This window comes from Lycium barbarum, chromosome 7 (assembly GCF_019175385.1).
Source record: "Lycium barbarum isolate Lr01 chromosome 7, ASM1917538v2, whole genome shotgun sequence".
Lineage (NCBI taxonomy): Eukaryota > Viridiplantae > Streptophyta > Magnoliopsida > Solanales > Solanaceae > Lycium > Lycium barbarum.
The window spans coordinates 88,287,764-88,359,852 of NC_083343.1; the positions used below are offsets into that span (position 1 = coordinate 88,287,764).

At 39.0% G+C, this 72,089-nt stretch overlaps 2 protein-coding genes across 2 annotated transcripts; both read right to left on the reverse strand.

Annotated features, from left to right (window-relative positions):
* Positions 1-28,572: 28,572 nt before the first annotated feature.
* LOC132603525 (protein MICROTUBULE BINDING PROTEIN 2C-like) lies at positions 28,573-40,302 on the reverse strand. The gene is made up of 5 exons (XM_060316629.1): positions 39,996-40,302; positions 39,245-39,328; positions 30,613-30,960; positions 29,308-29,526; positions 28,573-28,973 (listed from the first exon to the last, which is right to left on the reverse strand). Exons 1-5 carry the CDS (start codon positions 40,188-40,190, stop codon positions 28,818-28,820), a joined length of 1,002 nt encoding a protein of 333 aa, XP_060172612.1. The 5' UTR covers positions 40,191-40,302; the 3' UTR covers positions 28,573-28,817.
* On the reverse strand, positions 37,014-39,167 carry LOC132603526 (uncharacterized). Its single transcript, XM_060316630.1, has one exon. It carries the CDS (start codon positions 37,935-37,937, stop codon positions 37,020-37,022), a length of 918 nt encoding a protein of 305 aa, XP_060172613.1. The 5' UTR covers positions 37,938-39,167; the 3' UTR covers positions 37,014-37,019.
* Positions 40,303-72,089: the final 31,787 nt, after the last annotated feature.

Below are 72,089 nucleotides of genomic sequence, written 5' to 3' on the forward strand. Positions count from 1 at the left end.
CTATGCACGAACAACACCTTATGGGACCCTTAGGGGTTTGAAACAAATAGAACTATGTATATGGTCCATGATATAATAGATTTTAAGTTGTTAAAGTGGTATCAGATGTTTTGCTTTCCTAGGAATGATGTTTCAATGTGTCTCAGTGACTTGTTTATTGCTAAATCATGTTGCCATCAGTCTAAGTTGTTTAATTTATTGATCCATATCAATGTGTTGCCCCTAACATTAGCCAGTCATTGATAAGATGATTAAAACACTTAGACCACGCAAAACTTGGTAAAAGCAGTTCCTTTTTCTTACAAAAATCTCAAGAGAATACATAATTCTATGTTCATGGATTGTGTGGTTGAAATCTGTCAGGTGTTTACTTTACTAAATTGATTTTCATGAATGTTCTGCATTTTTTTTTGTGTGTTCTTAACAGTCATGTTTTATATTGGGTGTATACAAAGTATACCTGACTTGTATACAACATGGTGTATATAAGAAAGTATATTTTGTATACTCCTTTGAGTAAACTCTGAAACTTGTTATTATACTAAGTGATTCGGCCAAAACTGCCCCTTTGAAGTATTTGCGATATGAGCATGTGTGTGCATTGTTATGGCCTGGTCTTCAATCTAAGTTATTTGGGCCTATCTTGCTTATTCTTATTTTGGACTGTGAGATATTGTGTTTGTTTGTCTGAAATATTTTATGGATATATATATATATATATATATATATATATATATGCAACTGTGTATCCATTCTGGTTTAATGATTACTTTTTTTTTTTTTGGAATTTCTTGTTGAGCCTTATAGGAGAGTTTAGATATATATAAAAAAAGAGTTTAGATACTCTGTAACCCTCACTTTCTTTTTCCCCTTTGTATTTGCATGTGAACTACCGTGGGCCATTTGGGCCTCTCCTTACATAAACGTGTTGGGCCTGAGGCCCAACATCATATTCTTTGATCGAGTCCGAAAGCCATGGAAAGGGAAGCTAATATATATATTAAAGGCCCAACCATGGGTGAAAATGGTCATTGGTGGGCTTTGGTAGGCCCACCCATCAAAATTCTCATCCCTTTCTCTTCCTTTACTTATATATATATATATATATATATATATGTGTGTGTGTGTGTGTGTGTTGGTATATATGTTGTATATGTAAATAACACTTGTATATATTGGAACCCCTATGGATGTTAGAACTTAGGATGACACTTAGAAATTTTAGAAAGTTGCCCAATCAAATTTCAAGACTCGCCTAATTCAACTTATGCATGAAACTGGTACTTAATCTTCTTATAGTCTAAAACTGGCTTGAGACTTCAGTTAAGGTTCAATAATTTTCAAGAAATAAAATTGAGTTGTGAATTTGGGGCCTTCTGCCCTTGGTAAAATCTGGAAATGAATCGGGTGGCATATAAAATAGCTTTTGGGCCTTAAGCCCACTTCAAACCATTTTCTTTGAAATTAAATTGATATAACTGCTTCTTTGCTTTTTTGGGCCTTAGTGTTAAATTAGACTAAAGCAAAACCTATGTTCATGGATTTATATTGGGTGTATACAAAGTATACCTGACTTGTATACACCATTGTGTATATAAGAAGGTATATTTTGTATACTCCTTTGAGTAAACTCTGAAACTTGTTATTATACTAAGTGATTCGGGCCAAAACTGCCCCTTTGAAGTATTTGCGATATGGGCCTGTGTGTGGATTGTATGGTCTGGTCTTCAATCTAAGTTATTTGGGCCTATCTGGCTTATTCTTATTTTGGGCTGTGAGATATTGGTATAAAATTGGACAAGTGATTTGAAACGGAGGATTTCAAGATTTTGAAATGAATTGTTGACAATATTTTTTTAGAAAAAGAAATAAGATTTTTTGGGCCAAAAACTCAACTCAAAGGATAAAAACAAGGAGAAATACACCTGGACTGATTCTAAGTAAGAAGGCTTTGGTATAGTATATGATTGACCCATTTTGAGCTTCGAATGAGTAAAAATTGGACTTAATAAACCTCCACTTTCTTATATTTCTATATATCAAATAAGAAATATGCTCTACATTTTCTTATATATGTGTACAAAATCGGTGATATACTCCATACTTTCCTTATACTCTATATATAAAATCCATAAGTATTAAGCTCATTTTATTAGGACTAAAATAGTCGTGACTCTACTCAGGAGAAATTTTGAGTGTGTCTTAGTTTCACGACCCATTTTCACTATGTAGCATGAGCACTTACCTTTCCCACCTCAGTAAGCGAACCCTTATCCCAACAATCATAAAATCATAAATAAAGCGGAAGAAGATAGAATCACGTAAGTCTCACGATAATAATATAAGAAGATGCGGAAGTAAATGAAATCCAACACCAGTATCTGGTGTGGTCATACAAGAGCATCTAACTAAATACTACAAGTCGAAGTAATAGTAATACATCAATAGTCTCAAAAATCATGTCTCAGAATGGAAATAAAGACATAATAAAAGGAAGCATTTTCAGGCAGCTAACGTCCTCCTGCTCACCCTAAAAGACTCGGATTAGCAATCCTCGAATATCAGCCACGAGGAGTAGAAGTCGATCCCACCGGTACTCTACATTCATAAAAGAATGCAGCAATTGCAGGTCAGTACAAACAACAAGTACTGGTAGGTATCATAGGCCGTCTAAAACTAGCTAACGTATATAAAGACAACAAAGCAAGATAAACACATAAACCAACAAGTACAAGTCAACACGAACCCATATCCACAGCATAAGTCATCACCTATGTTATAGCATCTAAACCCAACTATGCCAAGTCTCAATATAATCATTCCGAACCAGTGTATCACAATAGTATAACAATATATCACCAGGAACGAAAAGGTACAATGCAATGCAGTAATGTATGTATGATGAATGCAATGCATATGCACCTTTGTACAATATGTCCTGGACTTAATAACTCCACGTCTCGGCGATCATGACCCATGAGGGACCCGTAAAGTCTAGGTACCACTCTCACGATCCCGGCAAAGATCTCGGCATCAGAAACTCAATCGTTCCAGGCAAGAAACCTCGGGCAACATACACTCAGTCGTTCTCGGCAAGAAACCTCAGGCAACGTACACTCAGTCCGCTCCGTAAATGACCTCGGATCAAGGACTCTCATCTTTCTATTACGCACTCCGACAGAAAACTCGGAGGCTACACTCTCTTACTTATCATCATCATCAGTACCATAACCATGCAATATCAATGAATCATAGAAATAAGTATGAATACGATGCAATATAATATCAACAACCAATTCAATACTAAACAATAATACACATGGCACTGAAGTAATTTCAATAATAAGGCTACGCAATAAGCCACAATGAAATCACAATCTCATCTCAAAATCAATAATAAGGCTACACAATAAGCCATAATGGAATCACAATTCTCATCGCGATATAAATCATAAGGATACACAATGGTGTCACCATTTTCCACTCAATATCAATCAAGTAAAGTACCGCAATATCATAGCCATGATATATTACTAATCGCCAATATCCGATGTCTCAGCGTGGCAACGAACCAATAAGTAAATAGAACAAGATAAGTCAACAACACAACGGGGTTGCTAGCCCCCAAATTACACAACAATGCAAGACCTAAGGCAATATCCAACCCAACATCATACTCGAAGGTTTACATGCATTCTCCAACAATATCATCTAAAAATACGCTTCGCTAATTGAAGTCTCACCATAAGGTAAACCATAACCTACTTGGAGAGCCAAACAGCAAAGTCTCCAATAACCAAACCTTAGTCCTTCCCTTCCTTTGATCCTTGAGATAGTGGAAGTCTAAACATATCCGAATCACGAAATTAGAATCAAGAAGAACATCAATCAAACCTTACTTCTATTCAAGTCCCAAATCCTAACCCATCGAATGGGGTTTATGAACTAAAAAGGAGAAATTAGGGATTCTAAGCTTAAACAAGAAATTCATACTCTATTGATCAATTCCCATCAATTTGAAGCTATATTAACTCATGAAATACTGAAATTGGGATTCTAGGTGAAACCCCCAATTTTAGGTATAAACCCTAACTTTCCAATTCACGAAATTGTCACTAATAATGGAAGATTCATGATTAACAACCTTAGATATATCAAAATCTATAATAACCCAACCAATTTGAATCAACATAAACAACTTAGAGAGTCTAAACCATTTTTATGAACTTTCATGAAAAAACTAAATTGATTCCTTTTGATTCTAGGGATTCTAGCCTTAGATTACGGACTAATAGAAGTAAATGGAGGATTCTAAAACCAAGGAAGTTACCTTTGTGAAGAAATAGCCAAAACCCTCTAAAAACTGCCTCCCATGCCTTAAGATATGAATATGAAATAATGACAATAGGTTGGTGTTTTAATCACTTATAAGTTACAGATTGAGTCAGCACCGCTTTTGCGGCATGGCGGTCCCGCTATGCCTGTTTCTCAAACCGCTATGGCGGTTTCTCAGACCGCTATGGCGGTTTCTCAGACCGCTATGGCGGTCTACCCAGATTCTCACTACGTCGCTTTTGCGGCCATGGCACCTAAACATCGGTGCCACTATAGCGGTAATGGTGTCTCCATAACGGACACCAGACACCAGAATCTTAAGCTCAAGTTCACAATCTCAATCCGAAATCCCGACTATCACCCAAGGCCATATGCTCACATACCAAATATGCAGACATACCTAAAAATACGCTACGAACGCACTCGTGGCCTCGGAATTCCCAATGGAAGTCTTGTTGACTGAGTCAACCCCCGATACCTCAAACCTAACTTCCCAACCCAAGTTCCAAAATGCACCCGAGTGCATTGGGAACCGAACCGAATGACCATCCATACCTCTACGAATCGACGGATTCTCGAAAAAGGTCTGTTTACCTAAAAGCCAACTTTGAGTCAACTGTTTTTTGCTTTAAGCCCAAATTTCTCAAAAAGTCACCCAAATCATATCCAAATACCTCGAGAAGCGAATCAATGGTCGCCTCGGGTCAAACGTAAGCTAAACAAACTCGGAGAAGGGGCAAACATACCAAAAAGACTATAACGACCTAACGGGTTGTTACATCAGATACCAATTAAGCCATCGCTCGTCCTCGAGCGACAAAAGGATAAGAACGGAAAAGATACCTGAGCCCGTAACAACTAGGGATATCTCGAACACATATCAGGCTCCTCCTAATTGGAAGGATTCCCATCACATAGAACTGAATCCCAAATAATGATACAGGAACCATCAGAATGGTACTTCTTCAACCTAGAACTTGGAAAACCGGTCGAACACCCGACAGGCCTAGTGAAAACTAACTCATAAAACACAGGATCAACACAACGGATAATCTCAAACAGGCCACTAGACCTCGAGCTCAATTTACTAGTCATAACTCTCTAAACTTAGCTAAAGCTTCAATTCTCATATCTCTGTATTCGGATTTCCCTGGCAATTGATCCTCGAATAAATGAATTGCTTTGCTCGAATTCTCAAATTTGATAAAATCGTAACTCTGCGCGCGATCAATAGGTCCCACAAAAAAATTCTCAAATCACATAATCCTTCGAAACATGGCCACAAACCATAGCCATTCTGAACCGAGAAGTCTGATTTCGTTAACCTTTCCTTCTCACTTGCTAAATACATTTCTCGCACTGCAATTTCTTAGAACACATGAACACACACCCCCACAAACTTGATACCATGACTTACTCTGGCTAGAAATAATCATTGATTCATCTGAGTTCTATATGCAATTCCATCAAAACTGATCTTACCGACAGCCAACTTGGCTAGTTCCAAGTCTTCTTAAACCTTCAAATCACAATAGAGGAACCATACCGCTTAATATCTCGCCGACCAAAGTCCATCGGAACCCAACTGATCACTATAAAGGCCTCTCGCACAACAGTTCCTCTTTAAGTCTTTACTAAGCTCATCATAAACCATTACTCCTCAGAAAATATCATGAAAACCACTACACAACCCTAACAAAGCTCGGGAAATCTGTCATACCTCAAATCTGAGCCGAAACGTATCGAATCCTTAAATATCTTCCTGGAAATACAACCATAGACCATTAAGCTTATATGGAACAATGCTGACCCTGAATGAATGCACAACTCTCGAATATCACCAATAGTCATTTGAACTGACTTTGAATTTTCAAAACAAATCACAGTCCTATAGCACATCTGTGGCGGCCAATTCTAATTTTTTTCCTCACGCATAACAAATCATGTCTATCACCCTCAACTCCACAAGTAGAGTCCTTTCCAAGTTATCAACTTAGTACCGAAGAACTATACCTTATGATTTCAATCTTCATGTTTCTCAACCTTTACCCGATACGCAAATTCGATACAACTCCGAACTTTTTGATGCAAAATTGGTAACCTCATATAATACCCCTTAACCATAGAATATCCTGTTGTAACACCTCGATATGCCCATAACCATTCCTAGAGTATCAAATCTTACAACTGCCGCTCTAAACCTCCCGCAATTTTCCTCATATCACTTAGTCTATTTCTGCAGACTTTCTTCCTTAATTTCACGCAACAATCCATCTCATCTGAATATGCAAGACAACAATGCCACCATCTAAATAGACTCAAGTAATCCCAAGATGTACCTCATTTTTGTCGATGATCAACAATACCTTTATCGACTCGTCAATTTCCCAATTTCTAATCAATTCATGATCACTGATACCATAATCAATCCTTGAATCCACTCAATAGAACACCGCATAATCATAAGTTTTGCAAGCTAGCCAAATCAATCCTGGCGATAGGATCATACCACTCACTCTGCACATTAGAGTTTCTCAACGCTTACAACTCTAAATTGAACACTCTTTAAATCCAGCGTATCACATAACAGTCTTACCAATATCCTCATGTATCCAACTGAATCATCCTTGCCCGAATTGTCTTACACAATCTCCAAAATGTTATCCCGAACTTAACTCAGTTAACCCATCGTTGATCTACCATTTCAAGCATCCTTGTTTGCTAACCCCTTTACTCAAAATCCTCAAAATTGCTAGCCCTCGAAGAATCACCTCTTACCTCATTTATCGAATCTGAGTACCTCTAGCCACTCGCACGACTATCCCTTATATTCAATCACATAAGCCGAGTAATAACACCACTAGTAGCTGGATCTAGTCAAATTTACACAATGAATACAAGGCCCCCAACCTTAGTCCAACTTTAGGTGCAACACCCGATTAACCCTCCTGAGTACTAAACTTTTAAACTGGCCCAACACTGATAATCGTTCCATTAGTCAATCACAAGCCCTATTAGCTGACGACACAATTGAAAATACCAACTCATCCATAAACTCTGAGGCCCACTCTATACTGAACAATCGCAACCAAGCTCTCACAACACTAATTCTTGTTTCAATAATTTCCTTTCTGCCCATAACCTCGAAGACACCAATCAACCTCATCGGTCACACCCCTTTACTGTAGTCATGATATAACGCCCCCGTAATCCAGACATGACTCAAGTACCCATATTACCTAACCTCAAGTCTTACGAACCTTAATCCCTTGAACCCGGTAGCAAGATGCCTTATTGTAATCCTTCAGTTCCTATATTTCATTTCAAATCACTTTTATCACTATCAACCAACAACCACTCCACTCCACTCGATCCTCTAAACTAATCATCCCTCTAAAATGAACAAACCACAAACAATACCAATATTTCTCCTCAGATCTAAGTGAAACAACTAGTAACTCCTCGAGTCATTAACTCATCACATTCGCCCATAATTGAAGTTATTTCTATCAGTCGATTATTAGCTCCTCAGAAATCTATAGCCCAGTTAATTTTATAGGTCATATGATGTGCCCATAGCATTCACTTAATAACATAGTAGTCCTTTAACATTAACGAGCTTATATCAAGAATGACTTTTAGCACCATATCCCCAAGATATCACGTGAACCTGTAAGTACGATCGTTACTAAACCATGCCTAATTATTTCCAAAAGATTCAATACTCCATAATAATCATATCTCAAACGACCACTCCTATCGATACCATTCTGTCATGCCGAGCCTTCCTTACCTTTTACAACCAAACACGAAATTCGTCCTTGCATCAATTGCAACCTTATCCTGACAACCATGTCAGATACCAATTTTTCCCTTCCCAATCTCACGAAAAGTACTCATGTCTAAGATATTCTATGAAGTCTCACTTTGCTACACGCTTTCCACAGAAGTCTTCCTTCATGTCCTTATTGTCAACTTCTTTTCTTTATTACCCGCGATCACAATGCGTTTGCCCAAATTCGATGGTCATTATCGAACTTACACTTGTTCTCACATACCGGCGTCTAACACTCTACCACTAACAAATCATCGACCCGCCATTGGTACACTAGTGTCACGCAAACCATAATAAGGCCTTGACGAAGCTGAAGCTTTTCTCAAACCAATCATATCATCGAGCAACCCACTATTGTTAAGCCATTAATGCACTTTGTCACTTCCGAGCAACCCAACGCTGAAACGTGGAGATCATGTAACCCTCTGAACTATATTTCCCATTTCCCATGAACTCCCACAATAAACAAGTCTAATCATGACCCCACACAACAACCGAGTCTAATCGCGACTCCACACAATTGAATCCTTAGGCCATACTAGAAGCTGAACTTGATCACGTGTTTGAATTAGAATAACACATCTCAAACCATACCACAACACGTCATAGATCAACCATTCGCATAAGAATTTAAGGACGAGTGTCCACCCTCCGTGGGTATTTAAGATAAGAAAGTTCAGATACCAATTGTAATCGACTAGATACCAATTTGAATAAAGTCGCACGAGAGAATGAAAGAATTGGAAGTTTCGTAAACGTCTTATAGCCTCTCGCAGATAGATACGGAGCTCATCATACCGATCCATGAGACTCTACTAGACATGCTCTTGTATTATAAACCGGGTAACCTGGCCTAGATACAAACTTTCACGACTCATTTTAACAAAGTCGCGCGGGCACTTACCTTTCTCACCTCGATAAGCGAACCCTTATCCCAATACTCATAAAATCATAAATAAAGCGGAAGAAGATAGAATAACGTAAAACTCACGATAATAATATAAAAAGATGTGGAAGTAAATGAAATCCAACCCCAGTATCTGGTCTGGTCATACAAAAGCATCTAATTAAATACTACAAGTCGGAGTAATAGTAATACATCAATAGCCTCAAAAATCATGTCTCGGGATGGAAATAAAAATATAATAAAAGAAAGAGTCTTCGGGCAGCGAATGTCCTCGTGCTCACACTAAAAGACTCGGATCAGCAATCCTCGAATATCAGCCACGAGGAGTAGAAGTCGATTCCACCGGTACTCTGCATTCATAAAAGAATGCAACAAGTGCAGGTCAGTACAAATAACAAGTACTAGTAGGTATCATAGGCCGACTAAGACTAGCTAACGTATATAACGACAACAAAGTAAGATAAACACATAAACTAACAAGTACAAGTCAACACAAACCCATATCCATAGTAAAAGTCATCACCTATGTTATAGCATCTAAACTCAACTGTGCCAAGTCTCAGTATAATCATTCCAAACCAGTATATCACAATAGTATCACAACATATCACCAGGAACCAAAAGGTACAATGCAATGCAATTATGTATGTATGATGAATGCAATGCATATGCACCTTTTTACAACATGTCTCAGACGGAATAACTCCACGTCTTGGCCATCATGACCTATGGGGATCCGCAAAGTCCATGTAACACTCTCACGATCCCAGCAAAGACTTCGGGCATCGGACACTCAATCGTTCCCAGTAAGAAATCTTGAGCAACGTACACTCAGTCATTCCCGGCAAGAAACCTCGGGCAACGTACTGTTATACCCCGTATTTTTATACGTCGAGTTATTCACAAAAGAATCGACGCGAGTTAAAGACGGAACCCTTCTCGGACACGGAATAGAAACCCTTAATTTTTAATTTCAAAATTAGAACTAATTGTTTATAAATTTATTTAGTGTAAAAATATTATTATTGGAGATTAAAAATTAATTAATTGTTATTAGATTATTAAGTGGGAATTAGTAATTAATTAAAGTTAATTATGCTAGTGGGCCCCACCCGATTTTTAAATTAAAAAAAAAAAGACAAAAGACACCAATGGATGACACATGGGGGAGGCACGTGTAAGGCCTAGGCAAGCCATATACATATCGATAAAATGACTCATAAGTCATTGTGTTCATTTGAAAAAAAAAATCAATCAAGAACAAAAAAAAAAAAAAAAAAAAAGTGAGGCTCAGCCATGGAAGACTTTTAGCCGAGGGAGAGGTAGAGAAAAAAGAGAATTGGAGGTGTGGAATTATTGTAGCATCCAAGTAATTAACAATATTAAGGAGCCAAGTTTGTTAAGGTATGATTTAATCTTTTTTTTAGCACGTTTTGGAGGTGATTAAACTTGTATAAATTGGTAAATTGTGATGAATGTGAGAAGTTGTAGATTTTGATGTTAAAATGTAAATTTAGCCGTGTAGGGGGCTGATTTAATTAGACATGGTAAAGTAATTTTAAGTTGCATTATAGTTGTTGTTGTTGTCATGGATTATATGGTGAAGGAATGAAAAGAATTAGAAAGTTAAGGTTGAAGTTGTGTTGACATGAACATGTTGTTATCCTTATGGAATTGAAGGAATTGAAAATATGATTATGTCCATATGCTGTTGTTGGTATTTCTGTGTCAACAGGGGAGCAACTGGAAATTCGGGATAGGCGAATATATAGGGGAAGTGCTGCCCGATTTTCATTAAGTCATTAGCTAATAGAAAACCCTAAACGAGAATATATAAGCTGAACGTAGATTCTATAAGAAATGGGCGATAGATTTGTGAATTAGGAAATGTAGTTACTAACGATAACGTTACGCTTATATTAAATAGGCTAAAAGAGCGACGAGGCAAAAGGATTCATGAATAGTCGCTAACAGGTATGTAAAGCTGTCCCTTCTTTCTTTTGGCATGTCTTAGATTTAAGTGATGAATGATATGAGCTTTGGGGTAATCCTATTCATAAGTCTTGAGTGTGATTCGTGATTCTTATTCACTTCTTGATGTTAGAACTCTCAAGTGATTGAGCCTCCCTCTTCAGTTTCCTATACGATGGATAATAGTCGATATATATAAGCTTCTATTCTGTTCCGAAGGGAACACCCATAAGGTGCCAGTTGAGTTGTGTATATGGTTTTACTAATGATTTTAAGGAAATTAGTTTTATACTAAAGGAAACATAAAGTTTGATTTTCAAAACCACTCCGAAGGGAGTGCGAGATTTTACTATTTCATTTCATTTACGATTTATGTTTACATTCCATAGCATCATCTCTTTGTATGGGTATTTGTGGATTAAGTTGTGTTGACATGGTTGTGATATTAAGCCGGAAGCGGCTGCCCGAAGGGGCAACCGTTATTAAGCCGGAAGCGGCTGCCCGAAGGGGCCATCATTATTATGCCGGAAGCGGCTGTCCGAAGGGACTATTGTGTTATTGTGCTACGAGTAGGATATTTTATATTTATATTGTGTATGCTAGAATTTGTGTAAGGGACCACATGACATGGTTCAAAATGCTGTTCCAGGTTACTCCCGGTTTGATTCCTAAACTTGTTTACTGCTGTGTTTTCCTTGTTTATGATTCAGCACTGCTTTACATATTCAGTACATATTCCGTTCTTACCCCCTTTCTTCAGGGGGCTGCGTTTCATGCCCGCAGGTTCAGGGATGCGGTTCGACAATCCAGCCACCTAGGAGGAGTCAGCACTGAGAGTCAGACAGCTCCACTTGCTTCGGAGACTGTTCCTGTTTTGGTATAATTTTGTGTATATATGGCGGGCACGACGGGGCCCTGTCCCGTCACCTATGCACGGTCATACTCTTCTAGTAGTCTGCGAACAGCGTGGGTGTCATGGTTACTGTTTGGCCTTGTCGGCCATTGTTTTGTTGTACAGAAGTATTGGTAGCCTTGTTGGCTTGCCTTGTCATATGTTATGTATATATAAATATGTTTTGGGATGTTTTGAGTTACAGGTCAACTTTGGTATTCTATTTACAGCTTTCAAACTTAGTTAAATAAACCCTATTGAATGCCATGTTTGAGTACAGGTAACATAAGTTGGGTTATCGGGCAGGTTAAGCTCGGTCACTCGTCATGGTCCTAGGTTGGGTCGTGACACATACATTCAGTCTGCTCCGATAAATGACCTCGGATCACAGACTCTCATCTTTCTTTTATGCTCTTCGGAAGAAACCTCGGAGGCTACACTCTCTCACTTATCATCATCAGTACCATAACCGTGCAATATCAATGAACCATGGAAATGAGTATGAATACGATGCAATGTAATATCAACAACAAATTCAATGCCAAACAGTACCACAAAGGGCACACAAGTAATATAAATAATAAGGCTACACAATAAGCCACAATGAAATCACAATCTTATCTCAATATCAATCATCAGGCTACACAATAAGCTACAATGGAATCAGACTTCTCATCTCGATATAAATCACAAGGCTACATAATGGAGTTACCATTCTCCTCTCAATATCAATCAAGTAAAGTATCGCATTATCATAGACATGATATATCACTAATCACCAATATCCGATGTCTCAACATGTCAAAGAACCAATAAGTAAATAGAACAAGATAACTCAACAATGCAACGAGGTCGCTAGCCCCCAAATCACACAACAAGGCCCAACCTAAGGCAATATCCCACCCAACTTCATACCCAAAGGTTTACATGCATTCTCCGACAATATCATCTAAACATACACTTCGCTAATCGAAGTCTCACCATAAGGAAAACCATAACCTACCTGGAGAACCGAACAGCAAAGTCTCCAATAATCAAACCTTAGTCTTTCCCTTCCTTTAAGCCTCGAGATAAGGGAAGTCTAAACATATCCGAATCATGAAATTAGAATCAAGAAGAACATCAATCAAACCTTACTTCTATTCAAGTCCCAAATCCTAACCCATGGAATGGGGTTTATGAACTAAAAAGGAGAAATTAGGGATTCTAAGCTTGAACAAGAAACTCATTCTCTAGGTGTTCAATTTCCATCAATTCGAAGCTATTAACTCATGAAATACTGAAATTGGGATTTGTCACGACCCAACCCCGTAGGCCGTGACTGGTGCCCGACCTAGACACCCGTATACATACCTATCAGATATAGTTAAGCTGAAATACGAACAACATGAAAACTTACAAAAAAACTCCAATGGTTCATAACGTCGTCATATGTATATATCAAGATCAACTGTCTCCTGAGGAGTCACAACTAATCATATCATGAAAGGATACGCAAGCCGACAAGGCTTCCATTATAAATCAATATCATACGCAAGCCGAAAAGGTGCCACAACATATCAATATCCATAGCACATCGTATAGACACAGGTGAACAAACCTATACACAACCCACACATATGTCTACATACCTCTAAGAGTACGAATGGCGAAATAAGTTGGGACAGGGCCCCGCCGTACCCCTGGATAAACATACATATATATATCATAAGATTTGTACCAAAATTCTAAACTTCGGAACAACGGAGCTCTCCAAGACAGCTGAATAGAAGTCCTATGCTAAAGGGTCACCAAACCGACTATCTGTACCTGCGGGCATGAAACGCAGCCTCCCCGAAGAAAGGGGGTCAGTACGGAATATGTACTGAGTATATAAAGCAGTACTGAATCATAGAACAAGGAAAAGTGTAACAGTAAGCAAGTTTAGAGAGCAACCCGGGAGTAACCTGGAACAGCATTTTGAACCATGTCATATGGTCCCTTACACAAATTCTAACACACACAATATAAATATAGAATATCCTACTCGTAGCCGCTTCCGGCTAAGAACACAATAGTCCCTTCGGACGACCGCTTCCGGCATAATAACACAATAGTCCCTTCGGACGGCCGCTTCCGGCATAATAATGATGGCCCCTTCGGGCAGCCGCTTCCGGCTTAATAATGATGGCCCCTTCGGGCAGCCGCTTCCGGCTTAATATCAGAACCATGTCAACACAACTTAATCCACAAATACCCATACAAAGAGATGATGCTATCGAATGTAAACATAAATCGTAAATGAAATGAAATAGTAAAATCTCGCACCCCCTTCGGAGTGGTTTTGAAAATCAAACTTTATGTTTCCTTTAGTATAAAACTAATTTCCTCGAAATCATTAGTAAAACCATATACACAACTCAACTGGCACCTTATGGGTGTTCCCTTCGGAACAGAATAGGAGCTTATATATATCGACTATTATCCATCGTATAGGAAACTAAAAAGGGGAGCTCAATCACTTAAGAGTTCTAACATCAAGAAGTGAATAAGAATCATGAATCACACTCAAGACTTATGAATAGGATTACCCCAAAGTTCATATCATTCATCACTTAAATCTAAGACATGCCAAAAGAAAGAAGGGATAGCTTTACATACCTGCTGAAGGTTATTCGTAATCTCGTTCGCTTCGTCGCCCCTTTAGCCTATTTAATATAAATGTAACGCTATCGTTAGTGACTATACTTTCTAGTTCGTAAACTATAGCCCATCGCTTATAGAACTCATTCTTTAACTTATACTTTCTCGATTAGGGTTTTTTTTTCCATTAGTTAAGGGCTTAACAAAAATCGGGCAGCATTTCCCCTATATATTCGCCTAACCCGAATTTCCAATTATTCTCCTGTTAACACAGAAATACCAACAACAGAGATATACATATAAAAGTCTCACAATTTATCCCATAACAATTCTAACAACCTAACAACCTTTCTGAATCCATTTCAACCCACAATTCCCTATAACATCGATTCATGCATTTTCTAAATTCCAATTTCGTCCAATCCAATTTTAATAATTTCATTACAATACTATTAACACAATTACACCATAAAATAAGAAAATCTTACCACAATTTTCTCGGAGGAATTTCTATGCTTGATTGCTCCAATTTTTACAATTTCTTCTTCTCCAACTTAATATCCAATGTTGCTATCACCACCTTGAACTTGCAATTCACTTGAAACTTGATAAAAATAATCAACAATCAATTTTTCCTTCAACACCATGGCTGGCCGTGAGCAGCCATGGTGATGTTTTGATTTTTTTCCTTAAGCAAAATTTTTTTGAAAATGAAATCAATGTTGATTTCTCCATTAGCCACCAACATATATGTGGTTTCCCACATGATGACACGTGCAACCCTCTAATGACTCACCAAAATGATTTCATGAGTTGTTATCTTTTTTTTTTTTTAATTTTTCGGGTGGGGCCCACTTTCAATAATTAAATTAATAAATTTTAATTAATCATTAATCCTTACTTAATAATTTAATCATAATTAATTATTTCCTAATCCCCAATAATATTTCTACACCAAATAAAATTTATAAATAATTTATGTACTAATTAAAATTGAAAATTAAAAGTTTCTATTTCTTGTCCGAAAGTAATTCCGCCTTTAACTTGAGTCGATTTGTTCGCAGATAATTCGACGTATAAATATACGGGGTATAACATCCTTCCCCCCTTTATAACATTCGTCCTCGAATGTTAAACTGGTCTTGAATTCCCAATACTTTCTCAAGTGTTCTCTTATTTAATTATGCCCTTCACCTATCTCTTCCATTGGTCGATTCGCTATGATTCACTATAAAGCATTCCATGCCTCTACATAGCCATTCACATAATATTTCCTCCTTTTGTTGCTTCTCAAGGTAATTGTTTTACGTCGTTGTCTTTGCTCTTTTCTTTATTTCGCAGTTGGTTGTCAGTTGTATTGCGAGTTCTTCCGCTGAAATCTTACTCTCTCTCTCTCTCTTGTGCGCTTAGTCTTAACTCGACTCCTCCTTCTCCTATAGTTACTCCCTTAAGATATCGTTTCCTTTATCTGACCTCTCAATCTTTTAAATAACATTTTCATAACGCGCACACGTCCTCCATCGATTCATTAGACTTTAATATCCCTGGAGTATTGCATTCCTCTGGTAACCTGTAGACCTTTCGTAGGTTCCACGAGTAAAACGAAATTTCCCAGAGGGTAACATTTTTGTACTTCAATATCCTTGCTTTATTCCGCTGTTACAGTCCGTATTCGTGTATTCTCAGTGTCGTGTGTCACTTTCTGACTTTCTTTTAAAGGTCATTTGCTTTTAGCTCTTAATCTCGATCTTTTAGAGTTGGCTACCAAGTAGCGCTAGAGTTTCCTCATTTTATAACTTCACTGTCATCCAGTAACCAGTAACCCGCTTGTTCTGATTGTCTCGGTTAAATCAGTTCGTAATTTCCTTTACCCTAACTGGCAATACTTTAGGCGTATTATCTCGTGTCGTTACTCTATTTTTGACTCAATTCTTCTATTGCCCCTTTACTCAATTTTCTCTTAGTTCTCCTATCACTCATCCTATTGCAATCTTTACACGAGTATGTGTAGGTGCTCAAATCAGCCTGGAAAATACCTTAGCGTCGCCACGCTAGTCTTTATGCAGACCCTATATTCTTCTCTTATATTCTTCAATTGATATCAAGGCTCAACTATGGCTTTTGCCTTCAATACTAATTATACCTCTGTAGTTTTGCCTCAAACCATCTTATACCATTCTTTGATGTATCCACAATATCACAATCACATTGTTATTACTGAATTCTTACTCTTCTTATCAAGTACTCACTTGGTCTCATCCTAGCATTTCACCAACAACATATGAAGTACATGATCCTAGACAGCCCACAAGTTTAAGTTTTCCTTCCACAAATTCCATCTCCAATTAGTTGATCAAGAACTGATAAAATGTTACTATGAAGCATTCTCCAACCACCAGCAGAAGAAAACTAGAATCCGACAATCACCACAGGACTTCTAGTGCTTGATTCACATAGTTCACCTCCAGGTTTATTCTTGAGTCGTGAACGAATTATTTAGTTCATAAACTGCTTGTTGTATGCTTTGTACTCTTCCAATAAGGTGAAACTTAATTACCGGACGTTTTGCCCTTCAACATAAGCTTTTTCTATGGCAAAAAAAATGTGGCTGGAAAGTATTCTGGTCCATTCAAATGGATCCCAAACTTTGCTGCTCATATATGCTTTTTCGAAATAAAATTTCCCAAGTAAGAATGGTGCCCTTACGGATGACATGGAGGGTATCTCTTAAAGCTTTAGTCCAACATATAAATTTACCCTATCGGTATCAACTTCCAAGACATATTATGGACCTATATCTCATTCTCTTCTTTTTCCTAATTCTGGGAAAATTTGGGCAGCGTTTCCTCTGTACTTCTTACTATCCCAAAACCTGCACGCAGGAAATACCAATAATGCCTCACAGGGCTAACATATATACGTATATATCATATCGTATCATAGCCACACAGGGCTCCCAACTTCACGTAAAAGGTATAAAGGTGTCGGAACTTACCTCACATTTCGCACCTCGAGACGTACCTGATCCTTTAACGATCTGTTCTGTTATACTTTCCTATCCACCTTCTCTTTCATCCTCCAACTTTATATTTCAATCATATTTCAATATTCTTACCTTATCCGACATGCCTCTTTCGAACCATTGCTTACCTGTATATTGTGTAGCTTCCAATATCATCAGTTGCTTTCTTCTGTCGATGTCGTTCTTCAGCTGAAATCAAAGGTTAGTATAGGGAATTTCATTTCCTATAGCTGGGCTCTATTGCACGATCTTAGATATGAAAGAAAGGTAACATCCTAAATGTCCTGTAGCTTCCGGTTTATAGATGTGGTGCACAACACACCGATAAACAAGACTCTACTAGACACGGTCTGTAGACACTCAGAGAACGAACTGCTCTGATACCACTTTTGTCATGACCCAACCCCGTAGGCCGTGACTGGTGCCCGACCTGGACACCCGTATACATACCTATCAGATATAGTCAAGCTGAAATACGAACAATATGAAAACTTACAAAAGAACTCTAATGGTTCATAACGTCGTCATATATATACATATATATATATATATATATATCAAGATCAACTGTCTCCTGAGGAGTCACAACTAATCATATCATGAAAGGATATGCAAGCCGACAAGGCTGCCATTATATATCAATATCATACGCAAGCCGACAAGGCTGCCACAACATATCAATATCCATAGCACATCGTATAGACACAGCTGAACAAACCTATACACAACCCACACATATGTCTACAGACCTCTAAGAGTATGAATGGTGAAATATGACGGGACAGGGCCTCGCTGTACCCCTGGATAAACATACATATATATATCATAAGATCTGTACGAAAAGTCTAAACTCCGGAACAACGGAGCTCTCCAAGACAGCTGAATAGAAGTCCTATGCTGAAGGGTCACCAAATCGACTATCTGTACCTGCGGCCTTGAAACACAGCCCCCCCGAAGAAAGGGGGTCAGTACGGAATATGTACTGAGTATATAAAGCAGTACGAATCATAGAACAAGGAAAAGTGTAACAGTAAGCAAGTTTAGAGAGCAACCCGGGAGTAACCTGGAACAGCATTTTGAACCATGTCATATGGTCCCTTACACAAATTCTAACACACACAATATAAATATAGAATATCCTACTCGTAGCCGCTTCCGGCTAATAACACAATAGTCCCTTCGGACGGCCGCTTCCGGCATAATAACACAATAGTCCCTTCGGACGGCCGCTTCCGGCATAATAATGATGGCCCCTTCGGGCAGCCGCTTCCGGCTTAATCATGATGGCTCCTTCGGGCAGCCGCTTCCGGCTTAATAATGATGGCCCCTTCGGGCAGCCGCTTCCGGCTTAATAATGATGGCCCCTTCAGGCAGCCGCTTTCGGCTTAATATCACAACCATGTCAACACAACCTAATCCACAAATACCCATACAAAGAGATGATGCTATGGAATGTAAACATAAATCGTAAATGAAATGAAATAGTAAAATCTCTCACCCCCTTCGGAGTGGTTTTGAAAATCAAACTTTATGTTTCCTTTAGTATAAAACTAATTTTCTCGAAATCATTAGTAAACCATATACACAACTCAACTGGCACCTTATGGGTGTTCCCTTCAGAACAGAATAGGAGCTTATATATATCGACTATTATCCATCGTATAGGAAACTAAAGAGGGGAGCTCAATCACTTAAGAGTTCTAACATCAAGAAGTGAATAAGAATCATGAATCACACTCAAGACTTATGAATAGGATTACCCCAAAGTTCATATCATTCATCACTTAAATCTAAGACATGCCAAAAAAAAGAAGGGATAGCTTTACATACCTGCTGAAGGTTATTCGTAATCTCGTTCGCTTCGTCGCCCCTTTAGCCTATTTAATATAAATGTAATGCTATCGTTAGTGACTATACTTTCTAGTTCGTAAACTATAGCCCATCGCTTATAGAACTCATTCTTTAACTTATACTTTCTCGATTAGGGTTTTTTTTCCATTAGTTAAGGGCTTAACAAAAATCGGGCAGCATTTCCCCTATATATTCGCCTAACCCGAATTTCCAATTATTCTCCTGTTAACACAGAAATACCAACAACAGAGATATACATATAAAAGTCTCACAATTTATCCCATAACAATTCTAACAACCTAACAACCTTTCTGAATCCATTTCAACCCACAATTCCCTATAACATCGATTTCATGCATTTTCTAAATTCCAATTTCGTCCAATCCAATTTTAATAATTTCATTACAATACTATTAACACAATTACACCATAAAATAAGAAAATCTTACCACAATTTTCTCGGAGGAATTTCTATGCTTGATTGCTCCAATTTTTACAATTTCTTCTTCTCCAACTTAATATCCAATGTTGCTATCACCACCTTGAACTTGCAATTCACTTGAAACTTGATAAAAATAATCAACAATCAATTTTTCCTTCAACACCATGGCTGGCCGTGAGCAGCCATGGTGATTTTTTGATTTTTTTCCTTAAGCAAAATTTTTTTGAAAATGAAATCAATGTTGATTTCTCCATTAGCCACCAACATATATGTGGTTTCCCACATGATGACACGTGCAACCCTCTAATGACTCACCAAAATGATTTCATGAGTTGTTATCTTTTCTTTTTTTTAATTTTTCGGGTGGGACCCACTTTCAATAATTAAATTAATAAATTTTAATTAATCATTAATCCTTACTTAATAATTTAATCATAATTAATTATTTCCTAATCCCCAATAATATTTCTACACCAAATAAAATTTATAAATAATTTATGTACTAATTAAAATTGAAAATTAAAAGTTTCTATTTCTTGTCCGAAAGTAATTCCGCCTTTAACTTGAGTCGATTTGTTCGCAGATAATTCGACGTATAAATATACGGGGTATAACAGGATTCTAGGTGAAACCCCCAATTTTGGGTATAAACCCTAACTTTCCAATTCACGAATTTATCACTAATAATGTAAGATTCATGATTAACAACTTTAGATATATCAAATTCTATAATAACCCAACCAATTTGAATCAACATAAACAACTTAGAGGGTCTAAACCATTTTTATGAACTTTCATCAAAACCCAAATTGATTCGACTTTATTCTTCTAGCCTTAGATTATGGATTAATAGAAGTAAATGGAGGATTCTAAAACTAAGGAAGTTACCTTTGTGAAGAAATAGCCAAAACCCTCTAAAAATCTCCTCCCAAGCCTTAAGATATGAATATGAAATAATGACAATAGGTTGGTGTTTTAATCACTTATAAGTCACAGATTGAGTCAGCACCGCTTCTGCTGCATGGCGGTCCCGCTATGGCGGTTTCTCAGACCACTATGGCGGTCTACCCAGATTCTCACTACGTCGCTTTTACGGCCATGGAACCTTAACGGCGATGTCGCTATAGTGGTAATGGTGTCACCATAGCGGACACCAGACACCAGAATCTTAAGCTCAAGTTCAGAATCTCAACCCAAAGTCCCGAATATCATCCGAGGCCATCTGCTCACATGCTATATATGCAGACATATATAAAAATTTGCTACGAATGCACTCATGGCCTCGAAATTCCCAATGGAGGTCTTGTTGACCGAATCAACCCCCGATACCTCAAATCTAACTTCCCAACCCAAGTCTCAAAATGCACCCGAGTGTATTGGGAACCAAACCGAATCTACGCACAGGTTTTAAAAGACCATCCGGACCTCTCGGAATCGACAGATTCCCAAAAAAGGTCAGTTTTCCCAAAAGTCAACATTGAGTCAATTCTTTTTCGCTTTAAACCCAAATTTCCCAAAAACTTACCCAAATCATATTAAAATACCTCGAAAAGCGTGTTGACAGTCCCCTCGGGTCAAATGTGAGCTAAACAAGCTTGAGGAAAGGTCAAAAGTATCGAAAAGACTATAACGACCAAACGGGTTGTTACACTTAGTTCAAAAATAAAGTGAGTTGAACACTTATGCGGATGTTTAAACCCAAAACCCCCTTTTCTAAGGGGATTTTTTGCCACATTATTTTTTTGTGTTTATGATAAAAAAATGAATGGCATTTTTGCGGAAAGTTAAACATATTAGAAAATAAATACATTAACCACACATTGAAGCTCATAGGTCAGCCATATTCTACGGATATTTAATACTAAGATGCGAAAAACCTTCCCTAGGGGATCACCAGAATCCTTACCTCAAACTTTGGTACCAAATGATTTCTCTCTTTCTTGAAAAATCCTTTTACCCGATTTTCTTAATTTCCCTTAATAAATTAGGTGGCGGCTCTAAAAAATTAAAATCCAATTTAGAGCACCAACAACCTCATAGTAGCTTTTATGCACCCACATAAGAGTGAACCGTAACACACATTCTGAGTTTACTTGAGGGTTTACCCAAGCCAGCGCTTTCCAGGCTAAACCAGATGGGTCACAGACCAGGGCTAGAGGTCAGACTCTTGAGCAATTCTAGAATCTATGGATGCAGCCTACTTCCACTGTGGCTCCCCATATTGATGAGATACCAGCACCTGATTTCTTTCCTTACCCAGTTTCTTAACCAGCTATGACCCGAGAGGAGCAGAAAATGTTTGATCACTTCACCCGGAGGAAGCCTCCCTGTTTCTATGGTACTCGCAAGGAGGATGCATATGAGTACATCGTCAGTTTTCATGAAAGGCTCCATAAGTTAGGAGTAGTGGAGTCCCATAAAGTATACTATGTTTCTTTCTAGTTGATTAGGGATGCTAAGCAGTGATGGAGGTCTTACGTTGAGTGCCGACCAGCTGGGTCGCCTCCTTTGACTTGGACTCAGTTCTATCAGGTGTTTTTAGAGAAGTATTCTCCCCGAAGTTTGAAAGACAAAAGGAGGGATGAGTTCACCGACCTAGAGAAGAGAGGGTTATCGGTTACAGAGTACGAGTCTTATTTACCGCTCTAGCTTGTTATGCTGTGTTGCTACTCCCCACTGAGGTAAAGAGAGTGAGGAGGTTCATGAAGGTATTTTCCCTTCTGCGTTGATTTGCGACGTTACAGGTGGTAGTTTTTAGGGCTTTGTTTCAGACAGTAATGGATTCACGCCAAGGATGTTGAGTCAGTGAGGTTTCAGTTTTATGATAGGGGTGACGATAAGAGAGCTTACAGATCTGGCAGTTTCAATGGTTTCTCCTCTAGGAGCGGGGGACACTATGATAGAGGTCCTCATCACTATTTCAGTTGACCCATTTACTAAGCACTTCAGACTTCAGCAGGTGGTTCCTCGGGGCACAGTGAGTACCATTCAGGGTAGACATCTCAAAGTTCTTATTCCCAACATTCGGGCTGAGGGGGGCATTCTTGGTCTCAGTATCAGTTCATCAGCCCACGACGGTCAGGACTTGCTATGAGTGTGGGGATCCAAGGCATTTCACTAGGAAGTGTCCCAGACTTAGACAGGGTGGATCCCAGCAGAGCTCTCAGTTACAGGCACCTAGGCCTCCAGCACAGCCAGCTAGAGTGGGTAGATATTCTGGCAGAGGGGGTTCACAGTCTGGCAGAGGTGGTCATTAGTCGGGTAGAGGTGGTAGGGCTCATTCAAACCATGGTGGTTGTGGGGGTACTCAGTCCGAGAGCAGATGAGGTCATTTCTATGATTTCCCTGGCAGACCAGAGGCTGAGGCTTCTAACACAGTTATTATAGGTACTATTTCAGCCTGTCGTCAGCCATCTGTGACATTGTTTAAACCGGGCTCTACTTGTTCTTATGTGTTACTTACTTTGCATTGGGTCAAGATATATTATGTGAGTCGCTTGGTTTTTCTATTAATTTTTCTACTCCTGTTGGGGATTCTGTAGTAGTGGATCGAGTGAATCGGTCTTGCATTGTTACTTTGATGGGATACGACACTTGGGTGGATTTAAAATTTCTAGACATGGTGGATTGGTTGTCCCCTTATGATGCTATCTTGGACTGTCATGCCAAGAAAGTCACGTTAGCTATGTCGAGAATCCCTAGGTTATAATGGAGGGGAGCTACTAGTTATGCGCCGAAGAAGGTTATATCCTATCTTATGGCCAGACGGATAGTTGAGAGGGGTGTTTGGCTTACTTAGCTTATGTTCGGGATACTAGTGTAGACACTCCTCCCCTTGAGTCAGTGCCAGTAGTAAGGGAGTCCCTTCAGGTGTTTTCAACAGATTTACCAAGTGTTTCGCCTAATCGCGATATTAATTTCTACATTGACTTGGAGCCGAGCACTAAGCCCATTTCTATTCCGCCATATCGTATGGCGCCCGCAGAGTTAAAGAAATTGGAGTAATTGTAAGATATGTTTAGCAAGGGATTCATCAGGCGTAGTGTCTCACCATGGGGTGCTCCGATATTATTTGTGAAGAAGAAGGATGGGAGCATGCGTATGTGTATCGATTACCGGCAGTTGATCAAGGTTACCATTAAGAACAAGTACCCCACTCCTCATATTGATGACTTGTTTGATCAGCTTCAGGTGCTTCAGTCTTTTCTAAAAATAATTTGAGGCCCGACTATCAAAAATTGAATATTAGGGTGGAAGATATCCCTAAGACAGCTTTCAGGACTCGTTATGGTCATTATGAGTTTTTGGTTATGTCCTTTGGGCTGACCAATGCCCCAGCAGCCTTTATGGATTTAATGAATGGTGTTTTCATCCCGGAGTAGAGAGGAGCATGAATAACATTTGCGGATTGTGCTTCGGAATTTGAAGGAGAAGCAATTATACGCCAAGTTTTTGAAGAGTGAGTTCTGGCTTAGTTTGGTGGCTGTTTTGGGACACGTGGTGTCCGAGGATGGTATCATGGTGGATCCTAATAAGATCGAGGCGGTTCGTGATTGGGTTAGACCTACTTTGGTCACCGTGATTCAGATTTTCATTGGCCTTGCTAGTTATTATCGCTGTTTTGTGGAGGGATTCTTATCTATTGCATCTCCTTTGACTAGACTAACTCAGAAGAACATGGTGTTCCAATGGTCAGATGAGTTTGAGGCGAGGTTTACTATATACTGTGATGCTTCTCAAATCAGAATTGGGTGTGTGTTGACGAAAAAAGAAAAGGTCATAGCCTATGCTTCGAGGCAGTTAAAGGTGCACGAGAAGAACTATCCCACTCATGACTTGGAGTTGGCGGTGATGGTTTTTGCTATGAAGATTTGGAGATATTATCTATATGGTGTGCATTGTGAGGTGTTTATCGACCACCAGAGTCTTCAGCGTATATTCAATCAGAAGGATCTCAACTTGAGGCAGCGGAGGTGGTTGGAGTTTCTTAAGGACTATGATATGACCATTCTTTATCATCCGGGCAAGGCCAATATAGTGGCGGATGCCCTGAGTCGGAAGTCAGTTAGCTTGGTTACAGGTTAGTGAGCGTCTGTTCGCTATGGACGTTCTGTCTTTTGCAAATAGCATGGTAAGACTTGATATTTTGAAACTTGGAAAGGTTCGGGCTTTTATGAAGGCACGATCTTCTTTATTGAAGCAGATGAGGGCCCAACAGTTCGATGATACGAAGCTGTGTAAGATTCAGGACAAGGTGTTTCAAGGAAAGGCCAAGGAGGCGATTCTAGATGATAAGGGTGTTTTGAGGATCAATGGTCTCGTATGTGTTCCCCAAGTGGTGGATTTGACTAGATTGATCATGGATGAGGCCCATAGTTCGAGGTACTCTATTCATCCGGGGGCTACAAAGATGCATCGAGATTTGAAACAGCATTATTGGTGGTGTAGTATGAAGAGGGACATAGCAGGGTTTGTGTCTCGGTGTTTGAATTGCCAGTCAGTGAAGTACGAGCACTAAAAGCCCGGTGGGATTACTCAGAGAATGCCCTTTCCAGAGTGGAAATGGGAACAGATTGCTATGGACTTTGTGGTAGGGCTACTACAGACTTTAGGAAAGCTTGATGCCATTTGGATCCACCGTTTGACCAAATCTGCTCACTTCATACTTGTTCAGACGACTTACAACTCTGAGAAGTTGGCCAAGATCTACATCAGGAAGGTAGTTCGTCGCATGGGGTGACCATTTCTATCATTTTTTTATCGAGGGACTCAATTCACATCTCACTTTTTGCTATAAACAAAGAGCTGGGTACCCGAGTTGAGCTCAGTACAACATTTCACCCTCAGACCAATGCCCAGTCTGAGCGCGCGATTCAGGTCCTTGAGGACATTTACAGGCTTATGTGATTGACTTTGGTGTCCATTAGTATTAGTTCCTACCTTTGACAGAGTTTTCTTGCAACAACAGTTACCATCGAGTATTGAAATGGCCCCATTTTGAGGCATTGTGTGGTAAGAGGTGTCGTTCACCTGTTGGATTGTTTAATGCATTTGAGCATATGTCTTGGGGTACGAATTTGCTACGAGATTCCTTGGATAAGGTAAAATTGATTCAGGAAAGGCTCCTCACTGCTCAGAGTAGAGAGAAAAGTTATGCGGACCGAAAGGTTCGTGATTTGGAATTCATGCTTGGTGAGCGAGTTCTGTTGAAGGTTTCACCCATGAAGGGTGTGATGAGATTTAGGAAGAAGGGAAAGTTGAGTACGAAGTACATTGGGTCGTTTGAGATTGTTCAGCATATTGGTGAGATAACCTATGAGTTGGCTTTGCCACCCGGTCTATCAGGTGTTCATCCCGAATTTCATGTTTCGATGCTCAAGAAGTACTATTTAAATGGTTCTCATGTGATTCAATGGGATTCGGTGTTGCTTGATCAGAACTTGACTTTTGAGAAAGAGCTGGTTGTCATTTTAGACAGGATAATTTTGAAGTTGAGGTCCAAAGAGATAGCTTCGGTGAAGGTTCAACGGAAACATCATCCGGTCGAGGAGACCACTAGGGTGACCGAGTCAGATATATAGAGTAGATATCCGCAGCTTTTTGCCAATTCAGGTACTTTCTTTCTCTTTGATGATATAACGGCCCGTTAGGTTGTTTTATTAATTTTACTTATTTCTTTCCTAAAAGACCCTTCCCTTAGCCTTAATTTAGTGTTTTTTGATGTGCAGGGATGAGTGGCACGGTTATCGAGGCAATAGGACTAGAATCAGAGTGAGAAATCTAAACATTGACCAATAGTTGACTTTTGGGTAAATGTGTCTAAAATCATATTCTAATAGTTCCGTTAGGTCAGGAACGTGATTTTTGACTTGGTAGGATAGTTGGTTCAGGTCCCAAGGCATTCAGGTATGATTTGGGACTGTGGTTGGAAATTTAAGTTTTGGTGTTTTGGAGTTGACCATAGTTAACCCCGGGTCAAGACAAACTCTTTTGGGAAATCTGAGTGTGCGAGTGAGTTCGTATTGTGTTTTATGATTGAAATGCATGTTTGGTTTGTGTCCGGAAGGTTTCGGGTGTCAAAACCAAGTTCGAGGAACAACGGAAAAATCTGGTGTTTAGCTGCTGGGTTTCCTTCTTTGCGATTGCGAAGAATGTGGTTGCGATGCATGCCTTTGTGGGACAGGCCATCGCGATCGCGTAGGAGTCTCTCCCCATTGCGAGGTGACGCGTATTTAGAATGGGTTAGTCGCGGTTCATCGCGGTCACGTGACTGGTCCCGCGATCGCGATGAATCCAGCTGGTCCGGGTCGCGGATGGGCATAGCGATTGCGATGAAGAACGCCTGATCAATGAAATAAAATCCCCAACTTCGAAAACTTTTTCCTATTCCCAAATTGCAAGTTCTAGAGTTCGGATAGAGTGATTTCTAGTGGGATTGTGGGTAAGAATCTAATATTTATCTTGTTATCATCTCTTAGTTCCTAACATTAATTAGTATTTAAATCGTGATTTGAGGTGGAAAAATTGGGGGTTTTAGCCCTAGGTTGAGATTGAGGAATTCTTGATAAATGGGATCTATGAGTAGTTTTGCATGATTTTCTGGAATCAGGCTATTTGGGCTTTGGGTAAACTATTTTTAAACTAAATTTCTAGTTTAGCCCTTGGGGCTCAGGTTTGGTTATTTTGGGTTTATTTTGGATTCCGGGTTCAACCATAGTAATATGGGTTCAAAACCCCGAGGGTCAAAACGGTATTTTACCAAGAATTCAAGATTAATAATTTCAAATTAAGATTCTATGCGGTCACACAATTCTAACAACACCCATATTACTATGGTTTAGCCCGGAACCCAAAACAACCAAACCCGAGCCCCAAGGGCAAAACTAAAAATTTAGTTCAAAAATAGTTTACACATCGCCTAAATAGCCTAATCTCATAAAATCATGCAAAACTACTCATGGATTGACTCCCAATTATCAAGAAATCCTCAATTTCAACCTAGGGCAAAAACCCCCCAATTTTCCCACCTCAAATCACGATTTAACCACTAATAAGTAATATTAATATCAAATCAGTAGATCAAATAAGCAATTTTCAAAGAACTACTCCTTTTGTAACTCTTGTAAAAGCAGCTTGACTATGGTAATAATGCTTAAGAGTTAACATCCTTAAGAGTCAAAAAAGCATAGATGATATCAATGCAGCAAGAAGACGAAAATATTTTGAACATAGAACATGATACACTCTTAAAGAATCAAAAAGAGAATTTCCTGAACAGATTATTCACAAAAGAGGATTTAAGAGAAAGAAGTTATTTCCTTTACTAGACTATTGAACTCAATCCAATATAGCAATTGATTGAGCTAGAAACTGGCAGGAAATTCTATTGAAACTAACTAACCGACTAGCATGTGCCCTGCACGTGACTCTTAACAGAATTCTTAACTAACTTGACTCTCACTTCAACTAACTAATTAATTCAACTAATACTCCAATTGTTACTACTAATTACACTGACTAAATTGGGAAATACATCATTTGACACATATCAGAACACATACAAGTTTAAATCTTCTATCTGGTTCCGCTATCAATTAGTAACCCCTCTCACTCATTAATTATATATCACCAAAATAATAGTTTGATAATAACCATAACACTCGGTCCCGAACAAGCTAAAGTTGAGTTATATGAATTTTCACTGATCATATTTCTCCGCTTAAATTCTATCTGAATCAACTCAAGGTGAATCCTCCCAAAACAACAGTTTGTCCCAACTGTAAAAAAAGAAAAAAAAAAAGTTCAAACCATAACTAATTGTAAGGGATACTTTTGTTGTACAACAAACTGAACGTCACTCCCTGATAAATCATTTAAACAACGCCTATTTTAAAGTAGTACGAGCTATATAGTAGTCAGTCTCCTAGCTAGAATCTACATTTATGTTGTCAGAACAAGTGATTGCAGGTATGATCTTGCTGTGGCAGCTGCAGAAAGGTATGCTTCATCTTGATTCTCTTTAGCAGCAACAACTGCTGCAATATAAGCTTCTCTTGCCTCCTCCAGTTTCTGCATTTCCGCTCCATTCAAGTTATCCTGTCCAAAACGAAATTTAAGAATGAAATCCACAACAGTTTAGAAAGCTGGAAGTATAAAGTTGACATCTCTCAAGTCTCTGGAACACTCAAAATTCTAACAATATGTCAAGAGTTGACTTCTTGACCTCCATCTAATGATGTTTTACAATTCCAAAGCACCCAGTATTCAGAGATAGGGAGAGACAGTAGACACAACATTCTTATATTTTTGTAATTAAGACTGCATTTCACCAGACTATTGCACATCTCCATTGGAATAATAGCATTTCAATTTGAGTAATTTAAGCATGGGAGAGAAACTGATGTCTGATAGTGGATAGTCATTAGCTTACAATTTCAACGCTTTGATCCCATAAATAAGGGATAACATCATATTCTTCAGCCGATCCCCTGGAATCATTCTCCGTCAATGCTCGCACAAACTGCATGAATGATGAAATTTCTTCCTGCACCCTGTCTACATCTTCTTGGAGTCTCTCCACTTTGTTGCTGGAAGTCATTGCTTCCCATTCTAGCCTCTCTATAGCTGCTTTCTTGTCAGCTAACTTAACCTATAGAGAGAGAAGGAAAACTTTAAAAAGAAGGTGGTGTTACATTAGTGGAGCTACCCTGCTGGTTGCGGAGTTTGTAAACTACACTGAAATTTGAGCAGAAAGCTGTTGAGAGCTTGTTGTAATTGATCAAAAGGGAAGAGCCTCGCGGAAGATCTAGTAGCAAGAATTATTCTCACAGTGCAGTAATGAAAAGGAGTAACACCCATCCGGTAGCCACCAAGATGTTAGTTTCTTGACAGGAGTAACAATGATCACTCAATCATTCAAACAGCAAATCCAAGAAAGACAAGCCCGAACCCTATTGCCAAAAACATACTAGCCAGCTATGTTGCTCGGACTCTTCACTTTCGGTGCCGCACCTGTGTCGACACAACATTGGTGTGGGTGCAGGTGTGGGATCCGTACCCGATCTGGTCAACCAATTTTGAGTACTTTGCCCAAAATCGAGGGAGGAATTCCGGACAGATTCAGTGATTTGTATAATCAAAACAAAAGCTATGGTGAAATTGAAGAAAATGGAATACCTTGTATATAGAATTTCTCACTCCTTTTTCTTTTTATCTCTTCCTAAGATTCTCCTCTTGATCAATATTTTCTCCTCAAGTTTTCCACATAGTATCTCATAATTTAGGTTTTATAACTTTATTTTTAGATACTTGAATTATTTTTAGCCGAATCCCCGCAACCATATCCATACCTGAATCCGTATCCCCGAATCTTAGAATTTAGGTCATGAAGGATCCGACCTCTAGATCAAAACCCGTATCGGACACCCGCACCCGAGTCCGAGCAACTTAGCTAGCCAGAATCCAACTGGAAGAAATATTTTATCCAGTATATAGTTTCTGATTCTTAACAAGAAACAAAAAGTACTATTGTATAACAACTTATTTAACTCCATCTTCTACTCTCCCTAACACTGGTCTCAAGCAGACTAGCAGAGTCATTTGGTTAAGAGAATACTGACGATTATGAACCTTCAAACCATAACAATGTATATATGTATAAAAAATTGCACCCTTTCCTTTTTTTTTTTTGGTTCTTTGGGGTTGGAGGGATATTACTCTAGCATTAATCATTTACCTGTGCATCAGACAGTTGTACTTGAGTCGACTTCAGTGAAAAGTCCTTCTCTGAAATACCTTTTTTCAGTCCGTCAAGTTCAGCATAAGCAGCTGTTATTTCATTCTTCAAGATATCTACTTCTTTCAACAGTTCATCTTTCTCCAATAATTTCTTTTGAAGATCTTCCACTTGCACCCTCAAAGATATCAATTCTTCTCTATCCTTTTCTGTTAGTGATGATCTTGAAGAAGACATCGAAAAGTTCTCAGCACATCCATCTTGGTTATTGCCGACATTCTTATTTTGGTCCCTATGCTTCTTTGTTGCAGTTGATTGGCTTGTATTTCTTCCTTTTGCTTCAGAACTCTGCAGCAACCATCAGTGTCAACATGTACTTTGAGCTAAACCAAACAAAAACTCATTTACATACAGCCAAAAAAAAAAGAGATAAGGAAAACAAACTTGTTTGTATGGAAAACCTCTTTTCGTAAGTATTTGTATGGATAACTTTAAAAAGCAGTGTGTCCCAAGGGTCCAAAGATAATTCAAAGAGCAACACCTCTGCTTTTCTTTTATAACGTTGGTGTTCGGCCAGCTTACGCGCAGCTCGTCTATTCCACTGGGTACCCGCTATCTCCCACCAACACAGGTATCAGGTAACTCAGCGCACCAAGACTAAAGGCAAATGGGAAGAAATCACCTAGAATTTTTTGCTTCCGTTAGCATTTGGACTTGAGACCTCATGATTCTCCTCCCAGTTCATTGACCACTAGGCCACTCCCTTGGGTGAACACCTTTGCGTATTTTATGCCTGATGTTTGTAGCTAATCATAATGCCTAGCAAAGTTCATTTTAGTGTGCTCCTACTCACTAAGTAAGTTCTGCTACCTATATAAAATAAACTAAGTAATGCCTCTTGCAACGGATGGCAGTATCCAAAATGTCTTCTCTTTTCAACATTCACGTTCTACTGCTTCAAAATGAAGGAAACTCGTAGATGAAAAATGCGAACCAAAAGTATAGAGGAACACAATGGAAGTTAAATAATTAACATCATTCTGTCTTAAGTGGGTGGTGGGAACCAAGTGTAGATGGAAAGATGAAATAATATTTCACCAGTACCTCGGATGGAACTGCCAATCCTCTGGTCAGGGATGCATATTGTTAGTCATTATTGTTAAAAGTCAGAAGATTTGGAATGGAACTACAAGACTATTAATCTATAATCTTCAACTTCAAATCAGGATGGCCAAACCTGTTGACAGGGTAGACCAGTCTTTTTTTTTTTTTTTTTTTTTTTTGGGGGGGGGGGGGGGGGGGGGGGGTGGGGAGATAAGGTAAGAAATTCAGGTGAAGTATAACAAGATGTCTATCACAAAACGAATCCTACTGAATACTTGCAAAAATGCAGATCAAGTGGACACAAATAATTGTACCATGAATGGTGAATGATCAATACAATTCAGTATACGCCTTCCAAAACTTGTAAGTCACAGCTGTAGTTTTCAATCTTATGCAACTATTACAAGCCAAATACTTCTCTCTGTGTTCTTCTCTGTCATTTCTACTTCATCTCTCACATGCACATTAATCAAGGTGGAAAAAATGGTTCCATCAATCTAAAAATTGGCTACTTCAAAGGCTAGGAAAGCACATTATGTTAATTTAAAATGAGGACAAAGTTTTTGTATCAGCTTGAGTAAATATCATCAGACGAGAACTTTTCTTGATTATTTTTTGTACAAAGAAGTGATTGTCTTCTTAGTTGTTTCTGTATGAAGAACATTTTGATGTTGATAGACATAAACAATTAATACTTTTTTTTTTTTGTCAATTTCATCCTTAATAATTCAATAACCATTAGATCTTCAAGCCAGCAAATTAAGAATAAAGGTACTCACGGCACTCCACTCACAATTGATTATTTAGATATTACTCTTTATGCGCCACAACATAGGCTGCATCCTATAATTTGTGGCATGCAAGCTGGAAATAGACTCGAGGTTTCATCCAAACAGACTCAAATTACAGTTTGCATCAGACGGAAACCAACATCTTGCTAACCAAACAACAGACATCCTTTTTCACGGATCAGTTACTTGACAGCAAATGTCTCTTTAATCCACCATTTCACTTGTCCCCTCCCCCTCTCCATCCCAGGTTAATCAGCTCCCCACAAAATATAAGGGCTCAACTTGGTTGGCCAGTTGAACTTTAGAATTCTTCAAAGCAGTCTCCTACTGAAACTTGATTGACTTCTTCACAGAATCACACACCAAATGCAACCTTATGCCAACCAAACTTATATGTCTAAATGGTTTTTCTTCCCCTTGCTGAAATATGTCAAGGGAAAGCAGTTTTGGTTAAACCAGAAGAAAAACAACAGAAGTTTCTCTGAATTTGAATTCTGAAGATGGTTTTTGAATCTGTCAGAAGCAATTATTCCAATTCCCACTATCCGTGCAGAAGGGAGGTGCTGCAACACTTGCAGCATCTTCAGGACAATATTTGCCTTTATTTTTATTTGATGTTATTCTGATGAGTATAATAATCCCTCATCATGCTCAAAGTGACAAAGAAAGGTGTTGCTGTAACTGCTCTTTGGAGCCATGCAGAGATTAGCTTTCAACAAGTCTGGCATAGTAAGCCGTGCAGAACCATAAACACAACACTCTTAGCTAATAAATCTTGATACCAACAACCTCAAAACATTTTTTGGTCAAACTGAGAAACTTCCATTCAACCAAGTATAATTTTTACAAAACCAGCTAACTCATTTCGACTATGGAGATTAGCTCACAGTATGCCTTTTTGTACATGGTTTCCTACTCTATTCTAGGACATGGACTTTCAAATCTAACAGAGAATCTTTAAAGCAACAAACACATTACAAAGGATTTCCTACACTAGGTAAAACTGAAAGCTAAGTAGGTACTCCTTGTAATCTGCTCAGATGACTGCCATTTCTGCTTCTGCTGGCCAGCAATATGAACTTGCAGTGCAATTTCCCTCAGCATTTTGGTTGTTGATATAGTCTTCTGCTTGAACCTCCTATTGTTCCTTTCAATCCACACATTATACACAGCAGCAGCAAACATAAATCCCAGAATTCCAGCTCTTGGTCTGCTGTTCCTAAGTTGGTTCTGCATCCATCCTGTCTCAGTATTCCAATCCCCTGGTTGCCTCTGTATATTCGTCCATCTCAGCAAAGAACACCACACATACCTTGAGTAATGACATTCAAAGAACAGGTGCTCAAAAGTCCCTTCGAGGCTGGAGTTGCAAAGTACAGAGTCTTTTTGGACTTGTATACCCCATTTTGTCAATCTGTCCACAGTTGCTAGTCTTTGGTGTAATGCAATCCACAGTATAAACTGGTGCCTAGGCAATGCCCCTTTTACCAGAACCAGGTTTCTCCATGCAGCTCTAGAGAACTGTGGCTGTAGCATACCATATGCAGTTTTGATACTGTAAGTGATATTCCTTCATCATAGGTTGTAAGCTCTGCACCAAATCTACCGATTTTGCATCCATTTCCTTGCCTCAAAGAACTTCCTCACTATCCAGCAAGGCTGTTTTGGTACTGGCATAGTAGATAGATCTTGCCCTTTTATGTAGAAAGTGTGAACCCACAGGACCCATAGTTTTTCTTTCTTCATAGCCAATGCCCATAACAACTTTCCTATAGCAGCCTTAATCCATGTAATCAGATCAAGCACTTGTAATCCTCCAGCTGATCTTGGTCTGCAGATCATCTCCCAAGCCACAAGTGACTTCTTAGAAAATTCATTGCTTCCTATCCACAGGAAGGTTCTGCAGATAGTAGTGACCATGGCAATGATTTTCTTTGGAAGCAAGAAGATCTGTGCCCAATGAGTCTGCATTTCAAATAAAACACTCTTGACAAGCTGGAGTCTGCCACTACATGATAGGAATTTTCTTGACCAACACTTTACTCTTGCAATCATCTTTTCCGCCAATGGCAAACATTGACTTACTGTTAGCTTCCTTGTAGACAATGGTACCCCCAAGTATTTGAAGGGCAATTCACCAGCTGTTAGATGCAACTCCTCCAATATTTGGGACTTGACAGTCAACCCAGCTATGTACAGGCTGCTCTTCTCCATATTAGCCTGTAATCCTGAAACTTCAGAGAAATGCTGAAAAGCTTGGAATAATAAATGAATGGATATAGTATCTGCCCTGCAACACATTCGAAGGTCATCAGCAAAACAAATGTGGAACAAATTCATTTTTGCACATCTTGGATGGTGTTTGAACTGAGGATTGTTTCTCAGCTGCTGGAAGGACCTGTGTAAGTACTCCATGGCTAGAACAAAGAGATAAGGGGACATAGGATCCCCTTGTCTCAGTCCTTTCTTGGCTGGGAAAGCAGGTGTCAAACCACCATTTATCAGCAGAGAATAGGAAACTGTTGTTACACATTCCATAATCCAATCCACCATTATACTAGGGAAACCAAATTCAAGTAGCAACATCTTCAGAAATGGCCACTCCACTGAGTCATATGCCTTCCTAATATCAACTTTAATGATACATCTACCTGAGACATTCCATAATCCAATCCACCATTATACTAGGGAAACCAAATTCAAGTAGCAACATCTTCAGAAATGGTAACTCCACTGAGTCATATGCCTTCCTAATATCAACTTTAATGATACATCTACATGAGACTCCCTTTTGTGTATACCACTTCACCATTTCATGAGCTATTAAGACATTATCCAAGATGTTCCTTCCCTCAATGAAGGTAGATTGTGATGGACTCACAATACTATCCACCACCTCTTTAAGTTTTGCAGTCACTATCATGGAAATTATCTTATACATGGTTGAACAACATGCTATGGGCCTATATTCCTTAACATAAGTAGGAGAGGTGACCCTGGGCACTAGGGTCACTGTTGTTGTATTCACACTCTTAAGCAGCATGCCAGTGTAAAAAAACTGTAAAACAGCACTTGTAACTTCCTCCCCTATGATATCCCAGTGTTGTTTAAAGAACTCAGCAGGAAATCCATCAACACCTGGGGCCTTGTCAACTGGTAAGGCCTGTACTACTTTCTGTACATCATCTCTAGTTACTGGTCTCAAGAGTAGTTGTTGTTGCTCTACAGTTAAGCAGTTTCCTGCTCTAATCAGTCTAATATTCAAGCTTGGTAGTTGTGGCGCTGCTTCCCCCAGTAACTTGTGGAAGAAGTTGACAAATTCCTGCTGTATTTGTGTGGGATCAGTCAGTTTACTCCCTTGTTCATTATAAATGGAAGAGATTCTGTTCCTGGCCTGTCTAGCCTTCAGATGAGTAAAGAAGTACTTGGATTTTTTATCTCCATGTTGTATCCAAGTTGCCCTGGATTTTTGCCTTAGCACTTTTTCATTGACTTCCTCCCATTTTTCAATTTGCTCCAAAGCTCCTCTTTCATCATCTATCAGTTGTTGATTAAATAGGTCCTATGCCATAGCATTCTGAATTGCCTCAATCTCTTGTTTCAGCAAAAGGAGCTTCTTCTCCACTGAGTTATACTCCTTTTGTATTGATTTAGCTTTGTGCTCTATGGATTGCAGCTTCTTCCAAACACTAAACATAGCAAATCCCTGAACATGGTGGCACCAGACCTGTTTAACCACTTCTTTGAATCTATCCTGTTGATTAACTACTGTTAGTAGTTTAAATGGCCTTCTGAGCTGAAACTGTGCCACCAAGGTAGTAATATATACAGGGGAGTGGTCTGAGCATCTTGGGTTCAAGTAGTCTGCCTCTAAGCTCCCATGTTGCTGAAACCATGTATCATTGCCCCATGCCCAATCAATATGGCTGTAAACTCTAGAGTCACCATCTCTCTTATTACTTCAAGTAAAATGCCAGCCCTTCCTTGGTAGTTGCCCCAATCCTCTATCATCCACACATCTGTAGTAGTCTGCACTCCCAGCCTGACAAACTAGCTCACCATTTGCTCTATCTTCATGTGATAGGACTGAGTTAAAGTCTCCTAGCACTAACCAAGGTCATGTAATAGTGTTTGCTACACTCCTCAGATTATCCCACAGTTCAAGTCTCTCAGCAGTAGTATTATATCCTTAGACAAAGGTAGCATAACTCACAAACAAGGAGCATTTGTCCTGTATATGGCAATGTATAAGCTGACCAAAAGTGCTTACTATATTGAGGTTGACCTTAGCAGGTTTCCAAAATACCCATATCCTCCCTGTAGGGGAGTGTGTGTAGTTTGTAGCCACCATCCAATCATCACCAAAGAACTTCTTTACCTTTACTTCATTTTGTGCCCCTACTTTTGTTTCTAGACATCCTATAACATCCACATTGTACTTAAGAAGGAATTCTTTAAATCCCTTCTTCTTTGCGAGCTTGTTAAGCCCTCTGATGTTCCAAGAGCAGATAATCATGTGGTTGTGGCTAAGTCAGGTGCTTTAGCCCTGTTAGCCATTTCATCTTGCACAGTTCCAAATTGCCATGGGCCTTGTAATGCCCCTGTAAGTAAAGCAGCAACCACTTCTTGAGCAGTCTGAGGACTAGGCCCCTCAGAAGTATTGGCCACTGATGGATGTGCACCATCTGAGTTTACAACACCACTAGCACTTGGTACATTCACCACCGGATCTGTTGCAAGACTTGTATCAATCTCCTCTGATGTCACTTCCTTTTGCTTAGAACATTCCCCACCCACCTTTGGCTTCCATTGAGGTGTTGATGGTCTTCTTCTAGTCTTCCTCCTTCTAGGTTGTGGTGGAGCTTGTTCATGTGTTTCCTTATCCCCCTTAGCTAGACACTCCTTTGTACAGTGCCCCAGTTTAAGGCAGCCATAGCACACATTTGGTCTCCATTCATATTTGACCTCCTGATACCTCAGCACCCCATCAGCTTCTTCTATTATCAATACCTCAGGTAATGGTTGTGTAATGTCCATTTCTATCAGTACTCTTGCATAAGACACCCTCCCAATCTGAGCTGTAAGTTGGTCTGCACACACTGATTTGCCCAGACAACTAGCAATTCTACTCAAGTTGTCGTCAGCCCAGTACAAGATAGGCAATCTAGGCAATTGGACCCACAGGGGCACAATACGTAGCAGCTCAGGTTGAAATTGGAATTCATGTTCCCAATCCCTCAAAATAACTGGCCTACTATTGAAAAAGTAAGGTCCATACTCAAGCACTGCTTCCTTATCTTCCTTAGTAGCAAACAAGAAGATGTAGTACCGATCATCATGTAGATAGACTCTTAGGTATTTCAACAAAGTCCCATAAGCTATGGACAAATTGCAGCATCTCTTTAAACAAAGGAGTACACCCCATAACATACCTTATTAATGCATTTTCCCATCGTTTACGTTGTGCTTCTAGCTCAGTTTGGTTAATTTGCACTATTTTCGTACCATGTTTAATCATCGGAGGCATGTAACACAATTGCATACCTGTAACCTTTGAGGCTCGTCGTATTTGACTGAGTACCAATTGGAGTCTCCATAACCTCAAAATTTTGAAGTAAACTATTTCCAAAAATCTGTGTGGTGGCCAAAGTACCATAACATACTAGAGCATTCATTAGCCAAAAAGCCATAAAAATGAAGGAAACACAAGCGAAAACTGGGTCAGAGAAGTAAGAGTTTCAGTTTAGTACTTCAGTTTAAGCAGCTTACTGGATTTAAATCAAATGGCACACAACCCAAATGTTTAGAAGTTAATTTGAAAAGATGCGGGTAACGCGAGAGACTTTTACAACATATTGATATAGAATTTGCAGCACTCATTCAATAGTCTTTTTTTTTCTCATTTGATAATGGTATTGAATTGCTTTACTTGAGCCAAGGGTCTTTCGGAAACAGCCTCTCTACCTTGAAAAGGTAGGGGTAAGGTCTGCGTACACACCATCCTCCTCAAACCCCATTTGTAGGATTACACTAGGTATGTTGTTGTTTTCTTCTTTGATAACGGTATCACTAAACAGAAATACTAACTACTATGTTTTGGTTCAGTAATGCCACAATTTTTGGTGAATATCAAATATGTAGTAATGAGAAAAGACTCTTCAGACAAACTCATATCCTAATTGAGTTTTAAGAAGACTACTGCTAATAAGTTTCAGGTTAGCAAAAATTATGCTTGATAAAGCATATGCGGCTGATAAGAGAAATAAGGATAAACTATTCATGAGATATAAATTTATTTTTGATTGTTCTGGTTATATATTGCTCCTTCTGTTTTAATTCATGAGTCAATCTTTACATTTTGGGATGTTTCAAAATGTTTAAGAAGATTATTGCTAATAATTTTCAGGTGATCAGTTACAGCCAAGAATGAGTCAAAGATAAATTAACCTGAATAATAATCAGCTAACAACATAAAATATTACTTCCAATTATAACGACAAAGATAACAGTGTATGCAACAACTAACCTAAATACCAAACTACTTGGAGTCTGCTATATGAATCATCAGCATCCGTTCAGCTCAATTTGGACCATTTTATTCCAAATTGCACAATCGAAAATTAAACATGGTACTTCATCATTCTAGCTAAGATTAAGTGTGTATACTTCAAAAGATATGGGTAAGATGTTATTCCAGATTTCACACTAAAGAAAAGGCATATAGAGAGGGAAGATACCTTCTTGTAAAGTGACTCTCTTGAAGGCATTTTGGTGTAGGTCATCGATCCTCTTCTATTGAATGAAGTTTTCGCCTTCCGATCCTATTAAAAACTCAATATGAAGAGAATGACTGGCATTTATTTCTACAGCAAGTAAATAAAGAAATCACTTAATCAATGAAATACTCTACAACAACAACAACAAAAAAAAAAAATGTAATCCTACAAGTGGGGAAATCAATGAACTACTCTTAATACTAAACTTAGTTGTGGTCCATCCAATATCAATTCCATGTACTGAACTCAGTGCAAAAAGGAAAGTTTAATTAACAAACAAGTTTAAACTTTGGTCACATTCTTCTTCTTCTTTTTATTCATGAAAATCACCCCAACTACCTCACTGGGGAAAAATTAGAAAAGAATAAAAAGGAAACTTTGGATACATTTTACAGAAGAAATTCAAGAAAATCACCTTAGAGTACCAAAAGAGATTTGAAGAAAAATAAAGAGGGGAGCTTTGGAAAGGAAAAATTCAAGAAAATCACCCCAAATACTGAAGAAGAAAAAAAAGAATCTTTGGATAAATTTTGGAATTAAAATTCAAGAAAATATCCCCTACCCCCAAAAAAGAGTAACAAATTCAAGAAAATCACCCCCAAATACTGAAAAAAAAAATAGAATCTTTGCCTAATTTGGAATTAAAATTCAAAAAATCACCCACCGCCCAAAATAGAAAGAAGTAAGGAAATTTGGAAGTTAGAGTGATTACAATGAGGGATTGCACAAGAGGGACAATCTGGACAAGGTCATTGAAGAGCAAGGGATCAACATTTGCATTTGCAGTTGCAGTGGAGGCTCCACGTGGATTTTCATTCGAAAGCCAACAACTTGGATCTGCTCCCACATTCCCAAATGTGCCATTGTTGTTGTCTTGCAAATCAAACAACTGTTGCTGCTCATACATTGTTGCAGAGAAGACTTCAAATGTAGGCAGCAACTGTAGATTTTGGGAAAGTAGATAGTAGATTTGATTTTGCTCAGCCTTTAAGTAATAATGACTTCCTTTTAAAAACTATTCGCTTCCAAAAATAATAGTGCCTCTGTCGTTTCACGCGAACAACTAGACTGCGAGTTTTAAGATAGAAAAAACAAATACTTTTAAGTTATAACGGTAAATGAGTTGGTTATAAATTATTATATAAAGATAAATTATTTTTAAATATAGAAAGTAATCGTTCTTTTTAAAACATATTAATAAGGAAATAAGTTTATACAAATTGAAACAGAGGGAGTATATGACTTTTTAGTCGGTCCCAAAAATAATGACACATTTTCTTATTTGATAATAATTTAATTTTAAACTTTACCTTTTATGCTTAACGAAATGATTTATTATCACACAAATATCTTTGGCTTGTTTTAGATCACAAGATTCAAAAATCTTATATTTTATTTCTTAAACGTGCACACAGTCAAACTACATCACATAAATTTGGGACGGAGGGAGTATAATATACCAATTTATGTGGCATGGTTAATTTTGAGATTCAAACTTTAAAATTTAGACTATAAATTCAGACATAGAAACTTTAAGTTTTTCGAAATAAAATTTATATATTTAAAAACTACATAAAAAGTATTATAAATCATAATAATTAACAACTTGAAATATATAAAAGGCGTATAAAAAGAATAGGTCATAGAAAAAATTAATTGACTCTCAAAATTACAATTGTGACACATAAATAGAGAAAGAGGAAATACTAGTATTGATAAGCAATTAAATAATTTTGGTCCCGAATATTTTTTATGACTATTTTATTGGGTGAACATCCCTATACTAGTTATCAGAAATTAAAAAAAATTATTATGTATCTCACACAACTAATGCTAATTGTGTAAGGTTTCTTCTTATTTCAAAATAAATTGACTTAAATTTTACAATTTTGTATTCACTTTTTTTGTGAGATAAAAAAAGGTTTCACATACGGTGTTAATTGTGTGAGGAATGTAATAATTTTTGTCTCATAAATCACAATACATGATCATACTTTTCTTTCCGTAAGTTTAGTTGATATAAAAGAAAAATAAGTTTTATAATACCAAGAATGAAAGAAAAAACAAATATAATCTTAATAAACTTATGGAATTCTTTTTTAAAAACTAAATGTACAAGGAAAACAGAACAATACATATGGAAAATATCTTTGAAAAAAAATTTAAACATAAATTTATAATTTGAAAAGATTTAGTTAGTGAGAAACAAAAGATATAATAATTTACAGTACCAAACATTTTTAAAAAATAATTATTTAATTTAAGACAAACTTGAAAAAAATTAAAACCAAATGTATAAAAAAAAAATACACTTACTTGAGATCTCACTTATTAAATTTTATAACGGAAGACACAATGAAAAAATAAAAACAAATTTAAGTAAATAAGGCATTGCCTATTGGGGATGGAAAACTAGCACATATTTTCTAGAGGAAAGATTTTTGTACATAACTAATATCAACCTCACCAGGAGGACGATATGGATCAGGACTGTCACGACCCGCCTAGGGGCCGTGACGGGTACCCGAGGCTAACCACCGAGCACCACTCGTTCTGCTACTCATCATGCTCATTAAGCCTTATTTTATCAAATTCATAAGATAATCATCTTTCATTTGAAACATAAACACTTTTATATACATAAACCTTTCGGCCATCAAAATAATATATATATAAACGGTAGTAATCTCGTGAGACCATATAACCCACACTGCGTATCTACGAACCTCTACTAGAGTACTAGACATATAAAGAAAATATATAAAAAAAAAAAAAAAGTACTAGACATATGGACGGGACAAGACCCCGTCGTGCCCATAATACATATATATGTATATACACAAAAGAATGAACCAAGTAGCACCTCCGGAACAATGGAGTGCTCTCAAGTTAGCTACTGGCTCCTACGAGTCTGGATCAAGATCACCTCCCTGTCTACCTGTGGGCATGAACACAACGTCCAAAGAAAACGGACGTCAGTACGAATATTGTACTGAGTATGAGAGGCATAAATAATGAAGATACGTCAATGAGATAAAGAAAGCATCAGTAAGGAGCAATTGTATATGACTGTCACTTATAAAAGAAATAACACATGTTGTCTTACTCATAATCATCATCATATCATATATGCATAAATGTATAAGTTATCGTCCATACCGGATCGGTGTGATAATCATTAGCCTGTGTCCAGGCCTCCCGCGTCCGGGGTACCATCTCATGCCGCCCACTAGTGGTGCTGCCCGTGCCATATAGACACGGTGTAATCATCTATAAGCCGCTCGCCTTAGCGGTGCTACCCGGCCATATAGGCGCGGTGTAATATCATCAACATGTGCTCATCATAATGCATGCATAGAAACTCAGAGATAGCTATACTTTATCGAGGTGACATAAGGTCGTGGACCCTCGATTCCATTATGGAGCATTTATAAGTATCCTGCCTCACCTTGAAGGAAATAGTATATAAGGTGAGTGTATACAATAAACAACATCATTAACTTTGTAGGGATATCATATCATGAACTCTAGAATCTTTAGACTTAAACTCATCATCATCATTATTGGGCTCATAATATATATCTCTTATCTCATATGGCTAGTCATGAACATAGACTCTTTATTTTCCGGAATGTAGGAAATTCATGAAGAAGAAAGAAAAGTCAAGCCATATGATTCATGCCATAGAAAGAAAGGACTATCCTCACATACCTTTTCCATTTAACTAATCTATCGCTTGCTTGTTCTCCTTCAATGCCCACGTTTCTACCTTCAAGAGAAGTCGCATGAACATTAGCTAATCGATTACTTGAACGTGCTTACTAAAGCTAAAGAAAATTGGGCAGCATTTCCTCTGTTTATACAACTTTTCCCCATATCATATATCAACTCCCAAACATCCATAACAATATTCACAATATCATAGGCAACAATCATCATTCATCTACATTATCCGCATTTCGCCATTTCACTCCAATTTCTCCATAATCATGGTCATAATTCATTATTGCATTTTCTCACAAATAATACTTATTCCATATTCTAGATGTCATTCATAACATATTTACAATCACAACATACCAATATTCACCATCCACCCCAAACTACTACTCAACAATGACACTATTCACACATTCATGGCCCATTTCCTACCTCCTTCTACAATCCAAGTTTTTTTAACTTTCAATACCTTAGACAACATGGAATGATCATAAAAATCACCTTGGATGATGGATGAACAACCTTTGTGTGGAACTTCTCTTCTTGCACCAAAACCCTAACTCCCCTCTCTTGAGTTTTCTTGACTTAGATGAACATTGCTATGTTTTCTACACTTGATTTCATGGTTTTGGTGTAGTTGATCATGGATTTCCTTTGATTTCTTGTGGATGAATGATAGAGAAGGTTCTAGAGGTTTCTTGATGTGTGGAGGAATGGAATGAAATGAAATAAAATGAGGGAGGGGTCCTTATATTAATTCTCAAAATCAGTCCCGACCGAGATATACGGTATGATCGACGGAGCGTCGATCTGGTCATCGAAGTCGTTAAATTTCCAGTGAGCAATCTGTCGTTTCCTTTCATTCTACGGTGAGAAGGACGGTTCGTCGAACTGATCGACGGAGCGTCGATCTCTTCGTCGAATGGTCTTCGCTCTAGCTCGATTCTACGGCGCAATCGTCGGCCCGTCCGACGGTACAAAGAATGACCGTCGAACCCCCTTTTCGCAGAACTGCAGTGAAGTTTCATTTAACGAACTTTTCTCCCTTGCCTCTAACTTCTTTGGAATCTTAATTAGGATTATTAAGTATCCCTTCTTACTTGTAGGGACATCATGTACACCTTAACTTGCGTTAGTCCCCTCACTGCTCAACAACCCAAAGTTCCGGGGTGTAACACTCTTCCCCCCTTTTTGGATCATTCGTCCTCGAATGTTAAGCACTCGGGAATTCTACGAAAATTTTGCCAGAGTTTCCCCTGTAATATGGCATTACCGTCCTGTCACAACAGCCCACAATAACATTGCCTCACAGGGCCACAATACAACATCAATATATATTTATGGCCACACACGACCAAAAGCATGAAAAGAAAGCATACATACCTCATAATCTTGATGTTTCGTCTCGAATGTCTTCCGGGGCTGAGACAAGTGCGGACACTTGGATTTCATATTTTCTTCTGCTTCCCGAGTCATTCTTCTCAGTTATTCTTCCATAAGACCTTAACTGAGGCCACTTATTTATTTCGAAGTCTCCGTACTCGCCTATCTAGTGTGGCAATGAGTACCTTTTCATAGATCAACTTTTCTGTCACTTGAACATCATTTATTGGCATGATCCTAGTAAGATTTCCAACATATTTACGAAGCATCGAGACATGGATGTTAGATCTAATTCATAAGCCACCTTGCCTCTTTTGCATACCATCTCATAAGGCCTAATGTATCGGGGACTAAGCTTCCCCTTCATTCAGTGATCTTATTGCATTCGTAAGTTGTCACACCCTAGGGCTACTGTACCAAGCGTATAGCATATACTTATGTCATATTCCAAGTAATTGTCCTATTTACCCCTAACAATAATTCCAACTCAATTTACCATATATTTTCCTTCAACTGACCCGGGGTATCATGACCACACTATTCTTGTTTACCTCTTACTCCTCTTTTTAAATATCCGCTTGGTTTCATTGGCGACGTATAATTACTTGCGAGTTACATAATCGTTCTCGTGTGATTCGTGTACATACACATCTATACATATACATGTATCCATATCTGCATCCGTATTCATAATCGTACTCATTTACATATCGTATCTATGGTCATATTCCTATACATATCATTTACAATGACTTTACCGCTGGTGTCTTTACCTCTATTCTAGTATAACACCGTCATCCTTTACAATACCCCTTGAGTTATTTGCTCTCAATGTCACGTGGTTCAAGGTCTTCGCGAATGGTTTCCCGTACAGTCTCAGATGCCTGCTCAATTCGTGTTCATTTATTTACTAGTCATTGGACTCATTTCTGCGCAACTCTCACTCTTTGTTTTAGAGTCTATATCCGTCACATTTTAGGATCCATCGTCCCAAATCTCTACACTTGAATTCCCTTTACTCGTTTCCCCCCTTTAAGGGTTTTACTTGTACCATTCTCAAATCCGTTGCCTCTCCTTCAAATCTTGAATTCATACATCCCTTACTACACTACATCTTATTCATGCCGTTTTCTCGTAATTCATAGCTACAATAATTCATGTGTGAAGTCTTACCATACCCATCTTGTAGTTATGAGTCAATGTCTAAATCTGCTCCAATTAACAATTTTTTTGTCCCATAGGGATGCTCACCATAGTAGTAGGTCTAGTTATCCTTACCATCCATATAATGTCACTTGCCCTCTTCTTCGGTGCTCAAAGTTCACTTGTAACGTCATCTTTGTTTTTCAGAGCCTAAGTCTCATACGCCACTAATAACCCTCATGCCTCTTATTCTTTTACTTTTTTTTTTTGCACTCAACACTGATTTCAAAACCAATCATAATCGTATTATATTTGTTTTTGATGATCGCTTTACTCTATCGCTTTGTCTTCGTACAGTAAACTCATGATCATCTTTTTTCTTTTAGACTCTTTACTTCATACACTTTACTCGTTCTAACTTGGTACAGGATATTCGTAGGGAATGCATCTCCCTTTAATTATAACGCAACTACTTCTTAAGCACGCGTACTTCATGTATTTCCTTCTCTCTCTATTCTCGTTCTTATACCTTCCTCCTCAATTTATCTTGTTTTTCCCGTTTTATAATCAATCATTTATTCTTCGTATGAGGAACCCTATCCCTAACTCAGTACCTCCACTTTTGTCCTTTAGAATATACTACCTTTCTACAATCCATTCTTTGCTCCCAAAACTTATTTTGTTCGTTCTGATCATCCCCTCTCACCCTTATTGTGTTGATCCTCTTCTTAATAATCATCTTATTTCGTTATTCATCTTTCTGTAGTCTTGGTCTTTTACATCCAGCTAAAGATATCACTCATGCTCTCGGTTATACCAATCACAAACTACTGCTACTTTGCCATATCACTTTCCTCTGATTTCTTTTTCAAGTTAACTTCCCCTTTTTGCTAGCTATCATTTCTGTCATGGAGGAATCCCTATGTTGGACTTTCCCCTAACAAGGTCTTATAAGCTTTCTCATCTACTGCCCCATGGCTCGCTTGTTGGTTTCACACTTGCATTCACTCCTTATTCATATAGAACATGTCACATCCATAGTCGTTTCCTCGCTATACTTTTTATTACAGTTCTTATTGCATTCTCATATACCCTGATCATAATAAACTCTATATAGTGACACTTCTTGATCTCATTCGCAAGCCTGCTTCTAACGCAGGATAAACCTCGTGAAGTAAGCATGCTCAACCCGTTACTCCATCTAATCAGTTCTATCACGCTCACCATATAAATTGTTTTACCAACGTGTTCTCATTCATTATAACCCTTTGAATTCGTACTTCTGTCTCCGGGTACTGTTACTTTAGTCGCTAGTAAACTTATCGCGTCTTTCTCGTGTTTATCCCTCTAATTAATACCTCGGTATTGCACTCCATTGGAGTTACCCTTTCTCTTCTATGTCGTGCTTTAGCACTACCAGTCTTCCTAATTTACCCTAGTATTTCTCTTTACCATATCATTGTCGATGTTATAATTACCGTTACACATCTCTTGTAGTTGTCAATGATACTCCTAACTCAATCTCGTCCTGCCATTACCTTGTTGCACATCATCATTTCTCGTCAGGACATATCACAAGCTTGTACCTTGTCTCCTTCAAATTCTAGGATAACTTCGGCAGAGTTTCTTTTGTAAGCATAACAATCCCAAACCTGCACATAGCCCAGAAAACACGTCTGATGTCTCAATAGGACATATATCGGAACACATATAATACGCAACTGCACAACACAAGATCACTTACCGTTAAATGATATAAATAGTAGAGCTTGTCTCATAAGTCGTGCCTGCACACTCGGTCTAGAATTCCAATATCTATATACATACACATATTGTTTATATTCACTCACCGTTAATCAACTTACTCGTAAATCACGATTCTGTCTATCACTAGGTTATTAACAAATATAGTCATCTCAAATTGTCGGATTGGCTCAAAAAAAAAATTCACCTGAACACAATCATCACAACGGGGGTGATACATGACAACATAGGATCTGAATCCATCGATGTACAGATATCGTAAAAGGATACTGACAATATACCTGGGACAATATCAGGGGAAAACTCAAGATCCTGTCGCTCAGCTAACGCATGGATATGATGCTGGGATCCACTTGGACTGAGCGCTCCTCTTTGGTATCTATCACCACCTACTAACATTTGTGGCCTTGGCCTTGGAGGGCGTACCGATGACGAAGAGCCAGCTACTAACCCCATAGGTCGAACCTCCTCTCTACCACGCCTCCATGGGCAGTCGCGCATGATATGGCCTGGCCGAGCACAGGTATAACAAACATCTGAGCCCAAGCGGCATGGTTCCCAATGTAACTTGCGACACTGAGTACATCGTGGTACCGGGGATCTCGTCTGACTAGAACCACTACGAATCCGGGAACTGGAAACTCTGAGACTCGGGGGTAACTTAGAATAAGTAGATCCATCAAATCGGGGTTTAGGAAACTGCGGAGGAGCACCACTTGGTGAACAAATTGATTTCCTAGAGAATTATTGCCTCGGAGCACCCCTACACTTATGATCAAACCCTGAAGAACTAACTCTCTTTCTCCAACCCTTGTTATCGTGGCCCATATCCGGCCGCTGAGCTTGAGCGGTTACCAATTGAGTCAGTAGAAGAATGGCGTGTCTTATCGCTTGGCCCGAGGCATCTGGTAGAGGAACGGAGGGGGGGGGGGGGGGGGGGAGGGGCTGGAGCTAAAGCTGAGGCTCCCCTCTGATCCTCAAAAGTGGGTGAAGTATGGGAAAATCGAGGTGGGGCCTTATGCTGGGGTTCGCCCTCCGCCACATCAATAGACGGATCTCGTTCAAGCCCTTCTTCCACCACCATCTTGCCCTTCTGGGCTGCCGTAGCTTTTGCTTTCATCAGCTTTGCTGAAATTATAACGCACAATTAAGGAGGGGATAATCTTATAATACAGCTCTATCGCACGATCTCTTAAGATGAAAGATGGTCATTTTTCCTAAATGCCATGTAGCCTCTTGTTTATTAGCGTGGCGCGTAACACACCATAAACAAGACTCTACTAGACACGGCTTGTAGACACTTCCTAGGAATGAACTGCTTTGATACCACTTTTGTCACGACCCGCCTAGGGGCCGTGATGGTTACCCGGGGTTAACCACCGACCACCACTCGTTCTACTACTCATCATGCTCATTAAGCCTTATTTTATCAAATTCATATTCAAATCGTATTCAAATCATCTTTCATTTGAAACATAAACACTTTTATATACATAAACCTTTCGACCATCAAAATAATATATATATATATATATATACTCGGTAGTAATCTCGTGAGACCATATAACCCACACTGCGTATCTACGAACCTCTACTAGAGTACTAGATATATGGACGGGACAAGACCCCATCGTGCCCATAATACATATATATGTATATACACAAAAGAATGAACCAAGTAGCACCTCCGGAACAATGGAGGGCTCTCAAGTCAGCTACTGGCTCCTACGAGTCTGGATCAAGATCACCTCCCTGTCTACCTGTGGGCATGAACATAGCGTCCAAAGAAAACGGACGTCAGTACGAACATTGTACTGAGTATGAGAGGCATAAATAATGAAGATACGTCAATGAGATAAAGAAAGCATCAGTAAGGAGCAACTGTATATGACTGTCACTTATAAAAGAAATAACACATGCTGTCTTACTCATAATCATCATCATATCATATATGCATAAATGTATAAGCTGCCGTCCATACCGGATCGGTATGATAATCATTAGCCTGCGTCCAGGCCTCCCGCGTCTGGGGTACCATCTCATGCCGCCCACTAGTGGTGCTGCCCGTGCCATATAGACACGGTGTAATCATCTATAAGCCGCTCGCCTTAGCGGTGCTACCCGGCCATATAGGCGCGGTGTAATATCATCAACATGTGCTCATCATAATGCATGCATAGAAACTCAGAGATAGCTATACTTTATCGAGGTGACATAAGGTCGTGGACCCTCGATTCCATTATGGAGCATTTATAAGTATCCTGCCTCACCTTGAAGGAAATAGTATATAAGGTGAGTGTATACAATAAACAACATCATTAACTTTGTAGGGATATCATATCATGAACTCTAGAATCTTTAGACTTAAACTCATCATCATCATTATTGGGCTCATAATATATATCTCTTATCTCATATGGCTAGTCATGAACATAGACTCTTTATTTTCTGGAATGTAGGAAATTCATGAAGAAGAAAGAAAAGTCAAGCCATAGGATTCATGCCATAGAAAGAAAGGACTATCCTCACTTACCTTTTCCATTTAACTAATCTATCGCTTGCTTGTTCTCCTTCAATGCCCACGTTTCTACCTTCAAGAGAAGTCGCATGAACATTAGCTAATCGATTACTTGAACGTGCTTACTAAAGCTAAAGAAAATTGGGCAGCATTTCCTCTGTTTATACAACTTTTCCCCATATCATATATCAACTCCCAAACATCCATCACAATATTCACAATATCATAGGCAACAATCATCATTCATCTACATTATCCGCATTTCGCCATTTCACTCTAATTTCTCCATAATCATGGTCATAATTCATTATTGCATTTTCTCACAAATAATACTTATTCCATATTCTATATGTCATTCATAACATATTTACAATCACAACATACCAATATTCACCATCCACCCCAAACTACTACTCAACAATGACACTATTCACACATTCATGGCCCATTTCCTACCTCCTTCTACAATCCAAGTTTTTTTTAACTTTCAATACCTTAGACAACATGGAATGATCATAAAAATCACCTTGGATGATGGATGAACAACCTTTGTGTGGAACTTCTCTTCTTGCACCAAAACCCTAACTCCCCTCTCTTGAGTTTTCTTGACTTAGATGAACATTGCTATGTTTTCTACACTTGATTTCATGGTTTTGGTGTAGTTGATCATGGATTTCCTTTGATTTCTTGTGGATGAATGATAGAGAAGGTTCTAGAGGTTTCTTGATGTGTGGAGGAATGGAATGAAATGAAATAAAATGAGGGAGGGGTCCTTATATTAATTCTCAAAATCAGTCCCGACCGAGATATACGGTATGATCGACGGGCGTCGATCGGATCGATGGAGCGTCGATCTGGTCGTCGAAGTCGTTAAATTTCCAGTGAGCAATCTGTCGTTTCCTTTCATTCTACGGTGAGAAGGACGGTTCGTCGAATTGATCGACGGAGCGTCGAACTGATCGACCGAGCGTCGATCTCTTCGTCGAATGGTCTTCGCTCTAACTCGATTCTATGGCACAATCAACGAATCGTCAGCCCGTCCGACGGTACAAAGAAAGACCGTCGAACCCCCTTTTCGCAGAACTGCAGTGAAGTTTTATTTAACGAACTTTTCTCCCTTTCCTCTAACTTCTTTGGAATCTTAATTAGGATTATTAAGTATCCCTTCTTACTTGTAGGGACATCATGTACACCTTAACTTGTGTTAGTCCCCTCACTGCTCAACAACCCAAAGTTCCAGGGTGTAACAAGGACGGGACGAGATTAGGGGAAATCGGGGTGGGGCAGGATTGGCAGGTCGGGATTGGGGGATGGGAGAGGGGCCTGTTCTGTCTCACATCCTGCTATGTGGGGGGATGAGATGGGACGAAAGGGGGGGGGGGGTTTGTTTTTTAACTCTTTCTGTTTTTTTTAATATGTTTAAGCACTTAAATACTTGAATAAGAGAGTGAAAAATAATTCCAACACTAATAGCCTCATATATTTTTTAATATAAATTTATTTTTATTTTTTAAATACAATTTCTGAAGCAACTTCATTTTTTTAATTCAAAGTAGCAATAAATTTTGTATTAAAAAATTACATATTCAACCATACTTTTTTCTAATTTTCTTATAACTTCGCGAGGTTCTTCCATTGGAATTGGATTGGAATTTATTGGTCAAATTCCTCAACATCGCTTCCACCTTTCTCTGAAAGAATCTAGTATAATTATAGTTGTCTTTTTTCATTGACCTCTGTTGGCCGCACAGTCGCCGCTTTGATCCTATCTCTAAATAATACTACAATCTGGTAGTTGTCTCCCACCAATGAGTGTTTGTTCTCTCCTTTGAAGCCTTACAACACTAAAAGCGCTTTCAGAAACTGTAGACGACGCTTAAATAGTCAACACATATCAGGCCATCTTTGACAGAGTCAGGGATTCACTTTGATTCTCTATACAGTATTTTAGAAAGTTGTATCGGTCCGTTCGGTTGTTTAGGCTCTTTTGACCCTTTTACCCCTGTTGACCCTTCCTTTATCTCCGTTAGAGTGTTTTCGACCTGCGGCGATGGGTGCCACGGTTCTCGAGGTAGTCAAGTGAGTCTTGGTGGAATTTGAGAAATTTAGAAGCTTTTAAGTTGAATAAGTGAAAAAGTGTTGACCAATAGTTGACTTTTGAGAAAATGAGTCTTTTGGGATTTTCATCGATTCCATTAGGTACATAAGGTCGATTACAACTTGGTAGGATGGTTGGTTCTGTTCCCGAGGCACTCGGAGGCATTTTGGTCTTTGGGTGGGAAACCGTGTTTTGGGTGTTTGGGTGTTGACCAGGTCAAGATGACCTTGTTTGGGAATTCCGACGGCGCGGATAAGTTCATAGCGTGTTTTTATAGTGGGTTGCATGTTTGGTTTGTATCCGGGAGGTCTCGGATGAGTTTTGGGTTGAACTTACTGAAAAACTAGATTTTTGCTGGTTTCTGGTGTGCCGCATCTACGGAAATGGGGTCGCAACTGTGGGCCCACTTCTTCGAGGTTTTGGTCCGCAAGTGCGAAGATAGGAGATTTTGGGAGAGGCTGTATCTGCGGAATCCTCCTCGCATCTGCGAATGGTCAGGTCATAAGTGGCCGCATCGGCGGAGAAGTCCTCCGCAAATGTGAGGCCGCACCTGCGGGAAATGGTCCGCGGGTGTGAAAATCACTGAACGGTAACTCTTAAATTCCTCAATTCGAAGCCATTTCTTTCCATTCACAAAATTGAGACCTAGAGAGTTTTGTGGGGCGAATTTGTGGAGCTTTTTGAGATTCTTCCATTGGTTAAGTCCCCTATCTTCCTTTTATGTTTATATCACCTTTGATTTGGGTAAATCATGTTAGAAACCATGTTCCAAGTTGGGTTTTTGGGTTATAAACCCTAAAGTGATTTTATGAACCATCTTCTACATAAATTGAGTTTCGTTGGGAAAATTTCTTAGATTCTAATCATTTAAATCATTGGGCAACTAGTTCATAAGCTTGAATCTTCCTTTTACTCAAGAATTTGGTTATGGAAAATGAGGATTTTTCACTGAAATTGGGGGTTTTGGTAGAATAGTGAAATTAATGCTAATTTGAGGATTGGTAGTGATGAAACTTGGTATTTGAACTCCCTAGACTTTGGGTAACCTAATTTTCCCATAAATTTTCAATTTTACCCTTGTGGGCTGAGGGTCACCTTTAAAGGTCATTTTTTATTTCGATTAGTATTATGGCATTATAGGCATCTTTAGATTCATCATCTAATGTAGATTAACTGATTGTTAGACTTTGATCATTCAGAAGCTATTCGGAGGGGAAAGGCTCTAGCGGATTAGTTCGTGGCACTTGTTCGGCCTTCGAGTAGGTTACGACTTACTTATGTCTAGACTTCGGTTAGCGCATCGTATATTTATAGTAGTTATTGACAGGGAAAGCATGATAGGCCTTCGGGCATGGTGTGGAGTTGTATTCCGATTAGGTTAGTTTTGTCACCTGTGATGTAGGCTTGTCACCACATTTGTGATATTAATGTATTTCATGTGGTTATCTCTGTCTCTTGATATCTTCTCTTATGAAATGAGAAAGGATATTATGGATGAACTTATGTTTGAATTGTATTTCATGGCAATTCCTTACGGAACCTATGATATGTGATATTGATGAGGTTGATTCCTGCATGGCATGCATTCCATATTTCATGTGATATTGAATTGATATGATTGTTATTGAAATGATGATAAGTGAGAGAGTGGAGCTTCCGAGGTCTTTCCTAGAGAACGTAAATGTCACGACCCAGCCCCGTGGGCCATGACTAGTGCCCGAGCTGGACACCTATATGTATACATGTTAGACATAACAGACTGACACTATAGACAACATGGGAATCGACATAGACCCAAAGGTCCTCAACGTCACAGATCATGATAATCTGTCTCCTGCGGAGTCTCAACCAATCACAACGTAATAAAATACGCAAGCCGACGAGGCTGCCACTTTATATCATTATAATACGCAAGCCGACAAGGCTGCCACTAAGAAAGGGGGTCAGTACGAGATATGTACTGAGTATGTAAAGCATGAAATGCAGTAAAGAGGATCATAACTGAAATAGGGAATACAGGAGATAAGTATAACATCCAGAATACCAAAACACTTTCCTTTTGAAACATAAATCATACATGTCAATATCATATATCATACCCGGCCCATTATGGGACTCGGTGAATAAAGTCATCATATACCATCCTGGCCGCCATAAACATATCATATATATATATATATATATATATATATATATACCGTACCCGGCCCTCTAGTGAGGGACTCGGTGAAAAATACAGTAAAACCGTGCACCATAACATACCCGGCCCTGGACTCGGTGAAAGACATATTGAGGCATGCACGAGCAGAGTAGTGACCAACCATATGCAAGTTAAAACACATCTGAGACTCGATAGAATAATCAAAACGAGCTATCATTTGAAAATCAAGATAATAATCACATCAAGTACCTTTCGAATGTCACTATGGATTATATCAAAATAGAACTTTTGGAATCATATACACGTATCAAGACATAATGAAATAGCTTCTGGAAATCAAGAACATTGGCCATCCTAGTGGCTCTAAGAATAGGAACTTCTTTGGAATCATATACACGTCGTCTGTTTGTTTCATAAGGATCATGCCAAAAAGAAGAAAGAGTTAGCTTTACATAACTGTCGTAGATCAACCGTAACCAAGCTTACTTCGTCGCTTCTTTAGCCTATTTAATATGAAAGTAACGCTATCGTTAGTAAACTATACGTTCAAGCCTATAAATCTACAACCAATCGCTTATAGGAATCATTCTTTAGTTCATACTTTCTTGATTAGGATTTTTATTAGTTAAGAACTTAACGGAAATCGGGTAGCATTTCCCCTATATGACTTGCCTAACCCGAACTTCCAATTAACCTCCTGTTATCACAGCAATACCAACAACGACAGTAATAGAAATATTCATATAAATCCTTACAATCCAGCCCATAAACAACTCAAACAACCCAATAACCTTTCTTAATCCTTTTCCAATCCAAATCATTAACATTTAAGATCATACGCCAAACAGACCAATATACGCTTTATATACGATACGTTATACACTTCCTCCTTCCAAATTTAGAAGCCATATCAACGACAACAACACAAACAACAACATATGACATAAACCACACTTTTAATCTTTTCAACTCAAAAATTCCATATAACCACTACAACTCCTAATATCAACGAATTTATGCAATTTCTTGCTTCCAATTTCATCTAATCCAATTTTAATCCTTCCATTACAACACCATTAATTCAGTTATACCATAAAATGGGAAAATCTTACCTTAATTTAATCGGAGCAAATTCTACACTCACTTGCACCAATTTCACTATTTTGTCTTGCTCAATTCAATACCCAACGTTGCTATCACTTCCTTGGACTTGCAAATCACCTTGGAATTAATCTAAGCAAGCAAAAACGTTTTTTTTTTTTATATATAACAAGCTGGTCGTGAGCTTGCTACCATGGCTGCTTGTTCGTTGCTGCTACTGCTCTCATTTTGCTCAAGAAGTGAAATGCTTCATTTGTAGTGAAAGCCCAAAGACCCCTATTACACATGATGCTATAACCAAGGTAGCCCTATACGTGTCTTCCTTGCACAAAATGTGCAACTGACTCATCAATTCCACCATAATAAATTTAATACACTCCTTAGTTTAGCTACTGCCACTTGGCAGTCCCACATAAATTATGTCCCCCATAATATTTATTCAATGATCTTAATTAATTTCTTGATCTCAATTCACTTTAATAACAATTATTTTAAATACACTTCATATACTCATTGCCATGATTATGTGACATAGTACTAGTCTGTAGTCCCTTTTTGGTACACATAAAATATTATTCTCAATCACCGTGGTCACACTTGTTAAGTCCTAAATTATTTCGGGACCTCAAACTATTTGTACAGCGAGCTCTCGATTTTCATCCTTACGGTACATGTGTATCATCACTTTAACCACCTATAAGCTTGAGGAATAACCTCGTGTCCGTTACTAATGTCATTTAACACGCACGCTTTCCGATGTACGAAAATACGGGATGTAACATCCTTCCCCCCTTTAGAACATTCGTCCTCGAATGTTAAACTGGTCCTGAACTCCCAATGCTTCCTTAAGCGTTCTTTCACTGAATTATACTCTTCCCATGACTCTTTTGTTGGTCGATTTCCTTCAATCTATCATAATGCATTTCAGTTCTCCACGTAACCATTCCCGTAATATTTCCTCCTTCTGTTGCTTCTCGAGGTAATTATTCCACGTCATTGTCTTTACTCTCCTCTTTATTTCGCGGTTGGTTGTCAGTTGTATTGCGAGCTCTTCTGCTGAAAGGTCACTCTTTCTCTTGTCTGCATACTGTTCAGTTGTACTGTCACTGATTGATTTGGACTTGTATTCATGGTGCACTTAATCATAACTCGACTCTTTTTTTTCTTCTGTTGTTACTCCCTTAAGATGATGTATCGTTCACTTCACTTTACCTTCTAATCTTTAAATAAGATCTTGTAACGCGCAAACATTCCTCATCGATTTATTAGACTTTACAATCCTTAGAGTATTTGATACCTCCGGTAACTTGTAGACCCTTCACAAACTCTACGAATAAAACAACATTTCCCAGGGTGCAACATTATTTTACTCCAATAACCTTGCTTTGTCCTGCTGGTACAGTCCGTATTTCAGAAGTTTCAGCATCATGTGTCACTTTTCGACTTTCTTTTTAAAGGTTTTTAACTGTCACTTTGCTTTTAGCTCTTGATCTCGATCTTTAGGGTTGGCTATCAAGTAGCGCTAGAGTTCCCTCATTTTATAACTTCACATAGCTGTTATGTGATCTGTCTATTATTAACTGGTATAATTCTGAAAGAATTTCTCTTGATTTGACATATAAATTCACTGTCACCCAGTAACCAGTCACCCGCTTGTTCTGATCGTCTTGGGTAAACCATTTCACAACTTCCCTTAATCCAACTTGTAACATTTTAGGCATATTATCTCGTATCGTTTCTTTATTTTCGATTCAAACTCTTCTATTGCCCCTTTCTCAAATTTTGCTCTTAGTTTCTCTATCACACATTATATTGCAATCTTTACACGAATATGCGAAGGTGCTCAAATCAGCCTGAGAAATACCTTAGCGTCGTCTCATTAGTCTTTATGCAGACCTTAAATTCTTCTCTTATATCTTTCAATTGATATCGGGGCTCAACTATGGCTTTTTCCCTCAGTACTAATCCTATCCCGGTACTTTGGTTCAAACCATCTTATACCTTTCCCTAATGTATCCAAAATATCGCAACCACATTGGTATTACTGAATCCTTACTTTTCTTGTCAAGTACTCACTTGGTCTCATTCTTAACATATAAATATGCGTAGATCGCATAACTATTCTTGTATAACTTGTACAAAGTACATCCAATCTTAGTCATAGTATTTCCTTCTCCTGGTTCATTCTGCTTTACATATCTTATTTGTACTAAAACTCACTTGCTGTCTATCTTGTCATACTCCTTTCCCTTCCTTTCTTCACCATTTGATTTTTCTTATATCCTATTATAGGAGATTTTCTGTCTTCTTTCCTTTACTACTTATAAGTTACAGTATCATCAGCAAACAACCCCATTGCCAACGTCTTAACCTCTAATCCAGTATAGCGTTGCTATCTGATTACCATTTTCTCGTCGTATTCTTCCTTTTCATAAGCATCCACTTTCTAATGTCATATTATCCAAGATCTTTACAAATAATTCTCAGCATTGTCTCAAATACTATCTTGACTACTATCCGTTTATCGCTGGCTTTCAGATCTTACCAATTTGTTTCAGCCAGGGATCTCACTTGAAGTTTAAGTATCCACATCAAATATATTGCAGTACCAATTGTTTCCAGCTTACACTTGCACTTCTCTCACCCGCTTCCCCCCTTAAGGATGTACTTATATCGTTATCTGTTTATATTCTGCTCTATCTCTATTTCCAATCTCAAATTCATCTGATCCCTTTTCTAATTCACTTGGTATACTGTACCATACTCATGTCTTTCTTTATAATGTATAACTTTGATTATCCACGTACGAAACCTTAACAAAGTCGTGAAGCGATGAGAACCTTTCCATATATAGTATAAAATCTTATCTGATAATTCGTACTCGAGTAATGCAATCAATGTATCAACTCATCCAAGGCCACATTCCACTTACTCCAATCAGTAATTAGTTAGTACTTGTAGTCGTTCCAAATTCTCAATTAGGTAGCACTTATATTCCGATGATAAGTGTCCAAAGTTCACTTGCAGTATTATCTTTATCCCAACCTATATCATCTGTTTCCTTTAATAAATTTACAATACATTATCTGTCCCTCAAGCCTACAGTCCTTCCCCTTTAAGGATTTCACTATTTCTAAGGTGAAGCCATATACACGCAGTACTCCTTTATGCCTTATGCTCTTTTACCCATGTTGTGTACCCAACACTGACTTCTAACTTACTTAAAATCATATCAAGTTCGCCTTGATAATAGTCTTATCTTATCACCTTGTCGTCGTACTACACCTTTAAGTTCGTAGCTTTATATTATCTTACCCTTTCGTTCTATACCCATACTCAATTAATTACGTCTATCTTGGGTGCTTCCTTTAGTATTCCCTTACCATTTCTCCATTCTATGTCCATCTTTTATTCTGTGCACGAGGAATCCCTTGCTACTCCTGTATCCTTTAGAAAACACTATCTCTACATAACCCCCTTTTCTCATTCTCCAAACGTATTCTGTTCATCCCTATTTGTTCTTGTCATACTAGTCAGTTCCTAACACTCATTCCACCTCGTTGCTCGTTTTTTTTGTAGTCTATTCTTTTACATGTTATGCCATTTATATTTCTCGTGTTCTCGGCTATGTCATAACCACTTACTACACTGTTATCTCGCTCTCTCTCTTCTTATTTCCTTCTTTCAATTAACTCCTTCTTCTCTTGTGCTCGTTATCATTTCCGTTATCACCAAATCTTTATTCTGAACTTTTCCTATAGAAGGACTTTATAAGTCTTTCTTATTCATTTTATAGCTCGCCTTAATACTTTAATCACATAAGTCACGTCATATCTTTTAGTCACTTCCTCGCTAGGCTTTACTCATTTTCATAACATCCCTTATGATATTCACATTACATCCTGTTCATGATCAATCCTATAGTGTAACATTTCTTAACCTCATTCACGATTCTTACTGTGGTTTAATTATACTCTGTGAAGTAGGTGCACTTAACCTTTCACCTTTTCTGATCAATCTTATCCTTAATATCTCACAAGATGTCTTATCAATACCTTCATAATTTGTCATAATCCTTCTTCCTCCGTACTTTTATCTCAATCATACTATTACTTCTTTTAACTGTAAACTCGCCGTATTTTATCTCTACTTATCAGTTCACTCGATACCTCAATAAGCGTTCTGTTAAGATTTGCCACCTTTTTCTAAATCATCCCTTAGTGCCACAAGCCCTTCCAAATCATCCTAGTATTTCATCAACAACACATGAAACACATGATCCTAGACGACCCACAAGTTTGAGTTTTTCCTTCCACAAATTCCACCTCCAATTCGTTGATTAAGAACTAATAAACTCAAGGACATAAAGATATCATGAAATGGTACCTCAAGAACACAAGAACGCTCCAACTCCAAGATTACGTCACCATGAAGCATCCTCCAAAACCACCACCAGAAGAACTAAAATCCGACAAGCACCACGGGACTTCTAATGCTTGGTTCACATAGTTCACCCCCAGATTTGTTCTTGGGTCACGAACGAACTATTTAGTTCATAACTACTTGTTGTATGCTTTGTATTCTTCAATAAAAGTGAAACTTAATTGCTGGACATTTTTTCTCTTCAACATGAGCCTCTTCTAAGGTAACATGTGGCTGGAAGGTATTAAAGTATTCTGGTCCGTCCAAATGAATTCCAAACTTTGCTGCTCACATATGCTTCTTCGAAATAAAATTTCCCAAACAAGGATGGTGCCTCTTACGGATGACATGGAGGGTATCTCTTAAAGCTTTAATCCAACATAATAAATTTACCTATCGATATCGACTTTCAAGACATATTATGAATTTATATCTCATTCTTTTTTTTTCTATTTCTGGGAAAATTTTGGCAGAGTTTCCTCTGTACTTCTTACTATCCTAAAACCTGCACGCAGGAAATACCAACAATGCCTCACAGGGCCAACATATATACGTATATATCATGTCATATCATAGCCACACAGGGCTCCCAATTTCAAGTAAAAGTATAAAGATGTTGAAACTTACCTCACGTATCACACCTCAAGACGTACCTGATCCTTTAACGATCTGTCCTGTTATACCTTCCTATCTACCTCCCTTTTCATTCTTCAACTTTACATTTCAATCATACTTCAATATTCTTACCTTATCCGATATGCATCTTTCGCACCCTTGCTTACCTGTGTACTTTGTAACTTCCAGTATTATCAGTCACTTTCTCCTGTCGGTGCCGTTCTTCAGCTGAAATCAAGGGTTAGTATAAGGAATTTCATTTCCTATGGCTGGGCTCTATCACACGATCTTAGATATGAAAGAAAGGTAACATCCTAAATGTCCTGTAGCTTCCTGTTTATAGATGTGGTGCACAACACACCGATAAACAAGACTCTACTAGACACGGTCTGTAGACACTCCGAGGATGAACTGTTCTGATACCACTTTTGTCACGACCCAGCCCCGTGGGCCATGACTAGTGCCCGAGCTGGACACCCATATGTATACCTGTTAGACATATTCAGACTGACACTATAGACAACATGGGAATCGACATGGACCCAAAGGTCCTCAACGTCACAGATCATGATAATCTGTCTCCTGCGGAGTCTCAACCAATCACAACGTAATAAAATACGCAAGCCGACGAGGCTGCCACTTTATATCATTATAATACGCAAGCCGACAAGGCTGCCACTATATGTCATTATACTGCGCAAGCCGACAAGGCTGCCACAACAAACAGAAAAATCCACAACAACTATATAGAAACAGCTGATCATAATCTATATATAACACACACACATGTCTACAGACCTCTAAGAGTATCAACAGTGAAATATGACGGGACAGGGCCCCGTCGTACCCCTGGGCAAACAAAATATATATACATCAGAAGGTCTGTACCAAAAATCTAGGCTCCGGAATAACAGAGCTCTCCAAGACAGCTGACTGGAAATCCTAAGCTGGGGGATCACCGAATCGAGTGTCTGTACCTGCGGGCATGAAACGCAGCCCCCCCCCCCCCCCCCCCCCCCCCCGAAGAAAGGGGGTCAGTACGAGATATGTACTGAGTATGTAAAGCATGAAATGCAGTAAAGAGGATCATAACTGAAATAGGGAGTACAGGAGACAAGTATAACATCCAGAATACCAAAACACTTGCCTTTTGAAACATAAATCATGCATGTCAATATCATATATCATACCCGGCCCATTATGGGACTCGGTGAATAAAGTCATCATATACCATCCTGGCCGCCATAAACATATCATATATATATATATATATATATATATATACCGTACCCGGCCCTCTAGTGAGGGACTCGGTGAACAATACAGTAAAACTGTGCACGATAACATACCCGGCTCGGGGCTCGGTGAAAGACATATTGAGGCATGCACGAGTAGAGTAGTGAGCAACCATATGCAAGTTAAAACACATCTGAGACTCGATAGAATAATCAAAACGAGCTATCATTTGAAAATCAAGATAATAATCACATCAAGTACCTTTCGAATGTCACTATGGATTATATCAAAATAGAACTTTTGGAATCATATACATGTATCAAGACATAATGAAATAGCTTCTGGAAATCAAGAACATTGGCCATCCTAGTGGCTCTAAGAATAGGAACTTCTTTGGAATCATATACACGTTGTCTGTTTGTTTCATAAGGATCATGCCAAAAAGAAGAAACAGTTAGCGTTACATACCTGTCGTAGATCAACCGTAACCAAGCTTAAGTCGTCGCTTCTTTAGCCTATTTAATATGAAAGTAACGCTACCGTTAGTAAACTATACTTTCAAGCCTATAAATCTACAACCAATCGCTTATAGGAATCATTCTTTAGTTCATACTTTCTTGATTAGGATTTTTATTAGTTAAGAACTTAACGGAAATCGGGTAGCATTTCCCCTATATGACTTGCCTAACCCGAACTTCCAATTAACCTCCTGTTATCACAGCAATACCAACAACGACAGTAATAGAAATATTCATATAAATCCTTACAATCCAGCCTATAAACAACTCAAACAACCCAATAACCTTTCTTAATCCTTTTCCAATCCAAATCATTAACATTTAAGATCATACGCCAAATAGACCAATATACGTTTTATATACGATACGTTATACACTTCTTCCTTCCAAATTTAGAAGTCATATCAACGACAACAACACAAACAACAACATATGACATAAACCACACTTTTAATCTTTTCAACTCAAAAATTCCATATAACCACTACAACTCCTAATATCAACGAATTTATGCAATTTCTTGCTTCCAATTTCATCTAATTCAATTTTAATCCTTCCATTACAACACCATTAATTCAGTTATACCATAAAATGGGAAAATCTTACCTTAATTTAATCGGAGCAAATTCTACACTCACTTGCACCAATTTCACTATTTTGTCTTCCTCAATTCAATACCCAACGTTGCTATCACTTCCTTGGACTTGCAAATCACCTTGGAATTAATCTAAGCAAGCAAAAACGTTTTTTTTTTATATATAACAAGCTGGTCGTGAGCTTGCTACCATGGCTGCTTGTTCGTTGCTGCTACTGCTCTCATTTTTCTCAAGAAGTGAAATGTTTCATTTGTAGTGAAAGCCCAAAGACCCTTATTACACATGATGTTATAACCAAGGTATCCCTATACGTGTCTTCCTTGCACAAAATGTGCAATTGACTCATCAATTCCACCATAATAAATTTAATACACTTCTTAGTTTAGCTACTGCCACTTGGCACTCCCACATAAATTATGTCCCCCATAATATTTATTCAATGATCTTAATTAATTTCTTGATCTCAATGCACTTTAATAACAATTATTTTAAATACACTTCATATACTCATTGCCATGATTATGTGACATAGCGCTAGTTTGTAGTCCCTTTTTGGTACACATAAAATATTATTCTCAATCACCGTGGTCACACTTGTTAAGTCCTAAATTATTTCGGGACCTCAAACTCTTTGTACAGCGAGCTCTCAATTTTCATCCTTACGGTACATGTGTACCATCACTTTAACCACCTATAAGCTTGGGGAATAACCTCGTGTCTGTTACTAATGTCATTTAACTCGCACACTTTCCGATGTACGAAAATACGGGATGTAACAGTAAAAAAGAGAGAGAGCTCGTGATTTGAGGTCATTTTCGGAGCTTGAGTGTGCCCGTAGTCCAGGTTGTTATCGGAGTGGGAGATAGTGCTCGTGATCCGAGGTATATTCCGGAGCGAGAGTGGTACATAGACTTTGCGGGTCCCTCATGGGTTATGGCAATGACATATTATCCTTAGCATGTGTGTACAGTACGGAGAGGAGCCCTGGGGGGTATTGCATTTCATTGCATCTCATTCCACATTATTGCATGGTACATTTCTTCATTGATTTCTTGGATTGATGATTATTAATTTGTTGCCTGTTTGTGAGGATTTTCTTAATGACTGTTGGACTTGTGGATTAGAGACTTCACCTAGGCTTTCAATTTGAGGTTATTGAGAACAATTGTGTTTATCATTACTGTAAGATTTACCTAAATAATGATTGTGTCTGTGCTTGATCGCTTATCTGCTCTACTTGTTAATTTCTGTCTATTTATATGCATGAACTAATCATTGTCGGCCTATGATACCTATGAGTACGTGTGTTTGTACTCATAATACTCTTGCTGCACTTTTCTTTGAGTGCATAGTTCATCACTAGTTCCAGTTCTCGTCCTCGCGAGAGATCCCGTGGCTACTTGACAGAGACTCCAAGGTGAGCTACTTGCCAGATCTGCAGCCCAGAGACTTTTCGTTTATATATCTGCCTTTTTCGTACTCTTGAGACAGTATTTCTAGTATCAAGACTTGTATTATCCATCAGATTATGTATTTATGTATTAGTGTCTCTTATACTAGTTTCAGACTAGGTTTTGGGGGTTATTCTGTATTAGTACTTCTGCACTGATCTTATTTATATATATTAAGACTGTTAGTGTAATATATGTTTACTTCTGCATTGATGAAGGTTAACTATAATGATATAGTCTTAAGGGAAGGGTTCGCCCACCAGGGGAGATAGCGTGGGTGCTCTCACAAGCCACGAGTTGGGTCGTGACAAGTTGGTATCAAAGCCCTAGGTTACCGATCTTATAAGTACATGAGAAATGTCTTATAGAGTCACGTGGATCGGTACGATGAGCTATGTAATTATCTACGAGAAGTTATAGGACATTTAGGAGACTTCCATTTCTTTCACTCCTTTTATGCTACTTTATTCAAATTGGTATCTAGACGATTCAAATTGGTATCTAACTTCTATTCCTATTCTCCCACAGATAGTGAGGACACGTGCGATGGTCGCGAGAGATGAGGTACCAGTACTGGCCGCTAGAGGCCGATGCCGTGGACGAATGAGAGGCTTCTATAGAGGTAGAGGTCGTGGAGCAGCACCGGTCCAGGGTAGAGTACCTGTGGATGGCCAGACTCTAGATAGATATGTATCGCCCGAGCTAGAGATCTAGCACGATGATGAACACATGGAGAAGGATGAGCTGGAACCCGCCTAGGCTCAGCCAGAGGTCATTTCCACACCCGTTCTTCAGGATACCATGGTTCGCATCTTGAGTCTACTTGAGGGGTTGACCCAAGGGGGCGTCCTTCTAGCTATTTTGGACGGATCCCAGACCCGAGTTGAAGGTCACACTCCTGATCAGTTTCGTACCCCTGGAGGCACAACCTTCTACTGCTGTGGCTCCCCATATTGATGAGGTTCCACTAACTGCTTTAGCTCATTACAGGCCCGACTATGACTCATGAGGAGCAGGATCTATATTTGAGGTTCACCAAGATGAAGCCGCATGAGTTTTATGGTACCCCCAGATAGGACGCATATGAGTTTATTGTGGATAGTAATGAGAGGCTTCATAAGTTAGAAGTGGTTGAGTCGTACAGGGTCGACTATGTTTCCTTCTAGTTGCGTGGGGACGCAAATTTTTGGTGGGGTCCTATATTGAGTGCCGACCAGCTAGATAGCCTTCTTTGACTTGGACCCAGTTTCCTAAAGAAGTACGTTCCTTGGACTCTGAGGGACAAGAGGAGAGATGAATTCAATGACATGGAGCAGATAGGGATGTCAATCGCCGAGTATGATCCCATATTTCACTCTTTACTCCCCATCGAGGCAGAGAAGGTGAGGAGATTCATCAAGAGGTTAGTGCTTCCGTTAAAGTTATCCACTCTACAGCTGGTAGCTTCTGGTTCTTCTTTTCCGTCCGTGGTTGATCATGCTACTGAGGTGGAGTGTACGAGGATTTAGGCTCATGGTGGGGGTGATGATAAGAGGATCTGCCGATTAGGCAATTTCAGTGTTTCAACTTCTAGAGGTGGGGGTCACAAGGGCAGGAGTCATCAGTACCATTCTGGACTCCCCCATTCAGTCAGCACTTCAGATTCAGTTGGTGGCCCTTTTGGGCCTAGTGGATTCTGTTCTCGATAGATTTCTCGAGGTTCATACCCTCGACGTGCAGATCGTGGAGGGTATTCTGGGTCTTCAGTATTAGTGACTCAACCCTGGGTGCCCGGAGGTTGTTATGAGTGTGGTGACCCAAGACATTTCGCCAGGGAGTGTCCTAGACCCAGAAAGAGTGGAGCTCAGTAGGGCTCTCAATTTTAGTCTCCCAAGCCTCAGCACCTTCTGTTAGTAGAGATGGATCTTTAGGTAGGGGTGGTGGGAAGCCTAGCATAGGCGGTTATAAGTTTGGTAGAGGTGGTCATTATCCCAGCAAGGCCAGTTCTCAGTCTGACCGTAGAGGCCTACAGTCCGAGGGTGGATGAGTTCATTGCTATGCTTTTCCTAATAGATTAAAGGTAGAGGCTTCTGATGTTGCTATCACAGGTACTATTTCAGTTTGCCATAGGGCAGCCTCGGTATTAGTTTATCCAGGCTCTACTTTCTCTTATGTGGCCACATATTTCTCTATAGGTTTGGATATGATTTGTGATCTACTTGACGTGCCTATTCATGTGTCTACTCCTGCCGGAGATTCTATGGTAGTATATGGAGTCTACCGGTCTTGTACGGTTACATTCATATGTTATGGTATGTGGGAAGACTTGGTGATCCTTGATATGGTAGATTTTAATGTTATCTTAGGTATGAACTGGTTGTCTCCCTATCACGCGATTTTGGACTGTCATGCCAAGACAATCACGTTAGCCATGTCAGGCATTCCGAGATTAGAGTGGAAGGGCACTCCTAGCCCTACTCCCAAGAAGATTATATCGTTCCTTCGGGCGAAGAAGTTGGTGGATAAGGGGTGTTTGGCTTACTTGGTTCATATTCGGGATACGAATGTGGATACTCCTTTTTTGGAATCAGTACCTGTAGTTAGTGAGTTTGCATAGGTTTTTCCTACTGACTTTCCTGGTATGCCACTTGATTGTGATATGGACTTTTGCATCGACTTGGAGCCAGGCACTCGGCCTATTTCTATTCCACTTTATCGTATGGCTCCGGAAGAGTTGAGGGAGTTGAAGGAGCAATTGCAAGACTTGCTGAGTAAGGGGTTCATCAGACATAGTGTTTTCCCTTGGGGTGATCCCGTGCTGTTCGTGAAAAAAAAAGATGGTTCTATGCGTATGTGTATCGATTATCGGCAATTAAACAAGGTTACTATTCAGAACAAGTATCCGATACCCCGCATCGATGACTTGTTGATCAACTTCCTGGTGCGTTAGTTTTCTCTAAGATCTACTTGAGATCGGGCTACCATCAGTTGGAGATTAGAGCCGAGGATATTCCAAAGACGGCTTTCAGGACCTGCTATGGTCACTATGAGTTATTGGGTAGTTGTAGGAGAAGAAGTTGTATGCCAAATTTTCTAAGTGTGAGTTCTGGCTGAGTTACATGGCATTCTTATCGAATGTTGTGTCTAAGTATGGGATTATGGTAGATCCCAAGAAGATTGAGGCAATTAAAGATTGGGCTAGGCCTACTTCAGTGACTGAGATTTTGCATTTTATGGGCTTAGCGAGTTACTCTCGTCATTTTGTGAAGGGGTTTTCAGTTATTCTTCTTATTTGACTCGGTTGACTGAGAAGCATGTTCCTTTTCAGTGGCCAATGAGTGTGGGGAGAACTTTCAAAAGTTCAAGGCTTTATTCAGTTCAGCGTCGATTTTGGCTTTACCTGTGAAAGGTAAAGAATTTACTATTTATTGTGATGCTTCTCAGATTGGTTTGGGTAGCGTGTTAATGCAAGAGGGTAAGGTGATCGCATATTCTTCGAGGCAGTTGAAAGTTCATGAGAAGAACTACCCCACTCATGACTTACAGTTAGTGGCGATAGTCTTTGCTTTGAAGATTTTGAGGCATTACCTGTATGTAGTACATTGTGAGGTATTCACGGATCATCATAGTCTCCAGCATGTGTTCAATCAGCGAGATCTAAACTCGAGGCAGCATAGGTGGATGGAGTTTCTCAATGATTATGACATTACCATTCTTTATCATTCGGGCAAGGCTAGTGTGGTAGCTGAGGCGTTCAGCCGAAAGGTAGTCAGCATAGGTAGCTTGGTGCATTTGATTGTTGAGGAGCGTCCCTTAGCTATGGAGGTTCAGTGTTTGGCTAATAGTATGGTGAGACTCGATAATTCAGAACCTGGCAATCTTCTAGCTTGTGTTGAGGCGAGGTCGTCTCTTTTGGAGAAGATTAAGGCCCAACAGTTCGAGGATGTGAAATTGTGGAAGCTTCGAGATAAGGTTTTGAGTGGAGAGGCTAAGGATTCGACTCTAGATGATGAAGGTGTTTTGAGGATTAAGAGGCGTGTTTGCGCTCCTAGGGCTGGTGGTTTGATTAAGTTGGATTAAGAGGCGTGTTTGCGCTCCAGTGTTCATGTTTCCATGTTGAAGAAGTATCATTCAGATGGGCCTATATCATCTAGTGGGACTCGGTATTGTTCAATCAGAATCTTTCCTTTGAAGAGAAGCCAATAGCAATATTGGATATCAAGTAAAGAAGTTGAGATCAAAAGAGATAGCTTCAGTGAAAGTGCAGTGGAAGTACCGTCCAGTTAAAGAGGCTACATAGGAGACCGAGGTCGATATGCATAGTAGATATCCTCAGCTTTTTACTTATTCAGGTACCTTCTCTCTCCGTCTTTATTTTCTGTTCGAGGATGTACGGTTGTTCAATTGGTATCTGATATAACGACCCATTCGGTCGTTTAGGCCCTTTTGACCTTTTAACTCCAGTTGACCCTTTTTCTAGCTCCATTAGAGAGTTTTCAACCTACAGTGATGGGTGGCACAATTCCCGAGGTAGTCGGGTGAGTCTTGATGGAATTTGAGGAATTTAGAAGCTTTTAAGTTGAATAAGTGAAAAAGTATTGACCAATAGTTGACTTTTGAGTAAACGAGATTTTTTGGGATTTTTCTCGGTTCCATTAGGTCTAAAATGTCGATTATAACTTGGTAGGGTGGTTGGTTCAATTCCCGAGGCACTCCGAGGCATTTTGGTCTTTGGGTTGGAAATTGTGTCTTTGGTGTTTAGGGGTTGACCAGGTCAATATGACCACGTATGGGAATTCTGAAGGCGCGGATAAGTTCGTAGCGTGTTTTTATATTGGGTCGCATGTTTGGTTCGTATCCGGGAGGTCTCGGATGAGTTTCGGGTTGAACTTAGTGAAAAACCAGGTTTTTACTGGTTTCTGGTTTGCCGCATCTACGGACATAGGGCCGCACCTGTAGGCCTGCTTCTATGAGGTTTTGATCCGCAGGTACGAACATAGGGGATTTAGAGGGAGGCCACATCTGCGGAATCTTCCCTGCATCTGTGAATGGTCAGGTCATAAGTGAGGCTGCACCTGCGGGAAATGGTCCGTAGGCGCGGAAATCGCAGAACATTAACTCTCAAATTCCTCAATTCGAAGCCTTTCCATTCACAAATTTGGGACATAAAGAGTTTTGTGGGGCGAATTTCTGCAGCTTTTTAAGATTCTTCCATTGGTTAAGTCCCCTATCTTCCTTTTATGTTTATATTACCTTTGATTTGGGGAAATCATGTTAGAAACCATGTTCTAAGTTGGGGTTATTGGGAAGTGATTTTATGAATCATCTTCTACCTAAATTGAGTTTTGTTGGGAAATTTCTTAGATTCTAATCATTTAAATCACTGGGTAACTAGTTCATAAGCTTGAATCTTCCTTTTACTCAAGAATTTGGTTATGGAAAATAAGGATTTTTAACTAAAATTGGGGGTTTTAGTGGAATAGTGAAATTAATGCTAATTTGGGGATAGTTTGTGATGAAACTTGGTATTTAGACTCCCTAGACTTTGGGTAACCTAATTTTTCCATAAATTTCTTATTTTGCCGTTGTAGGCCCGGGGTCACCTTTAAAGGTTACTTTTTATATTTTGATTGGTATTAGGGCACTATGGGCATCTTTATCTTCACCGTCTAATGTAGATTAACTAATTGTTAGACTTTGATTGTTCGGAAAGGAAATCTAGCGGATTAGTTCGTGGCACTTGTTCGGCCTTCGAGTAGATTACAACGTACTTTTGTCTAGACTTGGGTTAGCGAATCGTATATTTATAGTACTTATTGACGGGGAAAGCATGGTAGACCTTCGAGCATGGTGTGGAGTTGTATTCCGATTAGGTTAGTTTTGTCAGCTGTGATGTAGGCTTGTCGCCATATTTGTGATATTCATGTATTTAATGTGGTTATCTCTGTCTCTTGATATCTCACTTATCTTATGAAATGAGGAAAGATATTATGGATGAACTTGTGTTTGAATTATATTTCATGGTAATTCCTTATGGAGCCTGCGATATATGATATTGATGAGGTTGATTCATGCATGGCATGCATTCCATATTTCATGTGATATTGAACTGAAATGATTGTTATTGAAATGATGATAAGTGAGAGAGTGGAGCCTTCGAGGTCATTGCTAGAGAGCGTAAAAGAGAGAGAGTGCACGTGATCTGAGGTCATTTTCGGAGCGAGAGAGTGCCCGTGATCCGAGGTTGTTACCGAAGCGAGAGAGAGTGCTCGTAATCCGAGGTCATTTCCGGAGTGAGAGAGTGCTCGTGATCCGAGGTTGTTATCGGAGCGAGAGAGAGTGCTCGTGATTCGAGGTATATTCCGGAGCGAGAGTGGTACATGGACTTCGCGGGTCCCCCATGAGTCATGGCTATGAGACATTATCCTTAGCATATGTGTACGGTAAGGAGAGAAGGCCTGGGGGGGGGGGGGGGCATTGCATTTCATTGCATCTCATTCCACATCATTGCATGGTACATTTCCTCATTGAGTTCTTGGATTGATGATTATTGAGTTGTTACCTGTTTGTGAGGATTTTCTTAATGACTGACGGACTTGTGGATTTGAGATTTCACCTAAGATTTCAACTTGAGGTTATTGAGAACAATTGTGTTTATCATTACTGTAAGATTCACCTAAATAATGATTGTGTTTGTGCTTGATCGCTTATCTGCTCTACTTGTTAATTTCTGTCTATTTATATGCATGAGCTAATTGTTGTCGGCCTATGATACCTACGAGTACGTGTGTTTGTACTCATACTACTCTTGCTGCACTTTTCTTTAAGTGTATAGTTCATCATTGGTTCCAGTTCCCGTCCTCGCGAGAGATCCCGTGGCTACTTAACAGAGACTCCAGGGTGAGCTACTTGCTAGATTTGCAGCCCGGAGACTTTTCCTTTATATATCTGTCTTTTTCGTACTCTTGAGACAATATTTCTAGTATTGAGACTTGTGTTATCCATCAGACTATGTATTTATGTATTAGTGGCTCTTGTACTAGTTTTAGACAAGGTTTTGGTGGTTATCCTATATTAGTACTTCTGCATATATATATATATATATATATATATTAAGACTGTTAGTATAATATCTGTTTACTTTCGCATTGATGAATGTTAACAAGAATGAGATAGCCTTAAGGGAGGGATTCGCCCATCAGGGGGGATAGTGTGGGTGCCCTCACGAGCCATGAGTTGGGTCGTGACAAGTTGGTATCAAAGCCCTAGGTTTCCGGTCTTACAAGTACAAGAACAATGTCTCGTAGAGTCTTGCGGATCGTTACAATAAGCTCCGTAATTATCTGCGAGAAGTTATTAGACTTTTAGGAGACTTCCATTTCTTTCACTCCTTTCGTGTTACTTTATTCATATTGTTATCTAGACGATTCAAAATAGTATCTAACTTCTATTCCTATTCCTATCCGAGGTATATTCTGGAGTTAGAGTGTACATGGACTTCGCGGGTCCCCCATGGGTCATGGCTATGAGACATTGTCTTTAACATGCGTGTACGGTACAGAGAGAAGGCTTGGGGTTATTGCATTTCATTGCATCTCATTCCACATTATTGCATGGTAGAATTCCTCATTGATTTCTTGAATGTATGATTATCGAGTTGCCTGTTTGTGAGGATTTGCTTAATGATTGACAGACTTGTGGATTAGAGACTTCACCTAGGCTTTTAACTTGAGGGTATTGAGATAAATTGTGTTTATCATTACTGTAAGATTTACCTAAATAATGATTGTGTCTGTGCTTGACTACTTATCTACTCTAGTTGTTAATTTCTGTCTATTTATATGCGTGAACTAATCGTTGTCGCCCTATGATATCTATGAGTACGTGTGGTTGTACTCATACTACTTTTGCTGGACTTTTCTTTGAGTGCAGAGTTCATTGCTGGTTCCAGTTCCTGTCCTCGCGAGTGATCCCGAGGCTACCTGACAGAGACTCCATGGTGAGCTACTTGCCAGACTGCAGCCCGAAATTTTTTCTTTTATATGTCTGCCTTTTTCGTATTCTTGAGATAGTATTTCTAGTATTGAGACTTGTATTATCC

Excerpts from the sequence above, each read along its gene's own strand:
- LOC132603525 (XM_060316629.1), bottom strand. The coding sequence starts at position 40,190 with ATGTATGAGCAGCAACAGTTGTTTGATTTGCAAGACAACAACAATGGC. Across the intron at positions 30,961-39,244 it reads GAGAGTCACTTTACAAGAAG|AGTTCTGAAGCAAAAGGAAG; the intron begins GTATCTTCCCTC and ends TGGTTGCTGCAG. Across the intron at positions 29,527-30,612 it reads TACAACTGTCTGATGCACAG|GTTAAGTTAGCTGACAAGAA; the intron begins GTAAATGATTAA and ends CTCTCTCTATAG.
- LOC132603526 (XM_060316630.1), bottom strand. The coding sequence starts at position 37,937 with ATGTTATGGGGTGTACTCCTTTGTTTAAAGAGATGCTGCAATTTGTCC.